General features: G+C 42.2%; 2 protein-coding genes across 2 annotated transcripts; both read right to left on the bottom strand.

Moving 5' to 3' along the window:
- Positions 1 to 10,715: 10,715 nt before the first annotated feature.
- Positions 10,716 to 36,849, bottom strand: BBOX1 (gamma-butyrobetaine hydroxylase 1). The gene is made up of 7 exons (XM_051622081.1): positions 36,447 to 36,849; positions 34,623 to 34,737; positions 24,463 to 24,661; positions 16,619 to 16,724; positions 15,383 to 15,579; positions 14,594 to 14,760; positions 10,716 to 12,470 (listed from the first exon to the last, which is right to left on the bottom strand). Exons 1-7 carry the CDS (start codon positions 36,828 to 36,830, stop codon positions 12,310 to 12,312), a joined length of 1,329 nt encoding a protein of 442 aa, XP_051478041.1. The 5' UTR covers positions 36,831 to 36,849; the 3' UTR covers positions 10,716 to 12,309.
- A 14,722-nt stretch (positions 36,850 to 51,571) lies between these two features.
- Positions 51,572 to 53,455, bottom strand: FIBIN (fin bud initiation factor homolog). The gene has a single exon (XM_051622089.1). It carries the CDS (start codon positions 53,388 to 53,390, stop codon positions 52,767 to 52,769), a length of 624 nt encoding a protein of 207 aa, XP_051478049.1. The 5' UTR covers positions 53,391 to 53,455; the 3' UTR covers positions 51,572 to 52,766.
- Positions 53,456 to 57,099: the final 3,644 nt, after the last annotated feature.

The raw sequence follows: 57,099 nt of genomic DNA, 5'->3' as shown, positions 1-57,099 counted from the left end.
ATTACTTGAAAAGATATTTAGCCCTCCCCACATAACCCTCATCAGCACGTTTCTGTAGCTGAGGCAGTTGTGAGCAGGACTCAGCAAGGCTGAGAGTAGGTGTAAGTGTCCAGGCTGCTGAGGGAGGGCAGAGGGAGGGCAGAGCCATGTGCAGCCACCGTGCACACCGGTCCCTGCAACGAGAGGAATGAGCTGCTCAGAACTCCATGAGACCCAGCACAGTGATGTGGGGCTGTACAGGTCTTTTCCCATGTCCTCTCTCTCACGCCTCTCTGCAGAAACTCCAGGCCCACCAGAGGTGCCAACACACCAGTTTTATATCTTCAACTGATACGCAAGTGTCTCCCTTCTATATATATCCTGGGTGAAACCAGCTAGGTTTATTTATAGTTGGTTTCCCTCCTCCCCTCCAATTTTTTTATCCTCGCCCTTTCCAGCCTTTCATGAATCTTGGGTGCAAATTAAAACTGGCTTAAGAAAGAAAAAGCTTGGCCCTGAAACTGGTGGTGTTACTGGTAAGCATACTTTGGGTCTGGCAAGATCCTTGCAGCAGGGACAGTCTCAATTTTTGGCAATGCTGCCAGTGCTTCTCTCATGTTAAATGTCACCCTGGTACACTAAGGGACCAGCTTCTCTGCTTTGAGCTTGAAGACATTTTCTTCTAACTTCTCAGAGAGGTGACACTGGCCTAAGTAACTCAGAGAGAAATCCAATTTCTGCTGCTCCCTGGAAGGTGGGAGTGCTGGCACTGTGCCACCTCAGTGATGTAAGCTGTACAGAGGCTTATCTGAACTCTCCCCAGTGGAAAAAATGCACTTCTTTGCTCCTGCATGCATAGAATATATGGTGTGAGATGTTCAACAGCACTAACGACTTGGGTTGCATCTAGAGCCAACAGCATCTTGGGTTTTATCTGAAATAGTGTGGCCACCTGGACCAGGGTAAGGATCATCCCTCTTTACTTGGCACTGGTGAGGCTGAACCTGGAATCCTGTGTTCAGTTTTGGGCCCGTCAGTATACGTAGGACATTGAGGTGCTGGGAGTGTCCAGAGAAGGGTAAAAAAGCTGCTGAAGGGTCTAGAGTACAAGCCCTGTGAAGAGTGGCTGAGGGAACTGGGGCTGTTTAGTCTGGAGAACAGGAAGCTGAGGGGAGGCCTCATAGCTCTCCTCTGCTCCCCGAAAGGAGGTTCTAGCAATGTGGGGGTTGATCTCTTCTCCCAAATAAGAAGTGATAGAATAAGAGGAAATGGCCTCAAGTTGTGCCAGGGGAGGTTTAGATCGGATATTAGGAGGAATTTATTCCCTGAAAGAGTTGTGAGGCACTGGAACAGGCCACCCAGGGCAGTGGTGCAGTCTCCATCCCCGGAGGTATTTAATAGATGTGTAGATGTGGCACTTAGGGACATGGTTTAGTGGTGGACTTGGCAGTGCTGGGTTAACGGCTGCACTCAATGATCTTAAAGGTCTTTTCCAACCAAAACAGTTATTTGATTCTATAAGGGCATAACTGCACATTTGAGTGCAGCTGCTGGGCCAGAGCTTCAGAAATGCCAGTGTGGAAGGACTGACCCCATTTCCTTCAGGACAGGGACCAAATGCTGCTCCCCAGCTGTGCTCAGAACAGTGTCTCTTGAGCCGATGTCTAGTTTTAAGCTGTTGAATAAGCCTCCTGACTTCAGTGAGGTGATTCTGAGTGCATGCTCAACTACCTTCTCGCAGAAGAGCCCTGATTCCTCTGGGAGCTCCCATGGGAGAGCACATGCAAGTGTCTGTTGACATTGGGTGGGATGAGAACACCACAGACCCACCACATGCAGCTCTTCTGCTTGCAAACTGCAATAGGGAGGTTTTGTAAGGGCAATGAATGCCCTCCAGTGGCAGAAAATAGGGAAACAGATCTGTTCAGTTTATTTTCCATAATTGTTACGGAATTGCTGTATCTAGTTCAACTTCAGTTCTGGGATGTTTCCTGGCAGTATTGGTGGGCAACCTTGTCTCTGGTTTTGCAGTTCACAACAGCACACAGCAAGGAGCTGAACCTTGGTTGAAATATTCAGCAGTAGTTACTTTTATAAAAGGCAGTGGAGCTCAGGATATTCTTAGTGATCAAATTATGTTGGTGAAAGTCACATTATCATCTGTCCAGCTTCATGGGCTGCCTGTTGATGCAGCTGTTTTGTTGGAGTGTGTAGCAGAAAGGGGGTATCCAGCAGGCTCCAGCCACCAGGTAGGGATGGGGAAGTATGGGGTCTGAGTGTCTGAACCTCTTGCACTGTGAGGTTTTATGAAAGTGGTGGATTTTTTTTTTCTGTTTTGTTTTTTTTTTCTTTTTAAACAATGCTGTCTTAATGTGTCCAAGTGTATTTGTGGTTCAGAGAGATTAAGGTATTTCTTGCTGGTTTACAACGTGAAAACATCCTTCAGAGGGCATGAGAGATGCTATCTTCATGTTTGTCATGGCATAATCCTTTTGTAACAAAGAGGCAATGAGGGATGGAAATGTGCTTGACCGTGCCACTTTCCAAATTCAGAATGGTTTTATAAATGAACAAGAAGCTTTTATGACCATAAACCAAAACCCGAAGAAGGGCTTGGATACCAGCACAGTGCTGACCCCAGTGTACTGAAGTGGTTTCTCCAGCCTGCAGACCACTCCTGGTGTCCCAGCACTGCTGTCCTGGTTCAAGCCAGGATAGAACTAATTTTGTTTTTGTGATTTTACTTTTCAGTTGAGTCCCTTCTAAATAGCTGCAGTTGCTGAAATTAACAGCATGTTTTTCAGTCAGTGTCTGCCTCTAGGATTGATAACTCTCCACGCTTATGGTGAGAGGACAGTATGTAGAACCAAGGCCGCTGCTTGGTTCTGAAGAAAACATCTTATGCTTTGGAATCAGAAGGGAGTAAGGGGTCACACCTGCCACCCTCCTTTGGAGAGGAGTGGACCAGACTGGTGACCAAAGTTAACCAAATGACGTATCCCATCCCATACATGTCATACTGGAAATACATTTGAGGCATCCCAAGGGGCTTGTGCTCACTTTGTCCACGGCTAGCACCCTGGGAGGACTTCATCCTTTTATCTGCTTTTGATCCCAATCCCTGCACCCCACCACTCCTGCACCCCAGCTCCCACCTGCCACTGACTCCAGGAGTCAAGTCCAGGACTTTTCCAGGGCCTGCCCTTCAACTTTGGTGGTGACATGGGTGTTACTGGGGGGAGAGTGCCATAGTACTTTTGTGTATATTTGTATATATTTCATTACTTTTCATCACGACTGTCTCATTAAAGCTGTATAGTTTAGTTTCCAACCTGTAAGAGTCTCTCTCTCTTGTTCCCTCTCTTTTCCCTATAAGGGGTGTGTGTGGGGTGTTTGTTTAATTGCCAGCCCAGCATTAAACCATGACAACTGGGGAACTGCAGGTCACATGCAGCAGGGCTAAGAAATCATCTTTATGTCAGAAAGTCCATAACACTTCAGTGTTGTCTTGGGACCAACAATTAGCTATGGGTTCATTAGAGAAAATTAACCCCTAAGCTGCTGGCTCTGTTGTTGCTGTGTCCCGAGTTCACAGACAGCAATGCATGAGTCTGATCACACTGTTTGTTGGTGGGGGCTTTTTCTTGTTCCATGTTTCAACTTGTGTTGATAGCCAGGCACGCAGTGCACAGCCTGCTCCCAGTACAGACCAGTAGCCTGGAGGTGGAAAATTGGCCTCAAGAAGTGAGTCCTGCCCAGCCTGTTTTCACTCTGAGTTGCCCTGGACTTTAAACATCTGGAAATTACATCAACATGAGCATCTTTAAAGACAAAATTAAGCAGTGCATTAAAAAAAAAAAAAAGAATAAATTATTTTTTTCCATGTGAAGCACAGCCCTTACAAATATTCTGGAAATATTCACCTCAGAAAGGGCTGATCCCAATGTGTCTTTTCTGGTTGCCCTCTGCCATGGCCCCATGTTTGATATGCTGGGAAGATAGTGGTCTAGATAGGCCTGTTCAGTTGGCTTTGACAACTTTACCTTGTTATTTGCAACACTTACTGTAAGGCTGCACTCAAAACAGAAAGGTGATACCCTGAGCTCTTAAGTAATATTTTTAGGTGATACTGAGGCTACTCTTCTGGAAAAGAGATTAATCCATGCTCTGTGTACTTATGTGAGTATTGGCACAGGCAAAAGAAGCAGTTTGTACTCTAAACGACCCTGAATGTTGTCTCTGGAAATACTGCTTTTCCAGAAAGAATCTTCTGGGTTCATCACTATTTGGTGATGGCCCAGGAAAGAGTGAGGTCAGAAACTGCTGCAAGCATTTAGTGCAAGAAGTCTAAGACTGTGGAAGGCTGTGGCTGGGTGGCTATATAAGCTTAGTATGTGTTATTTATCATTTTCCTCATCTCCTTGGGTGCCTCTGTACAACCAGCTACACAGGGATTTATTTTAACCATGCATCAATCATGAGGATCTAAAATATCTATAGGAAAGAGACTAATCGTGTTCGTATTATTTACACTAGTTTTCAAGTGCACTAAGAAGTCTAATTTCCTTCCTGATTTTGACAAATAATTGCTTTTACACTTCTTCAAACATTTTGCTGAGTTGAGCAAGCAAACATAAAAGACTTTTTTTTTTTTTAATTCTAGGAAATGCAATGATCTATTGGATTAAATAAAAAAATTACCAGAGATACTAATTTAAAAGAACTGGTTATCCTTCTTTTGATTTAAATGGCTTGGCAAAGTTGATAAAGATACTAATAGTTGTATAGAACTAATAAGAGAAAAAAAAGGGTTTTAAAGAATAATGTATTATTACTTGTTTGTTTGTTTGTTTGAGGCTGGTATCAGGCACATTTATAACACATACCTAAATGTGTATGAACACATATGTAATATTACTAGCAATTCCAGAGCAGAAGAAATCCTCAGTTAAAGCAAAATATATTTTTCTGCTTTCTTCAGGTTGGTTTCCAAAGGTGATTTCCACCTGATCCAAATGATACTTGTCTGTTGTTGAAGGCTCTCATGTTGGGAGTCAAAACCTGTTCTTTGCAGGATGCTCTGATGGAGCTGACTTCAGGCTCGTGTGTTACAGCTGGAGGTTAAGTTTTCAGTTCTCAAACACAAGTTATAACAGCATGTTCATTCCGCACAGGTCAAATAATACAAGTATCCAAGAAGCAATTCCTGTTGACTTTTCTGTTGAAAACTCATGTTCTCAAACTTTATCTGTCAATATTGCCTCGTGTGCGTTTGTGTGTGTTGACAGGGTGTCAGGCTGAGAGGAGAACCTGAGCTTGTGTTGACACAGTGTTGCTTGGAGGAAAAGGTACTTATCTGCTGGGGAAGTCATCTTTGACTAGAGGAGTGGTGTTTGACATCATTAGAAGTCAAATTAATTTGTTCAAACAGTAGATCTGCAGCCTTGTGTGAAGTCTTCCTGTGCGTTCAGCCTGAGCCAGCCAGGCTGAACGAAATAGTGAAAGCAGTAAAACCAGGAATCTTTGCCTTGTTTGGTCCCAATAACCCTGACCAGGGCCTGGCTGGTGCAAAGCTTTCAAGAAGTGGCATCCCTAGAGGTCACCTTTTCCCCAGGGAACGTTAGTGTCGCTGCCTCTGCTCCCTGCAGCCCAAGAGAGACAATGTGGTCTTTGAGCATCAACTGGACCAAGAGGAGAGCACCCTTTGACTTTAACCCTGCTGAGTTCTGGCTCCTCCTCTAGCATTGACCTGCTGGTGACAGGGCTGTCCTCTCATGGATACACCTCTTGCTCAGACAGCAGCAAAATGCTGCTGCAGTTGTCCCTGTCTTCAAATATACCACATGCTTGTGTTCCCTGCAATGGCCACCACTGGGGTTGGTAAAGTCTAAGCAAGTTTTAGTGAGCACTTATCTGCATATCTATCCAGCTTCAGGGTCGTGCTGGTACCCTGGTGCCAAAGGTTATGTTGACCCAGAAAGGAACTGGAGTACATCCAAACTCCTCTGCACTCGGCTCACTGATGTACTCAGATTGAGAGGGCTGCTGCAGCAACGCTGACTTTTGTACACAGAATTTTTAATTTCTGGTTTAATGTCTGTGCTTAACACTATGATAGTTCACACAGCTTTGTGGTTTATGATGTTCCCCATGTACAAGCCCTTGGGTCAGTGTCTGTGGGCAAGACCATGCAGGGGATCTTGAGTGGCGAGAGGAGGCCTTGCTCTTTCAGCTCTTTCTTGTCCCAGGATCATTTTTGCACACACACACATATATATATATTTTAATGTATATACTAAAGCATGCTCTGTGAAGGAAAGGAATCCACGAGCTCATGCCACTTCAATGTTCAACAACCCTTTCTGCCAGAGCACTTCTTCACCTCCAGAAGGAGCCATGAGGGATGTGTTTATGACTGAGGATGGTCGTGCATGGCAGCAGAAAATCTGACCTCATCTTGTCTCTCCTTTCTTAAACAAAAGGCTAAAAATACTGCCAAAATCACTCCTTGCAAAACATAGAATACAGGTCCTTGGACATGTAAAAGCTGACTGGAGCTATGCCTCTGTTCAAAACACTTCCAGATTTATAGGTTGTGTGGACTAAATACATGAACATACTTGGAAGGAAAAATGAGGCTTTCAAGGATAATTGATTGTTCACCTTATTCTGGACAAAAAAACCAAACAACCTAAGGGTAAAAAGAGAACAGAAATGGGTCTAGTGAGATAAGACATTTTATCTGATAGGCAGAGGCAGTTGCAGAGCCAACCTCACCCTATGTGCTCTCTAGTCATAAGGAGATCTGGGTTGCAGACCACACCATTAGGCACCGCATAACCCCAGTGAAGCCTCCTATAGGAGGTAAAAATGTTGGAGAAGCCTGTGCCAATGTTTATTAATCCTTAGCCTGGACTATGTGATTTTTTCAGGCTGGGTACAGAACTTGGAAACCCCGTTTCTAACCTATATAAGGGTGCACACCAGCTCACCAGCATCTTCAGGGGCTTTCGGCTTTTGTGTGCCCTGCAGAAGGGACCAGAACTCTGCAAGACCAAAAGGCACCAAGAGCCAGTCAAGGCCATGACAGAGACCAGATGTCCCTCCACTTTTAATGACAGACCCCAGTTAGAGCCTAACAAGGGTTTCTTCTCCCTGTTGGGGAGGCAGCAGCAGGTGTGGATGGTGCTTTGAATGTCTGCATGGGTGTCTGGTGCAGCACCTGAACCCATGGGTCTGCACTGAGCTGCTGGAGATTTTTGGCCCCTGGGATGATGCTGGTATCACTCCAGTCATCTCTGGGGTGCTGGTGGGTCTGGTGGGGTCAGGGGCACAGGCAAAAATGATCCTGGGCATGCAAGGGAGCTGAACTTGGGAGTAGGTCCTTTGGGAGCCTTGAAATCAAACAGTGGGATGGGTGCATCTTGAGCTTTGGGCACCCTCATCTAGAGGCATAGGCAGGGTGGTAGTTCACTGGAGCTCTGGAGTGAGATGCTGAAGTTCTCTGGTGGATCTAGCTCTGGATGGCACCTTCTGGCCTGTTCTCTGGTATGTTTCCTGTGGCATTGTGCTGCTCCAGGTGCTGGGTTGCTGCCCTCTGGGCACTGCATGGATAAAGTCATGTCTCTAACCACTGAACGAGGATTCTCTGTTAAGTCCTGGGCTGTTTGACTTTAAACCTCACTTTTCCAGGATGAATAAGTGGATAGTTTGATGAGGGGAATGTGCATCCAGAATGCAGAAGATTATTCCTGAGGTAATTAGCATTGTGTTTCAAGGGAGTATTTCAGTGCAGTGAAAGAGATGTTGCTGTGCTTGCTCATGGAAAAAACAATTATGCTTTGTAAATTAATGACAATGGAAATAATAGCCATGGGTAAAAAGTAAATAGTACATAAAGCATTTAGCTTATAAATAACCATATCCAGAATTAAAGAATCCAGCAGGTTGCATGCCTCTGGGCAAAGGGACGACGTTGTGAAGGCAGGGAAGTGACAAAGTCCAGGAGAAGCTGCAAGCACAATGCACAAAGCTGCCTCTGCTTCCTTGCAGGGCATTCCTGTCAGAGAACCTCTGCCACATGGCTTTGGGGAAATGAGAAAGGAAAAGGACAGGCTCTTCCTAAATCTTTGCACTTGCCAAAAAACCCCCCCAAAACCAAACCATGATCACGTGATTTGTTTTTCTTGGCAATCTTGTAGAGGAGTCAAGAAAATGAAAGGTTTGGGGTTTTCCTCCTGCCTGAAGTGAAAACAAAGTCGCAAGAGAGCAGTGTGGGAAAAATTAATAGTGAACAGGGTATAGAAGACAGCAAAGAAGTGGGAGAAAGTTACAGACTTGTGTGGTTAGAAGCCAGGGAGCTGGGTCCTGCTGAATTTCAGCCATGCTGTGGGGAATTAACCAGCTCCTCCATCACGAGCAGCATTTCAAAGGTACAACACTGCCAGGCTCGCTGCTCCTCACCCGCTTCCTTTCAAGGGTTTATGTGGCCCTCAGCACATTTTCAGAACAACATTCTTGTTTGATTAAAAAAAGAATAAAAATAAATAAATAAATAAATAAATAGAGAGAAAGGAAGAAAGGAAGAAAGGAAGAAAGGAAGAAAGGAAGAAAGGAAGAAAGGAAGAAAGGAAGAAAGGAAGAAAGGAAGAAAGGAAGAAAGGAAGAAAGGAAGAAAGAAAGAAAGAAAGAAAGAAAGAAAGATTCCAGAATTGAGTATGACATACTCTGAAAATTGCTGTATCTTCTCCATGTCCATTGCATTGGGATCTTTGTTGCTTTGAATGCTTCCAAAAATAACTTGAAAGAGATGCGTGGGTTGATTAGTGCCAAAACGAGTAGTTATTGATCTAAATGACTGCTTGGAAAGAAAGGGTGATAGAGGAACCACGCTCTGCTGTCCACATGTTTAGACCTCCTGTCTCCTTTTGCTTGAGCTGAAGGAGAAAGCCATGTATCGTGGCACAGCAACAAAGAAAATCCTCTGCCTGCTTTAAAGTTATTGGGAACTTTCATGAATTTAAGTCATTAAAATATGTAAAGCATTTGACTTTAAGTACATTTTGCTAACTGAACCAACTCATATCCAACAAAACTCCCCCACAGCAGCTCTTAAGCCTTCAGTTGACCAGATGGCCAAGACATGATGTGGAGCAACCTTGGGGGCACTCTGAATTGCTCTGGGTCTGCTGAAGATCCTTCTTAGTAGCAGGGAAAAACAGCAGCTTGTTGCTTGCTCCAGCCACTCTCCCTGTTCCCCAGCACTGTACTGCAGGAGATGTTGCAAGAGACTGGGAGATGGGCCTCTCCTCTTCCTTGTAATCAGGAGCAGCTAGTGCGTGCCTTTCTCAAGCCTTTAGACAAGACTTGTGCAAGTCTTTAGACAAGACCTGTACATGAGACTAAGCTGTTGGGAGCAAGCCTGTACCTCAGCATAAGTCCAGAGAAGGTCAACAAAGCTGGTGAAGGGTCTAGAATGCAAGTCCTATGAGGACCAGCTGAGGGAACTGTGGTTGTTTAGTTTGGAGAACAGAAAGCTGTGGGGAGACCTTCTCGCTCTCTACAACTACCTGAAAGGATGTTGGAGTGAGGTGGGGTTAGGCCTCTTCTCCCAGGTAACAAGTGACAGGTCAAGAGGAAATGGCCTCAAGTTGGCATTTGGAAATTCCTCTGGGCTTGGGTTTACTGTCCACCCAGCCAAAGGGAGTTGGCACGTGCTGTAGGTAGCTCAGCAGTGGCTAAAGAAGAGCTGTGCTGATGTGATCTGCAGAGATGTGAGTGAACTGACATGTCCAAGGTGCTGCTTGCTTTCAGTGAGCTTTAAAAGCTAGCTGTGATTATGACGTATAAAAAATAGTTTTAAATTGTTCATGAAAAATTTCCATGGAATTGGATCCAATGTCCATTGTTATGAAATGCAACGGGAGAAAAATAAAGCTAGGACAAAAGAGAAAAGACAGTTGCAAATTATAAAATGGATACATATTTTTCCTGTTTCTCCACCTGTGTTATGAGCCCATTGGATGCAGCCAGTTGGTGACCACAGGGTGGATAACTGATGTATCATGAACAGAACAAAGGTAACACATGTCCTTCTCCATGTCCTTCTTATGATGGAGGCTCCAGAATTGGAGTACTGTGTCCAGTGGAGCTCCTGGAGAGAATCCAGAGAAGGGCCACAAAGATGATCGATGGGATAGAGCACCTCTCCTAGAGGACAGGCTGAGAGAATTTGGGTTGTTCAGCCTGGAGAAGAGAAGGTTCTGGGGAGGCCTTATAGGGGCCTTCAGTATCTGAAGGGGACCTACAGGAAAGGAGGGACTTTTTACAAGGGCTTGTAGTGAGAGGACAAGGGTTAATGGATTTAGGTTACACATTAGGAAGAAATTCTTTAGTGTGAGGTTGCTGAGACTTTGGAACAGGTTGCCAAGGGAAGCTGTGGAAGCCCCATCCCTGGAAATGTTCAAGGGCAGGTTGGATGGGACTCTGAGCAACCTGGTCTAGTGGGAGGTGTCCCTGCCAATGCAGGGGTGTTGGAAATAGATGATTTTTAAGGTCCTTTCCAACCCAAACCATTCTATGAAGAGTTGTACCTTATCTATATGTTAAGTATATGGGACAAACCTGAATGGAGCCAGGTCTAATTGTATTTACAAACATCTGTAAATAACAAGAATTACTTCCTATCTGAGTGCAAGATGTTATATGTGAGATTAGATATGAGCCCAAAACAGTAATCAGCTCCAAGTAGTTTTTAATAAACAGAAGTTTTAATAAAACAGTTTTTAGAAAAGTACAGGGAAAAAAGAGCAGAAAATATCTCTATTAACCACTAGTATAAATCCCAAGGTGTTTTATTTTAAAGTTATGACTTGCAATCTTCACTAAATTGTTATCTGGAAAATATCACAGTAAAACCACAGTACTGCTGGTATCTTACAGAATATAGGTAATAAATTCTCCTCATATTTTCCCCTTTTATAGCTAAGGCAAAAAAATACTTTCCTCATGTTCGCAAAATTTATTATCAAAGGAGCCACTGAGAAGTCAGATTCCCACTAAAAGCCAGTTCTGTTAAGGTACGTCCTAATGTCAAAACTTTGATTGAAAACATTTCACTACCTACAGAGGAATGGATTCAAACCACACTACACTAGGTCATGGCCAAATCCTAATTTAGTTTTATTTGATTATTCAGCTGAGATGTGTGTTGCCTGTAAAGGATGAGTAGAAGCTATGGAAGTGTTTGCAAGCTTACGTTAGGGTCTCATTTATGTTGGGTTTTTTGTTTTTTTTGTGAAAAAGCAAAGAATAAACTCAGTGGACGTATTGTTGGCTATAAACTCAAGTATTTAAAAATTCTTTCTCTTTCAATTTGGCATCTGAATATGGGGAAGAAACCACTACTTCAGCTGCAGTAATTTTAACATAGTGTGATCTCTATTCAGAATGCAACCTGGAGGAAATTGTCCTGCAAACCAAGTGTATCAGAGACATGCTCTTGTGTTTGGTGTAACAAAAATGGGTCTGAGTTCAGACACCACTTCTCTGTCAGGTGTGGAGTCAATAACCACCTCCTGTGCTTTGGGATATCTAACTGCAAAGCAGCATCAGAGTTCCTCCTCCTCACTGTGTGTCTGTCCTGCGGATCTTAAGTTACATTTGTGAGCAGCATCTGATGGGGTTTCTGTCCCTCCCTGCCACCTCTAGACTGGATTTATTTCTGTTCCTAATGCAGAGGTAAACTAATACAACACATTCTCTGGTAACTCTGTGGTTTCTGAGCTTATGGACTTAGAAATGCAGTAAAAGTTATTTGTGGCTGTGATGGTCATGGGGTACAGCGGGATGTACAGAACCCAGCATCTGTTGAATGAGACCTTGTGTTAAAGTGGAGTTCTAGGTGTGTATGTAAAAATAACTTCACAGCAGTGCTTGCTTATCTTGATAATGAATTTTAGTTATAATTTATGGAATAAAGAATGCCTTTTTGAAAACAGAGGAAGGTGCTGCTCATAACAATCCATTAGTAAGTAATACTTATAAGCCCCTTTTTGAAGCTCCCTTCCGAGCTTGCTAGGGAAGGCAGGTGTATTTGAAGAGGAGAATTAAGGCAGTGGGATACCCAGTCAGCCCAGAAAAGTGATAACCTTTCAAGCTACTTTGCACACTGATTTTTAAAAGCAAATAAACTGACAGAGGTAGCAATGCACTGTATAGATTCAAAGACCAGGGCACAGATAAATTCTTATGAACAACACGTTGCTTAGCTTATGGAGGTCAAAAATATATTCACGATGTTGAGTTTCTGAAAAGAAGTTAGAAGAAAGCTCAGTCCCTCTTCAGGAGCCTCTTCCTGAGGAGCCGGAGCCTGGACATGGCCACATCCCAGTCTGCATAGGCACCTTCCAGGTGACGTGTCACTTCTGACCCCGACTCGTAGCTTTGCCGCCCGTGAAGCACGCGCCAGTTGTCAAACGTCACTATGTCCCCTATAAAGAGAGTGCACAGGGTGTAATATTTGGCATGTTCTAGTTGATTCCTTCAAACAGAGGAGGCAGATTTTGCATCCACACTTAGGGAGCAATGATTTCAAGCAGCTCAGCTGGGGACACACAGCCACGACACCGGAGGTTACATTTAGCTGGTCATTCTCTAGTGGAGAGGGAAGGTCCCTTCAACCTCTGCTTCTTTTCTTGTACAACCAGGAGTTACAAAGCAGAGTGGTAGGGGAGTCCACACTGAGAAAAACAGGCCTTGAGGGGAAAGGTGCCTACTGCAAATCCCCAGGAAGGATAAAAAAGGTGAAAATCACTAGGATGATTTTTATTTGCTCTGTCTGGTACTAACTGTAGGATACACATCCTGCATCACTATCCCTGCTGAGAGAACTTCATGAGAACAAAGTCAAACCATTGAAAGTTAGGAAATCACACAGTTAAGGCTAGCATGCCATTTCAATTTTTCTCCCTTGTGTGCCACTGTTGTGATAAATCTCTAATCAAATAACCTTATACTCTTTCTTTCCTTCTCCTCCTCTGCTCTACCACCATTTTGGTGCATTAATTGATGGGATAGATGGTACTAATGTAATGTGAGGTACTTTGTTTCACCATTTATTATGTGTTCTTATAAATTATTTTATTGCATGTTCCCAATAGAGAGATTCATCTCCTCACAGACATTCTAAAGCCTCTAGCATCCCAGTACATAAGGAGGTCACATATACTGATGAATTTACTTTTGTAACATCTTTTGAGAGATGAGGGTCTACTCATATCTTTATTTTATAGCTGGGGAATGAAAGAACAGAGATGAAGGCCAAAGTAGTTAAATACATGCATGGACTGACTTTTAAAGAATAAAGGGCATTTTTGCAGCATGTTTTATGTTCAAAACCCAGCCCTGGATAACTCTAGCTGAAGTTTAGAGCACTTAGCACCTCTGCAGATCTGCTTCCAGATGTCTTGCATAGGCCACCCAGCAAAAGGCAGCACAGCAGAAGTGGCCTCCAGTAATTCATCCAGCATTATACTGGCATTCCGTGTCTAAGCAAAGACAATAACAGAATTCCCCATGGAATTCCGTTCAGCTTCCTTCAGTGTTCTGCATGTGATGCATCTGTATCATCTTCTAGATATTCTACAACTCCTTCAGCCATTGGGAAGGTGCCCCACTGACAAAGCATCAGAAAGATGTATAATTTGGCTCAATGTCTGTACTCTGCATCAAATGAAACAGAGGGAGAAGTATGGCATTGTGTATCCTTTAATGAACAGAGACTGAATTGGGATGGCACAGCAGTCTTACATGTGGTATTTCCCATCTGTGGTGCTATTGATAAGTTCCAACTTCACAGAATCACAGTGTCTTAGGGGTTGGAAGGGACCTCGAAAGATCATCTGGTCCAACCCCCCTGCCAGAGCAGGATCACCCAGAGCACATTACACAGGAACATGTCCAGGTGGGGGTTTTGAATGTCTCCAGCAAAGGAGACTCCACAGCCTCTCTGGGCAGCCTGTTCCAGGGCTCTGTCACTCTCACAGTAAAGAAGTTTTTGCTGATGTTTACGTGGAATCTCCTATGTTTCAGTTTGCACCCATTGCCCCTTGTCCTATCACTGGACATCACTGAGAAGAGCCTGGCTCCATCCTCCTGACACTCACCCTTAACATATTTGTAAACATTGATGAGGTCACCCCTCAGTTTCCTTTTCTCCAAGCTAAAGAGACCCAGCTCCCTCAGCCTTTCCTTAGAAGAGAGATGTTCCACTCCCTTAATCTCCCTGCCCAGCTCTCCAGCCTATCTAGCTCTCATTGAATGGGAGACCCTCCTATGTGGTACGGGTGTTTGATGTAGTATAAAGATACTTTGGACTAATCAATAGCTAGACTTAATTACTGCTTTTTTGTGTGTTGTTTTTTTTTTTTTTTCTTTCTAGTGTAGCAGTGGCAAACAAAATCTGAGAGATGAATAAAGGATTCAGTATGAAATAAACCAGGTGACCAAAGGACTGCAGCTTCCTCTCAGTACCAGTGCTAACAATGCTCCAGTGTTTTGACTGTTAGGAAAAAAACAGGTGAAAAATCACTGTGAGGAGAAGCAACTTACTGACCTGGTTTCAGCTTGTAAGTAAACTTGTATTCTGAGCTGTTTAATAAATCATCAAATTCCTTTAGAGCTGCATAAAATGGCCTCACTTTTTCAGCTGGTACGTCAAACACTGTGTCTCTTGTTGCATTATTATAATTGATGCGAACTGCTTGGCCTCTGGAATCCACGCTGTGAAACAGAGAAGGAATGGAAAAGGAACGTATTTATGCTGTTACTGAGAGACTTTAAGGTGGTTAAACAGCAACTGAACTCTCCTGGTAGAATTGCAGTATCTTTCTATAGTGAAATTTGGGTTGTTATTGGGTTGAATTTTGATAATTAAGGCTAACGAGTAAATGGGATAATCAGGAGCAAGTGTAGACACTTGATTTCCTCAAACATCTATATTCTGTACACTTTACTGTAGAACTTTAAACTTTTTAAATTCAGAAGAGATTATGATAACCTGCGTTTTGTCTTGTTATAATACATAGTTCTTAATCTAATCAGACTCAGCTGCTGTTAACCTGTGTCTGCATCAAGGATTTGCACTAATTACCACCACATCTTGCTGGTGTGTGGCAAAACATAAGAAGGAAAAATACTCTGTGGTGTTATGAAGAACAGAACAACTAATACCCTGGCAAAAAAACCCCAAACCCCAACCAAACAAACCCCAACAACCCCGAAGCCCAAATTAACTACAGACCAGTTAAAGCAGTGTTTCCCCACGAGATGGCAGGAGCAGACCTTCTCCTACCAACATGTCATTCACCCGACTACACTTTTCGATTTTGTTGAAACTACTCACTCTATAATCCTTTGTTTACATTGCACAGCAAAATCGCAGTAGTCCACCCCTACATCTGTATAGTCTACAGCAGTAGAGGACAGGATCTGATATGCTTGAGGATTTTGTTTCTTCAGCTGGTTGGATACGTGAAATCCATCTACAACTTCGCTTTCACCTCCTGTCGTGGTTTGCTTTATACAGTGGAGGAACTGAACCTTGAATGAATGAATGAATGAATGAATGTCTCATTACAAGAAGAATTAGCTTGCATATTTAACTGTTCATTAGTATTAGTTCCCTCATATCTGTTAATCTGGTGTTGTTTTGGTTTTGTTGGTTTGTTTTTTGTTTTGTTTTGTTTTTTCTTCTTCAGCTAAAGACTGAGCTCCCATTGCTGCAGCTTCAGAGCCACCACTATCACAGAAGCAGAAAACTCAAGCAGTATGTTCACAAACCCATCCCATTTGGGAAATCTTCTAATGCTTGCAACCTTCAGGTGATGTTAATGTGAAGTATTTGGCACTTTCTTGTTGATAAATTACATTGGTTTTTTGTTTAATTATAGAAACAACCCATACAAAGTACTTCACAACATGAGAAGGTGAAGTTGTAGGTATGAAGCTTATAGATGTAAACTTTCCCAGGGTGATCTTTGTCTCTTTGTACCAGTTCCCACTACTTTTCAGTTTTCTAGTGAATTATTTGGATTAGGCTTTGATAAGACAGGGACTAGGTGAAAATCTATTTTCTGTGGCTGTTGTCCAGCTTTACAAAATGCCCCTTTTTTGTCTAATTATGAAAAGGCAGATAGGAGCCTAATTTCAATCAACTTATGGAAAACAGAATGTAACAATAATATTTCTTCTAATATGTTCTCCTCCTGAAGTGAACAGATTTGTCCTAAGATGCTGAGTACAGAATTTAGACACAACTTCCTCAATATAATGAAAGCAGCATCAAAAGCACATACAGGACCCTAATGCTTTCTGCTATGGTAAAATTCTCAATACCTTGTGAAGTTCCATTTTAAATTGTGACATACATAATGGGCTTGTTATGCAGAGCTTACATCATAATGCATATATTGCATACCTACGTGTATATAGACTGTTCTATGCAGATTCATGTATTGTTACTTTTACATTGCTCTTTCCAGGCAAAATTCAGAGCACTGAACTCTAACCATATTTCATGCTGTAGGAACACTTCCCTTTCCCCTTCTGTGCTGTGAAAAAGGCAGTAGATTCACTTTACCCCAGGTGGATGCTGCAGAACAGGGTAATCAGTGTGAAAACATAGTTTCCCAGTTGTGTAAGCCACATTGTTAGCGTCTGCTTTGTCTTGCACTTGCCAAGTTGGTCTTTATAAGGGAAAAGAGAAAACATGTTAAAACAGCCAGCCAGCTTGCCAGTAAAAAGAGTAATTCAAGCTTTGAACGTGAAAATATTGTAAAATTACAAGGAAATAATGATTTAGCACTGTCTCCCTACCCCAGCAAAGAAGGCTGATTTCAGCAGTCCTAGACTCAGGCTAGAAACTTGAGTGTGCTGAGGGACATCTGCCCAAAAAGTTGGATCTAGAAAACTGATGGCTTTCCAGCACCAGTACTTTCCTGAATGCCAAGGATGTCACAGTTTGACTACAAAGGATCAGCTGCAGTCATTAACCTAGAGGCATCTGCTAGGATAAATCACCAATCACCATCTTATTGCTGAGGCTTCAGAAATAAGAGCGTGGAAGTTGGCCCATTTCTTTTGATCAACCTTCCATTTTTCCCTGCCAGGTGGAGCACACTACCAATGAAATATGATGTTGTTAAAGGCTAAGTAACTTTCCCCACACTTTTTTTTTTTTTTTTAAGCTTTATGTTCTTAGAAAAAAAACAATAAACCCAATATCTTTTGCAGGGAGATCTTGCCTGTCATTTCAAGGCTTGCCTCTAAAGGAAAATGTCTTGATGAAAGACTTTATAAATTCTTCCCTTTCTCTGATGCTCTTTCTGAGAACTACCAGCATTTATTTTGTTACATGGTTTCTGTCTTGAAATTTGACAAAAATCAGTAACAAAAAGAAAGTCTTAGTTATAAGACAAAGACATGAATATATCACATTGCAGCACAATCAAAACTGGTTTGGAGGGACACACCATGCAGGAGAACATAAGACCAAGAATTACACATTTTGTTTGCACGTTGTTCACACGATTGAAGACAGTGCTCAGCAGATACACGTTATAGATCCAGACATTTGTCTGGAAAAGTGTAAGTCACCATATGCAGTCCACATAAACACAAGAGCATAAGTGATTTAAGAGAAAATATGAAACTAGTTTTTCCCTTGTGAAATATTATAGACCAAATAAATTATGTTTCAGGTGGTCTGTGCCTAGCATTACTGCTTAATAATAGGTTAGAAAGAACATAGGCTAAAGAACATGCAGACCAAAATGATTTATATATAGCATACAAACATTTGTTTTAGGAGTGCTATTTAGTATAGAAACTATGCAAAATGCTAAACTTCAGGTTCTGAAATTGCCAGGGCAAAAACTCCCTTGAATATGTATTTAACTGCATTGAAGAAATAATTTTTATTATTTGGTACAGCACATATTCCTCAGTACATTACTTCAGTACTCAAGTATGATAATTTCAACCACACTTCTCTAGTTTCCAGTTTTACAGCCAAAAACCAGCCTGTTACAACATCTCTGTCATTAAGACTTGAAGGTAGTTAGGGTCACTATAGCTTCAATTTAAAAGGCTCCAATGTCACTTGATGGCTCTAAAACAATCTAACACGTTTTAATGTTTTCATTTATAAGTGACACATGCAATTACTGGAAAGGCAGTACTTTATAAAATCATTGTGAGGTTTTTGCAAAAACAGTCAGTGATTTTGTGCTCTTAGGCTTTGCAAGGGAAGCTGGTCCTTTGGAGCCCTTCCTTCCATGCCAGGAGCTTCACTCAAAGCTCAAGTTCTTGACTTGAAGTCAGCAATGCTAATAGGGAGCTCAGTGCTGAAGGTGAAAACAATCAACCTCACTTTGTCAGCGTCTCAACTGAGCTAAAGTATCAACTCAGTCATGGGGAGAGTGCACAAGATGTAAAGGAAGAAAATATGGGTAATGTCAGAGGACTCTTGACCCTTAGGGAGAGCAAACCGGAGTGGAATGGCTTACAGTTGAGTAATTAGGGTCAAATTTCAACATAAGTGATGAAGCTATTTGGCACCTGGCAGGTGTAGGAATTTTGGCATTAAGTGGCAACATGGGCTGAGTCTCCCTGAGCAGAATTAGCCTGTTACATCCTTAGTCTTGCAAAATGGCTGCGCTACGACCTGAAGCCACACTTGAATCATCTGGTCTTGAACTTCATTAAACCTCTAAGTCTCATTCGTAAGAGATTTGAGACCTATGTCCTTCTCTTGCAGATGAAGCCCTCTGGGAGGGGCAGGTGGTTTGGCTGTTCCAGTGGGAGTGGTGGGGACGTGAAGGAAGCCCCTTGTGCCACCCCAAGCCCTGGACAAGGCTTTGAAATAGGGGAGGAACACAAGGTCTAGAGCATGAGAATTTGGAGAAATGAATTGTGGTATGAGTGGAAATGTTGCTAATGGAGTTGTGCCTCTGTAACATAAAGAAAAAGCTTAATTTAAAATTGTGGAACCCCTTCATGGTGTTACATGGCTGATTGAGAGAATGTTTCCACTTTTTACAGTAACGACATTTTAGGCAGCCCATACCAAACAGGCAACTAGACAGGAAAGGCTTTTGTTTTCCCATGTGTCAGGGTTATACTCACTGCTATTACATTTCATTTTAAAATTCATGGCCCTGTTGTGGTAATGTTTTATTTTGCAAGCTTTCCAATTTCAAATTTATCCTTTTATTTACAATATTTGGTAGGCCTTGTATTAGGCTGCTAGTGAAGCAGCAGGGGAATTACCCAAAGTTATTATTTTATTATAGTTGTAAAAACCACCTCAGAATTGGATGCCAGAAATGAACTTCTGTTCCACAGGTGATGGACTGTAAAATGCTGCCCTAAATCTGTTGTTAAGGCTGAAAACTCAGTGGAGTTTCTGCTACTGCAGGAAATACATAGAGCAACAAGACCAGGCACTAAAATAACTATAGCTGAAAATGAACCAGGTTAAATTAGGAGGAAAGACACTATAGAGAAAGAAGTCTTTACTTCTCCATAGTATTTTGTGGGCTGGGTTCCAGATACATATGGTAAAAAAAAAATAAGAAATTTGTTCCTTATAAAACACTCCCCCCTGTATCAAAAAATAAGCCCAAACAACTGAGGTTTTTTTTGGTTTTTTTTAAGACTTCATGTGATGAATTGCACATTTAAGAAACACTGGGTTATTAAGCTGTTTGAATATAGTTCTCTAACTATTTTCTGCTATGTTTAGCATGTTACAACTTCATGCACTTCTGTATTGAGACATTTGAAACTGGTTTTGTGAGTTAACTTAAAAAAATACCTTAGGGATAATTTCTTAAACCCCTACATGTAACAATACAAAGTTTATGCATGACCCTGCTTGTATTTTCCAGTATTTTTTTTTTTCCAGGCACATCACTTAAGGAAAATAAATGGTTTAAACAGTCATGTTAAAAAAAAATAATTAAAAAAAAAAATTCAAAGTAGTGGTCACATCACCAGTATGGCATTGGGAGCAGCTGAATGTTGCTGAAGGTGTCAGGCAGCAGTATGTGTGTCTCTACATGTGTGCATGTGCCCAGGGAGGAAAGAGACTTGGTTAATAGTTGTGCAGCAAAAGAGAGACAATCTCTTTTGAGAAGGTGTAATAATTTGCAACCCAACTTCCTACCCACAGCAATTTTAAACAGAGATAAAAGAAAAACCAGCAGCTCCTCTCAACGCATCGAGAAGTCAAGGCCCCGAAGCAGAAGTCAGTGTGCAAACCACACACACACAAGTAGATGAAACTTGCTTTTGTGAAATGTTCCCTATAGACTTCACCCTATGCCAGAAGAGCTCAGTGGCAGGGACAGGCACTATCCTTCCAAAGACTCAGTAAGCTTTGGGTCAAGGTTTCTCTGTTTAGGTAACAAATTCATCTTGTACACTTCCTCAGCAGGATAATGGTGCCACACAGTTCTGGCAGCAGCCCTTTGTGCTGCTGTGAGTGTTAAGTTTGAATGGCTTTGCTTTTACTGTCTAGCCTTAACAAAGGCATCCTTACAGTGCATCTTGGAGACAGCTAACAGTGCCTGATCTCTGACCTGGACAAATGAAAGCCAAGATGTAAGGAAGAGCACACACCCCCAAATCAGCTCATCAAGTCTGGCTCTGAACTCCAGAGCAGGCTGCCTGTGCATGCGTGGTTACTTTCTCATTGTGCAAGTTGGCAACCTACTCTGAAAAAGAAAATGTGGTTAACAGTTTTGGTTCTTCCCCCTTCCCCCCCCGAAGGTCTTGACTCTGCTAATATGCACAGTGTATAATCCACATCCTACTCCTTTTACAACTGTGTCTTTCCTTTAGCACAGGAACATGCACTCTTTTTCTCAGAGCTGGACTTTGGTCTGTGCATAGCTTGTTGACTCCACCCTGTGGCAGAGATGGGTTTTTTTTGTCACTTGAAATCCAGACTAGTCTGCAAAACTGGTCTTTGGATGTTAGGCTCTCTTTGACCTTATGCTTTTCAGGCCTTAATTTAATATTGCAAAATCAACCTAATCATAAACAGAAACATAATGAGCAACTGTGAAAGGACCTAGAGTAAATCTAACCGTGGTGGCTCAACTGGAATTACGTAAACCAGACTTTCAAATGCTACAGCTGTGTTTAAAAAGAAAAAATTACAAAGAAAATAACAAAACTCAGCTAAACAGAATGTTCTAGCTAAGTAAGTGTTCTTTTAAATTCAGTCAATTGGAAAATTTCCAAAACATCGAGTCTCTCTTTCTTCACCTAGTAAATAGAGTTAGCAAATAGGTTTTGGAAAAGCCAAGATGTACAGCCTTTTATTGTTCCTTTATTGTGAACCTTAACACTTAAGGAAATGTAAAAATAAGATTTAATCAACATCAATAGTACATCTGATTTAAACAGTGAAAGAAACTGTGACCACTACTTGCTCAAATGGTGTGGACCAAGGTCAGATTTCAACCTTTCAGCCAAATTTCAATGGAACATTAATGGGTGGGAGGTTCTTTGTAGGATTAAGTCTCAATGACTCAGAACTCATTCTGACAAATTGCTCTCTTTAAAGAGAGTAAACATTAATAACCATTACTTTATAATCATATTAGGGAAGAGTAAATGAGGAAAAAAACCCCAACATTCTGATAACCCAATTAATAAACTGGCAAGTCTCCTTAGGACAGTCTGAATCTCTTCTTAGCTGAACTTAGACAGGGAAAGAGTAACTTAACAGGTAAAGTGCATTTATATATTAAGGGACTTTTCAAACACAGCAGAGTTATCACAAGCTGGATGTTGCAGACAGCTTCAAACGGACAGTTGGCACTGATTTTAAACAGCAGTGATGACTGAGAGCTAAGACAGAGTACCAGGCACGATGGCAGACTTTGTTTCTCTTACCCTGCTGCTGAGTCAAGTATCAAAAACTTTTTAATGCCTCAGTGAAAAATATGTTGCAGGGCTCAGCAGATGACAACAGGTGACACAGTGGGCTGCCGTGACAAGAACATTATTACAGGTTTAAAGATTATTTCCAGTTTTAGGAACTTCTTATCAATCCAGTTCTTCTTCCCTGAAGCTTTCAGGAAAGCAACTAAAAGTTCTGTTGCAACCCAAGCACACATCCATGGTTATGTTGAAGGAGTTGCATGGGGCTTTTTGTTGCTGTTTGGACTTTGTTGTTTCTTTTTTCCTCTCCTCTGAGGTATATTGAAGATTCTATATATTTTCTTTTAGTGGTATGCTTTAAAAAAGAACCAACATTTTTTTGTTGCTGTTGTTATCTGGGTCTTGGTGTATTCATTCCTAACTCAAAATGCTTGTGCAGCTGTCTGGATACCAACAGAAGAAATGTTTCATCCCTCAGTTACCTAGGAAAGCTGGGAAACACACTCAGATATGACCAGAATTGGATACCCCTCAGAATCTCCTCCTATCTGTTATATAGGATCATTTCAAAACTGAAAGAATTTTCATAAAAAGTAGTATTTTCATAATGATGCAAGTTTCAAAAGGAGACCACAGCAGGCTGCCAAACACAGAAGTGCTTGGCATTAGGAATGCTTTTAATGATAGAGAATGCTTTGTAGCACTGGATGAGGTTTCTGAGTGGAGCAGGGGGTTCTGCTCCCATATATTTCAGGAGGATTAACTTGACTGAATCCCAGCTAACTTTGAAAACCACTTTTCCTTCTGGCACAGTAAGCAGAAAAAGGAAACCACACCTTAATGAAAGTACATTATCTTAACTACCCCAGGACATTTATGTATCACTCCCCTTAAAGCTTTACAAATATTTATCATGGCAGCTGGAACTGACAAAAAAGCTCCATAATAGTAATGGTATTTTAAAGCAGTTATTCTCTCCATCCCCTCTTTTTGGAAGACAACAGAAAGAAAAAAAAAAGCTTTTAAAATGCCATTCTCAAAGGCTGTTCTACATGCTGTGAGTTCACTTCAGTTTCTGCCAACTTTAAGAAGATTTCTTGAGGCAGTTTTCCTGATTTAAAGGATGGGGGGAAAAAATCCCCAAACTGGTTGATTTTCAGCATAAATAAATCTAAAAGCCAGTAGCATCAGTTACATATTTTTCCATAGCTAATGGTGGAATGATGCTTGCAAAATGATGATGTAACAATAATTCTTAATAAATCTCACAGCTTGAAGAAGGCAAGTTTTGTTCACCCTCCTGCCCCTCACCTCAATCAACAGTCTGAGTTAATATATTTCATCTGGTATCACAAACCTTTCCTCCTGATTTGCAGTTTTGAGGGAATGTGATCTTTCCAACCAGGACTGTGATTTTTCCCCCCATTTCTATTTATTTTATATCTTTTTTTTTAGACAAAGGAGACACTGGTTATTTCCCACATGGTTTGTTTGCTTATTCTTTGAACTAGAGGTAAATCCAAGTGAAGGAGAACTCTTGTCATAATTTTTATTATCTTTTATTCTATTCTGGGGAAGAAGGAAGTTTTTCAGATGGGAAGCCTGTAATGTTCTGATTTTGATGGCTATTCTAACACCAAGAATTCACAATTTTGTTTAAATGTTATTGCCTTTTGTTTTTTTCCCCCCCCCAATATTTTTTTAAGAGCAAACACACATCCAAGTAATAGGGGTTTTTATATACATTGCAAAAAAAGTATAACAACAGCTGGAGGGCAATGGACAGGGCAATATATTAGCTGCTCCTTTACTTAGCCAGGTGGGAGTCACTGACAGCTCAGCAAGACATAAGCTACCATCATCATTTGTTTACTCACCTAGTAGGTGCTTGGGGAGGTTGAGGTCCAGTTTACCACCCCTTGGCATCAAAAGGATGATTTAAAAGCTCCTGCTTGCACTCCTGCAGGATGAGCTCTCGATTTTGCAAAAAAAAAAAGCAGCCTTAAAGAATGCTTGTAAGAACTGGCTGTGTGAGAGCAGACTCAGTTGAAAGCAGGGAAATGGGTACTCTGCCCATCTTCTTGGTGATGTGAGACAGAGGAAGATCATCTAAGTCTTACCTGTTTCCATGACTCAAAATCAGGCTAAGAAAAAGTTTCAGTACAGATAACTTCCTCTATTCAGAAGGCAACTGGATTAGGGATATTTGATTTTTTTTCAATGGCATGGATAAGTAAAGCTGTCTTGTGGTTATATTTTATTTGACAACATCTGTTTCCAGGGATATTTTCCTTCTCTCAGCAGTTAATGTTATTCCTGCTCTTCTTTACATGCCCTGCCCAAGACACCAAAGCAATCCTCTTGTACAGAACGTTAATTGACACCACATTTTTTTAACGTGCAGAGAAGAAAAAAATGTCACCTTGTTTTAATAAATTAATCCACAAAATGGGTCCAACAAGCTGAAGTGAAATACATGAGGGGCGATTCCACAGCCAGCAAAGCAAGGATATTAAAAACCAAACTCACCCATAAAACGTGAGACGCAGGAACCCAATCCTGTGGCCAAGTTTAATCAGCTCTCCTTGCCTAGCAGCAGCTCCTGTCAGCAGCACAATTCCTACTTTCTTTAGGGTGCAAAGCCACTTGTATGCACTTTCGTCATTGTACAGGACTTCTTCAAAAGCTATTTTGGGAAGCTGTAGGTCTGAGCCCCAGTACTGGCATTCTGAAAAGGAAGAATGAGAGAACCAAGTCTTTAGCTCTTGTAGCATCAAAGCTCAGGACATAGTCAAAATATGATGTCAATACAATTTCTGTGCCACCAGTCCTGAAACTCAGTCCCTGAGTTTGCATGGATAGCAAACAACCTTTATGAGGCAATTCAGCAAAACATTGCAGTAATGAAGTTTTAACTCAGAAGTTGAATGAGAGGCCATTTGAAAGGGATATTTGTTAACAATACACCCAAAATGTGCATATCCATTTTTCTGTCTGCACTGGGGAACCACAACAGTGAAAATCTGAAACTAAGACTGCTTTGAAAGTTTCTTGGCAAGGGTTAAATACTAGAGTGCCCTCAGAGGTATTATTATATGGATAAATAATAATTAAAATAATACATTCATAGAATCACAGATGGTTTGGGTTGGAAGGGATCTTAAGAACATCTAGTTCCAACTCCCCTGCCATGGGCAGGGACACCTCCCACTGGACCAGGTTGCTCCAAGCCCCATCCAGCCTGGCCTTGAGCACTTCCAGGGACTGGGCATCCACAACTTCCCTGGGCAACCTGTGCCAGTGTCTCACCACCCCCATAGTGAAGAATTTATTCCTAATATGTAATCTAAATCTATCCTCTTTCAGTTAAAACCATTACCCCTCATCCTATCGTTACATGCTCTGGTAAAAAGTTCCTCTCTAGCTTTCCCACAGGCCCCTTCAGGTACTGGAAGGCTGCTGTATTCCTGGGAAAGGAAAAGAAGACACTCATCAATGTAACAGCCTAGGAGCAGAGTAACTCCATCAATTGCACAAGTGACCAATCAATTTTTTTTTGTAGTCTTGTCTTCATGAAATCAAATCCTGTTAAACTCTGCAGGATGGTATCAGTCCTTGTTTTTACCTCTGTGGGTTTTTTCTGAGCAATTTTCTTATTTCAGGGAGATGCAAAGGAGAGTCCAAGATATTAACAAAACCAAGCACTGCCAGAAGGCAAAGAAAATGATGGAAAGACTGAGTGATGAGCAAGAAGCTATGTCATACCTATTGTTAAACAAAATGGATTATAAGAGCACATGACAATACAAGAGTGTTAGAACTGCTGTACAATAATCAGACATTTGCCTGCTGAATAGACCTTGTGACATAAAAGTTTGAAATCTGCAGCCTGTTAGAGGCAGGTATAGACTTGCAGGACAATGGTTTTCCTTCAGATTATTTGCTGCTTCCCTCTTTGTCTTCTCAAACCAGCAGCAGCTGCATGGCACACCATCTAAATTTGTAAAAGTAGTGAAAATTATGCAGCTTGAAAATTAGGTGTTGCTTAACCTTTTGTGTATTTACAGCTGCTCAAATACTGCTAAATCTGTATCTTTCTCTCTGGCAATATATCTACATCTTTATCTAGAGATTTGATTTTTTAATTAGACCAATTCTTATTACTACTTTCTAGTATTACAGTTCTGCAACCATTAATGGTTTTGATTTAGTTTTGCCTTTTAAAAAATCTCATAACCTACCCTAAATCAATCACATTCTGGTTGAGCTGGAGAGTTCCCAAATAGGTAAGTCACCTAACAGAGAGAGAGGAAATAAAACTAAAATACTGGCTTGCAACTAGAAAAACTCCCACAAATACTTTCTTTTAACTGTATTCTTTTCTGAGGAAGAATGTACTCTGGTGTCAGACAACGTGGTTTTACAATAATTTTTAAAGATACTCTACCAAAAAGACTTAGATATTTCAGACTTTTTTTGGGGTATTAATAATGGTAACATGTCACCTTGCAGAATGAGGACATGAGGTGTGATCTCACTAAATCTGAAAAGCAATGCTGGTGGAAAAACAAAAGACCATTTAGACATCTACACCTGCCCTTTGGAGTCACTTTAACCCACAGTAAACATGAAAGTCCTATTTCAGGTTTACACTCCCCAGATACAACACTGCTGGCCTCCTTGCTCTCTTTTCACTAAGTTCCACTTATAGTATCTCATAAACTTGCCACCTTGTCAGTTTTTATCCACAAGTAAACACACACACACACACAATCATAGGTACACATGACAAAATGCTATTTCTTACATTTCGTTTTGCATAAATTTTGCATGGATTCTAGTATACTGCAAAACTCTAAACATTAGTTTTAAATCAAGCATTCTATTAAATGTTGAATCAGAGCTCCTGTTTTTACAGTAAAAACATAACTGGTTTCCCTTGCTTTGATGTATTTCATCTGAAGCAGCTTATTCTTTAACGAGTGCACAATAGAGCATGAAAATATTTTATCTATTCCATTCAATAATTGTTTTGCTTAAATCACCTCTAATTTACTTGGTATTTTAGCTGATCTTCAGTTAACTTGTCCAATCATCAGTCACAGAGATTGCATATTAGAAATGAGACCACAAACATTTGAAACATGTAGATGGCATCATTTATAAAACACCTCTACCTCTCTTTATTCCAACACCTTTTCAAGAGACAGGACCAATAAAAAACATCATCTAGTTCAAGCAGCTTTCTGAATGGAGCTCTGGGGAATCCCAGAGTCTGGTGACTGAGGGATCTGCTGCACTGCAAAGACATATAAAGAGCCAGGTTTGGGTTTGTGTTTTTTTTTTTTTTTTCCCCTCTCTCTAGATACAGGTAGCAAGTACAAAATACAACCTGCTCATGAAAGAGCTAATCCAGACACTACCTAGTTACAACAGTTTCCAACAGTTGCAAAGTCTGCAAATTGCCAGTCACTAGTTTACCTCTCCCCTTTGGCTAAGGATAGTTAGAGACTGTCCAAGAAACACAACGTATGTACCCAAAATATAAGCTATCCACATAGACCATCTTTTATACCCTACCCTGTCTTTCAAGAAGCTGTAGTATGACTGACAAGCTGTTGAATTTCACATGTTCACAGAATGAAAAAAGCACAGTCCTTGAGGAGGGATATAATCTCACTTCATTAAATTCCTTTTCTGAGACCACTGAATGGCCTGGTACTCACTGCTCCAGTGTGTTTAATTCAATATACATCCTGTCACACACTTGAAGGATGGGGAAAAAAAAACCCAAACATGAATGTTTTCCTTTTTCTGTAGTAAAAGTTATGAAAATAATTTAGCTTTAGGTGTGCTTGCCTGATCTGCCAAGAATGTTCTTTGAAAGACAAATTTAAGCTTCAGTGTTGGTACAGGTAAAGAACAATGTGAAAACTAATGGACTATTTAAGTTCCAACTTTTTCTTGCTAGTATTTCTCACTGTCTTGCTAGTAAAATGTTCCTAATCTTCCTTACATAAAAAAAGGCATGGAGGAATATTAGTATTTCAAGGAATATATCAACAGATTTTTCCCCACTTTGGGAAATAAGTATATGCACCTAGAATTCAACTGCATCTCCATAAGCCCCAGGCTTCCCTGAGTCCATGGACTGTAAAATCCTCCTGTTCAAATTCCCAGTTCCCATTGTGCTTGCTAGAAGTTCCACCTCATACGGGATGCCCTTTCCGCAGCCAATGGACATGGACTGTGGTGTTGGGTTTTGGCTTTTGTTGCAAACACCTGCTCTGCCACAGCATTGCAAAACAGCTCAGCACACCTGTCTGGGACTCTCCTTGAGTTTGGTATAACAAATCTGCCAACCCTATAGCTAACCTGTGGAGAACATTCAAGGAACACCAACTCTTCCACCCAACCAGGCCCCTGCAGTGGAGGCAGTCATCTGGCCTCACATCTCCAACTCCATGGAGCCAAGGGAGACAAGACCTCCTTTCAAAATGCCTCTGTTAGAAACCTGCAAAACCAATATTTTCTCTGTGTAAAAACCATCAGTGATGTGAATCCTGCTAAGATATTGGGAACTTATACCCCCCAGACCCTGCAGTGTAACCAGGAGCCAATACAGATGTTTAACCTCTACAGTAGCTGCTATGATGTGGAAACTGCAAAACATCAAGGAAACTGCACTATTCACTCATACTCTTCAGGAACCTACTGAAACTGAGAAAAGGTTAAAGCAAAGCAACTTCCTAGGCCTTTTTTTTTTTTTAATTTTAAGTTTATATACTTTGTATTAAACAAAAAAAAAACAACCACACCACCAAACCCAAAACCAAATAAACAAAAAAAACACAGCAAAAATAAAACTAAACCAGAAAGTGGTAAATATAGCTAAATCCTGCCTGGCAAGGCTACAAACCTTGTCTTCAAAGTTCCAGTTCTCTCTCACAAATTCACTTCCAGTGACAAGTGCAGCCAGCATCCTTAGTGCTTTGGGTTTGTTTTTCTTTTTTAAAGGTGCAGGCTGGTACACAAATGCTTATAAATCCTACCTCTTGTTTCAGAGAAGAAAGGCTCCAAGTTCCCAGCCCTTCAGCAGCATCTTGATGCAGCCAAGAGCTTAGTCTTTGAGCTACTGCAGGAGTAACCTTTCCCCCTCTGACATTTGCCAATGTACTCTCTAATGACACTGTGGTAAATATGCCAAAAGCTGAAAAATGCATTGAGCATAGCTCCAAGCATTACTGTTCCTGGGAAAAGTGCAGCAGTTGGTATCTGTGAGGAAAAAAAACCCACACAGTGCAGTTTGTAAAGCTTTTGCTACTGAAAACAAGCATTCACTTTATTTATTAAAATCCTCCTTTTAATTTGAAAAATTTTATGCACTGTCTGAGCTCAATTTTTTACCTATTCTGCAGAGCATTAAGAAAATCTGTTCAGATATCTACATGTGCATTTGTGTAGTGATGTACCTACTGTGAACGTGGCAAACAAATGGTTCCTTCTCTCTCCACCCCTTCTGCTCCCAGCACTTGGATTTCTTAGATGCTTCTAGATCACTAACCATGTACAGTGCTGTCCACTGAACACTTTGTAGTCTTTCTGTATGTGTCGTGCTCAGAAATGGCACACACTATGGAAGCCTTACTCCATACTGGGATCAGTACCAGCCAATACTCTGTACTGGGACCATTACTGTTTCATATCTTCATCATTAGACACAGGGATTGAGTGCACCCTCAGCAAGTTTGCAGATGACACCGAGCTGAGTGGTGCAGTTGACACACCTGAGGGATGGGATGTGACCCAGAACTACCTGGACAAGCTTGAGAGGTGGGCCCACGTGAACATCACAAGGTTCAACAAGGCCAAGTGCGAGGTCCTGCACCTGGGTCAGCGCAATCCACTGGTGTCAATACAGGCGGGGGGATGAAGGGATTGAGAGCAGCAAGAAGGAGTTGGAGGTACTGGTGGATGAAAAAACAGACATAAACAGGCAACATGTGCTTGCAACCCAGAAAGCCAACTGTATCCTGGGCTGCATCAAAAGAAACGTGACCTGCAGCTTGAGGGAGGGCATTCTCCCCACCTGCTCCACTCTGGTGAGGCTCCACCTGGAGTAGCGTCCAGCTCTGGAGTCCTCAGTACAGGAAAGACAGGGGCCTGTTGGAGCAGGTCCAGAGGAGGGCCACAGAAATGATCCAAGGGCTGGAGCACCTCTTCTAGGAAAACAGGCTGAGAGAGCTGGGGTTGTTCTACCTGGAGAAGTGAAGGCTCAGGGAGAGTTTATTGCAGCCTTAAAGGGAGCCTGTGCAAAAGATGGGGACAAAGTTTTTAGCAGGGCCTGTAGTAATAGGACAAGGGTTAATGGTTTTAAACTGAAAGAGGGTAGATTTAGACTAGATGTAAGTAAGAATTTTTTTTATAATGAGAGCGGTAAAACACTCAGTTTAACCAACTCCCATCTGTATGAAAAGCAGTGAAGGACTTTGTCTCCTGAATGGTCCCAGAGGCCATTACAGCCAGGTAAGTACAACAGCAGTAGGAAAGGGACAAGTATTAGGTCTACACTAAAATAAGCAGGATTTATAAAGACCTCCTTCTCCTCAGCCTCAGATGAAAATGTTACGTTGTCCAATATTTACAATTTAACAAGTTAGCAGGTCCATAATTCTTTGGAAAAGGGAGAGGAAAGCATACATTATAAAACAAAAAAAGATCCTGTGAAGATATTTACATTCTTCCACTTAATGTTTTTTTAAGAAGTCTGTATGAAAGTCTTAGAAACCTCTCTGCTCCAGAGGGCACGTTATTCTCCCACATGCCAAACAGCAGGAACTTTATTCCCATTCTTATCCACAAAACCCCTACAGCCTGAAAATCTGTCAGGAAGCTGCACTGCACAGGGACTGTACTCTTTCCCAGGATTTCCTGGTGCTAATTGATCCCACTCAATGTTCTTCATGGTTTTATCATGTCTGCTTGGAACATTTTTCCCTGCTGCATAGCCCCAGTTAATACAGTTTCCATTGTACTATAGTAGAAATCCAAGAACATTAGCTCTACAAGCTGAAGGGGTGGGAAAGATAGGAATGAGCTATTAGTGCCTGGGCAGCCTTCGGTCCACTTGCACAGCTGCAGTTGCCAAATTAAAAATCTTTATGTATACAAACATAGCTGAACAATTCATAAGGATAAAAACAAAGGTCTCATAGAGCTACTTCTTGTCTTGATTTACCATTTACATTGTGGCTAATAAAACCTGAGATCAATGTGTTTTTCAAAATGGGAAGAATGAATTACTTTTGAGAGAATTAATGAGTCACTGACTCATTCAATTTCAGAACAATAATCTGGGGGGGAAGATAAAAAAACAACTAATCCCCTTTCTGGATCATACCAGGCTAGTCATAAAAAGCCATCTTCTATTAGAGTTTGTACAAAATGAGAAGATGGCCTTTGCCCAGTTCCCTCAGCCAGTGTTGATGGATCAAACAACACTTGGAATTATTCAGCATTTACTATACAGATTGGGACAGTGCTGGTCAAAACCTTTTAAACTGGAGTCATACGGGAAAGAATGTCTAGACATCATAGATTTAACTTCCCTCGTCTACAATTATTTTGTCTACATTGTGCATTAGAATGTTTGTTGAAAGCCAGATGTATTTTTGCTATATTGTGAATTATACATCTGTCAGCCTAGCTGCTATTAATTATTTCTACCAGAAAAGTTTAAATTATTAAACTCTTTCTGTAAAAAAAAAAAAAAGCAGCTTTTAACTTCTTCCTCCTAAAATTTTCATCTCTCAGGACCTAGCAGAGAACCTGAAAGCACCCTTGATGTTGTTAACCTCCTGATTCAAACTTTGGTGGAGCTGAATATATATCCAATAACATATTACCACATTTTAAAGGACCATCACCATCTGAAACCCTTACCCTTAGTTCAAAACCTCAACCTAACCTAAGGTTAAAAATATTAATTATGCAAGTAGCATCAGGTACTACCTCTGCTCCATCTTCTTCACCATCCAACAGGAAAGCCTAATTGTGATATTGTTTAGGTTTTTTTCTCACCCCACATCCTGCTGGTGGGATGCCAGTGTGTTGGAAAATGAGCCTCAGCAAATGCAATGCAAGGCAGTGAGAGGATGGATACTGGAGAGGACCTGGATACTGGAGAGCACCAGGTGTGCTCAGAGTCTTCCACAGGCTTCCTCTGCCACACACAAAACCTGTTACAGTGAGACTGCACGAGGTGCTAAATCACTCTCTGCAACATCTGTTGGAACACAGGTCAACAGGAGGGGGAAAAAAGTATCTTTGAGACATCAGAACTGGTAAAGTAGAATATGGCTCTTTCACTGCTCTTTTGGAAGTATCTTGTAAGCTAGGCTGAAAGGAGCCTTGATGTACACAAACAGTGGACTTCTTTGCATACCAACAGCTGTGATCTGGCACTGTTTGTAAACGGGGAAACTTGACAGATTGCCATGGAGTTATTTATAGGCACTTCCACCACGCAGAGAAAATCTGACCTACTCTTCTCTTTGGGTTTTACCACACATCTGAATTAGAAGTCATGATGAAAAGTCATCATAAAAGCAACATTAAAAAAAGGAAAAAAAAAAAGTCACAGCTATGCTCATGTCAGCAGTGAGGTTTAACCTCTTAACTAGAGAAGTCTTGTGAGCTTGCTCTTACATTTGTTGAACCAGCATGCAGGGCTGGCATTCCATATCATCATATGTAATATAATACTGCTGTCATATGATTAGCTATGTAAGGACGTGATTTGCAGTGTGTAACCTCACTGACTAGAAGGAAGCTGATTCTAAACTTGTATTTTCTGGAAATATGAGAAGCAGAATGGCACTACTGAACACAGCCAAAGTTAACACAGGCCCTTATTTAGTAACTTTTATAAATGGATTTCTTCCAGTCTACTCTGGAAAACAGAATTTGCAGAAGCATTGCCCAAAGGATAACATTATCTTTGGTGTTTATTTTACCTAGATGGCTCCACTGGACATCAGGAGTAGCAGAGGGGACAACTGGCCTCCAAAACCAGCATTGTATTTAGATGCTGAGTGTAAACAGTGTATAAATGTGTGTGTACAAAGGCAAATCACAGCCAGTTAAGTCTTCATAACTGAAATCTCACCTTTGCTAATAAACATAAAGAGAGATCTAGACAAATCTGTCTGGGCATTAATTAAAGCAACATTCAATTTACATTCATTTATCTCCCCCCAGAAGACTACAACACATCTTGCTAGCTTCCACAGCTTCTTCATTTTTCCAAATTAAAGTTCTTACTACCCGAGAAATTAAGTCAAGTTCCCTCAAATGATGTTTGCATCTTCACCACCTTCATTCTGGGAACATGCCCAACCCTCCAGAATAGAGAACAATGTTGTTTATTCTTGCCAAAGCTAAAATAGACATGAACTTTTATATCACTGGGGGAAAAAAGTTCCATGCTGAACTATGAAGAGCCTGTTATATGATCCACTGAAATGAATGGAAATTTTACTCATTGCTTAATTTTTAAGCCAGATATAAAAGGCTGAATCTTAAGAAGTGGCTTTTGTTTAGGAGAATGGGTGCTAGGAGCTAGGGAATATTTGGCCTGCAGAAACTGGGAAAAATAACTGGCCCCTGCAATTGTCCCTAAAGTCCCAAACAAAGCTCAGATGCAGGAGATACCTAGGGCCACACATTTTCCCATTTCTCATCTTTCAGTGGAAAAGCAAACCCACAAACTTTCTTTTCTTTGTTAGAAAAAAAAAAACACCTGGAAAAAAGGAGTGTAAACCAGTCACAGATTTGCCTTTTGGTGAGCTCTGAGGAAACTGATAACTGGATTCACACCATCAGTCTGTCCCTAATTTGCTTTTTCTAAAGTAATATCCTGCTTTAACAGATACAATCTTAACTCTGAACACAGATCCACAGCTTTTTGCAACACCAGATCCCACAGGAACACAGTCAAGAGCAACAGCAGAAATTTTCCAGGTTTTCACACATTTCATGCTCACATTCTGAAAGGCTGCCAAAGAAATGATGATGTACATCAAGGCAAACCCAGTGGATTTTATGATTATTCCCTCAGAAGGGTGAGTGATTTGTGCAAGGGTAAAATGTTGCACTCCTGGTTGCACAAAATGCTTCGTGACCAAAAGACAGTCAACTACTGCAGTAAGGAGGGGGACGCAGAGCAAACACAACCTGAACTTCAGCACCAGACACTGTGATGCCAAACAAGTTACTCTTTAACAGAAGGCCTTTGAAAGGGAATTAAAAAAAAAAATTCAGTTATAACTCTCTTGCAAGTCTCAATAATCTTCCCGAAAATAAGAATTTAAATAATTTAAACAGACCACATACAGTTGCATTGTCACATAAACCACTGCTAGTCCCCACGGCTCATTTTTGAGACCTACTAACCCCTTCTGGAAGGAAAAGGTGTTGAGGAAAGCAAACGTAACCCAGCCAGCTGAACTGCTCTCAGGTCCAGATGTTAGAAGAGAGAAAGGGTAACCACTGTTTCCTTCTGTACATGCACAGCCTGGCACTGAGCAACAAAAGCAGTTGCCACTACTCTAGCTGGATAGACCTGGTCCTCACTGTGTCAGACTCCTGGCCTTTGAAACTAGTGTGACAGATGTGGTTTGAGTTCCTACCTGGTAAAAATAAATCTTCTCTCATTTCTGCTCTGGCTTCTTCAGAGAAGCATCGTTTTTTCAACCACTCAGCTTCATATTCACTTGCATGCTCATCAGGCCATGTAATAGAGATCTTCCAACATAAAATGAAAGAGAATTTTAGAATAAAAAAATTCCAAAAACATCACCCAGAACAATCAAAATACTCCTTAGAAAACACAGTTTGTAATATTTAGATCAATATCACAGTTAAGCAAACCTTCCCTGTAGCATAATGGCAAACAAGTAATGAAAATCCAACCAGAACATCATCCAAATTCTGATACCTTTTATAAACAGTCATTTTCACATGAACCCTTGGCCTTATTAGCTGGTTTGTGTGGGCTGTTTTCACTGCGGGAGCTGGGCATAGCAGAAAGAAGGGAATCACAGAAGCTGGCACATATCACTGAGGAGAGAGCTTCACCACAGCTCAGAAGAGAGCAAAAATATCTTCCAAAACACTGACAGCTTGTTAAAAAAAAGGACAAGAAAGGCGAAAAAAGAAATGCTAGGAGAGAAATCCCTCTCCTGGTTTTGAAAAGTCTTCCATCTTTGAAATATTTTTTAAATAATGTTGGTCTTTTGTGGGTTTTTTTGTTTTGTTTGTTTGTTTGGGTTTTTTGTTTGTTTGTTTGTTTGTTTTAATAATTCCTGTAAAAAATCATGGGAAGAAATTATAAGGCTTTGCTAGCCATGAACCAAAAGTGCAGCACTCACCCTGAGTCCTCAAGGCTGTTGGGTAGGAATTGATTCCTATTTCACATAATTCTGCTCCTTCACATTAAGGTAACATACCAGTACCACTTCAGGATTAGTGCTGGGCTTCCTGCAGTTCTTGAGTGCAAGTGAAAGAAGATGACCCCCCTACTATCTTAATAGATTTGCCCAAAGCATGAATTTACACAGCATTAATTTTGATGACAACCAGCTTGGAAGCCCAGAACTCCTCAATACAGACCCTTACCCTGTGGCTGGGAGGTACTCCCCATGGGTCAGCATCTGCAAACTCACCCTTGCAGGGTGACAGGCTTATCTGCTGCATCTCTAACACGTTCAAAACATCTTTAAGTGTAAAACGAAGGAAATGAGTTTGCATATCAAATGAGTACTGCTTTTAATAAAACCTATAAAAGTGATGTATTCAGTTTTTATGTGACAGGGAAGATTAAAATTCATAGGGGGCAGTTCCTGTCCTCTCTTGCCCAATAGCCACTTTTTTGTGAAAAATGTTGATGTGGACAGGTAGATACAGATACAGACACTAAGCTAGCTTTGAATATTGGCTTCAACTTTGGTTTGAGTGCTTGCTCTAAGATTAAGTCTTGTGCCCATTGGAAATTAGCTAACTGATATTTTTTGTTACAGATTAAGGTCATCATCACTTTGATGTTTGTTTTTTGAATTTTCAGGGCATTTACTTATGGAATAAAGAGAAAAAAAAAACAGACCTGTGTGAAAGTGTCATTAAAAGTAAGGGCAATACCTGTATTTTCTTTTGAGGATCTGCTGAAAAGAAACATACAGCAGAATTTTAAAAAGCACAATTATATTCCAAAATCAGAAGCCTGCCTTTCTGTGCTCTCTGCACAAGGTCTGCGAAATAAAGCTTGACATAGAGGTGGGAAGACCTGAGTTCCCCATACTGCAATTATTCCTCAAAGCTCTGCAAACACACACAGCAGGGTTTGCAGATGCAGCAGGTAAAGCACAACCAGGGACTGCCTCTAACTGACAGATGAACAAGCATCGTCAGACAGGTGTCACGGGGATGGGGGGAGCATGAAGGTCTGCTTCAAATACCTTTTTGCCACCTGCCAGAGCGACCTCCTTCGCCACGATGTTCACATCCAGGTCCTTGAAGACCAGCCTGCGAGCCTTGGCCGAGCGCAGGAAGCAGCGGGGACACTGGCAGTTGTCCCTCAGCCAGACGCAGGGGTAGCGGCTCTCGCTCCCGTCCTCCCACTCCACACGGAGTAAATGACCCGCGTCCACAGCTTCCACCTTCTGTATTCCCAGGCTCATGCTGAGCGGCCGGGCGCTGTGGAGCCTCCGAGCAGCCCCCTGCCAGCGATGCCGAGGGGTCCCGGGGAGCAGGGCCCTGCCGTGGGGCGCCGGCAGCGGGCAGCATGTCCTGCCTCCGGGGACTTTGGCCCCTAGCAGGATGTTTGCCACCACCCGCCACATTTGGGGCTCTTTAATGGAAGCCTCGGAGGGAGAACCCCTTCGTGGAGTTCCTAAAACACCAGGAAAAGCAGTTTGTTACTGAAGGAGCCCATTTTAAGATGGCTCTCCCCTCCCTTCCTCCTGCCTAAATCTTTAGGAACGGGCATTATCTGTTGCTTCCGTTTTTTGAGGCACAGAGTGTGTACTCAGACCCATCTATTAAAAATCCCTTCGTTTAGCAGGGCTTCAATTAGATTCATCATCTTGGCCATCTCTGGTTTCTGCAGTCAGTTCAATAGGTATGAAACACATAGTCCCTTTTAAACAGACGCCTCAGAGATAAGTTCCACAAATCAAAACAGAAGCTACTACCAACTACGCTCAAAAGCTAAAGCTTTGAAGTACACACACCTTCATTCCTGCTGTGGCTAGTGTGGAAAAGGGAACACAGAACTCATCTCTTGCAAACACAATTTTAGCTACAGCAGCAGAGTTCTGCAAGAGCTCGTTTCTCCTTTCACAGCAGGCCTCCTTTGTGTGGATATATTCTTATTTAAAGCTGGCTGCACACCATGCTGCAGAGAGATGGTGCATCCAAAAGTGACAGTAGAAAAGAAATTCTGGTCTAGGGTTTTTTCTTATTCAGAAAAATGCTTGGCCTCTCCCTGAAACAATCAATAATTACATATAAAGTATAACAGAGTGATTAACCATTTCAAATACTGCCTATTTATTCAGTATCTTTTTCTATTGTTTTTGTTTTTAAGCTCACAGGGCAAAATATTGATGCCCTGTCAGGACCAAAGGCTCCCAAGTTGTATTTGCACAGGGAAAACCTCATTAGTTTCAATATTCTGACTCACTAAGACCTACTGGAGTTGTCAGAAGGTTTTATTAATTTTTTCCTTCTCTACAAATTAGGACAAGGTTGTATGGGACTCTCAGGTCTCCTTTTGTTATTGTTTCATTTGACTGAGTACAGCAAATCAGAATATTGATTTCTACGTTCTCTTGTTTGTACACGGTAGTCCCCCTGGAACCCAGTAATTGCCAACCTTCACTTCCAATGCAGTCCAAGCCACAGCTAGTTTTGTGTGTACAGACATCAACCTCTTCTATAACCAGACTGAGTATTTTTCCTTTTATATATATATATATGAACACAAAAATACATATGTAATTATATATGTGTGTGTGTATCTCCACCTTAGTGACAAAGTATTTTTTCAAGCAAGTCTATTTTCCTCCTAACTGTACAAATATTTACACCACAAGACTGGCTGCAATCTCCATCTAAGGTTTCTTGGACAAAGTTCTACTGTGTATGACTGCAAAGATGTGGTATGTTTTTGAGATTTTTAACACATGATAACTGGATACTTATTCTAATCTCCTAGAAACAAATGACAAGTACTGGAACACAAGGAAGGTTTGCAATATACTGGAACTTGAGAATATCTGGTTTCCAAAACAAACATAACATAAAAAGAGCATGACCATTTTAACAGAATGTAAACTTTTGCTAAATCTGTTCTGGTTTCAAGATAGTTTCCTGTTTAAGGCAGTAAATTACCTGATGGTAATGGATCAGATCCGCAAACACACTGAAGCAACCAAAATATAATTAGATGGAACTAGGACAATTAAGATGCAGGAGTGCAATCCACAAAACTAGTGCTTAATTGCTTAAGCAACTAAGAGGCTGGTGATCCTTCTGCATACAAAGTGTCCTGAATCCCTAAAATGCTAATTCTACCCAAATCCAAAGTCAGCCTGATGCAGACAGAATTGAGCATCCTCACAGTTATCCCATATCCATTTTACCTAAGATTGGTAAACAGGTAGCTGCAGACCAGAAAACCTTGCAGGGCACAAGAGAGTACCAGAAAATTCCTGACATCTGAACAATACTAAATTGTCCAGCAGAGAAAAAAAAAAAAAAAAAAAAAGAAAAAAGAAAAAAGAAAAAAGAAAAAAGAAAAAAGAAAAAAGAAAAAGAAAAAGAAAAAGAAAAAGAAAAAGAAAAAGAAAAAGAAAAAGAAAAAGAAAAAGAAAAAGAAAAAGAGGCATGGCACTCACATCCATTTGAACTAAGGAACACTGTTAGAAAGCAGATGAGCAACATAAATGTCTGGATCAATTTATTCCACCTGTCTTTCAGTGTATAAGGGATTCAAGCACAGAGCATTCTTCCCAGCTCCAGTTACCCAGCTCCTGTGGGGATCCTGATGCTTTTCTCTGTGTACTAAATCTAAGTAGGTGCTCCTGTTGGTACCTGCTTAAGACAAAACCAGAAGAATCAGAACTTGCTTCTGAAGTTTAAGGCCACCAGAAAACCCCTCTGCTTTACCAGCGAAGGACAGGGGAAATTCTGACAACTGGATATACATAATACACCCACCTAAATAGTCCATGACATAGTTTGTCCATAATGTATTTCATACATTCATTGCTCCCATCCATCTATCCAATAGTTCATGCACTGGCTTTGTACACATCATCATCTTACTGAAGAGGCTTACTGAAGAACTGAAGTATCATTCACATGCTCAGTGTTTAACCTAAAGTGAAGGCTCTTTTAACTTTACCATGAAGGTTATAACTACCTGGACATTGTACATGAAATTGTTATAAATATTTTTCTTCAAAAGGTCAAAACAAAGGACAGAAAAAAAATGTTTAGACCTTTACTTTCTGACTGTCTCTCAGGGAAGATTAATCATTCAGCTTAAAGTCCTACATGAAGCTTGCCAGATTCAAAGGGCTCCCAGGCAGCTATTTACCATTCCATTAAGAAATCTGAACTTGCTTCTAAGGGACTCCACCTAACACTGGTGGTAATAGAAAATCACGTCAGAATTGTCTTTTATGGCAAGAAACTTAGGTGAGTTTATTTCTTCCTACCACGGGTGTCACTTAACTGATATTTGTTCACCTGGTAATGGATAACTCAGTCACACAAAATGCGTGTCAAGCACAATCTCTTCTAAATCCATGACAGTAAGTTTGGTAAATGCTTTGGAACAAAAGGCCAACCTGAAAAAAAAACGAAACAGATCCACCAAATCATGCCAGACACAATTTCTATATAGAAAAATAAAATGTCTGGAAGCTACTAGGTGAGCTACATGCTACAACTGGGAAGGCTGTAAGCCAAATGGGAGTTGTCACTTTTGCTTGGATGTGAGACGCTTGTACAGCAGGTTCTCCTTGCCTGACTTTGGAGAGGTACCACAGTGACCAACATCTGAACATCATACGCACCATCCCCAGCACACCTAACTAACAGGCACAAATGGATCACAGTTCATCTGACCTTGTCAGAAACCTGCTTTAGGATGAGAGGAACTGAGCTCTTATTTCACTCCATTGGCTACAAAAACAGCCTCAGCAAGTAGCTCCAACATGGGAGCTTACATTACTGCTTTTCACGGCAATAATTTTATGATTAACTGATGCTTCTGTTTATGGACAACCATTGCTATGCACAAGTCACTAAACATGATACTCCTGGGAGAATTGTGGATGGTGGCTGCCCTAAGCTGTACTGCCACACAGAGAAAGCCTTCACTGCTGCTGGTGGTACCTCTGTTCCACAAGACTTTGTTTTTTTGTGTCATCAGTCAAACTATTGTCTATCACAAAGTATTCCCTTGAAATTCTTTCAGTGCTAATGGCCAGAATCTGAAACAGAGAGGGGAGGATCTCCTTCACAGGCAGCAGCAGGAGCCTTTGATAAGTTTTGGGTATGAAACAATTCCACTAGTCACTTTGCAATATTAATTTAAAAAAACAACATTATATGTCGCTTTTAAAAATATGCAGATCTACTTTGTCTACTGTTACTCTGCCCCAAGACACCAGGCACACTCAGCTCTTTTATTTACATCTATTTATTGAAGTCAGTGAAGTTGTATTAGGAGAAAATGAGGCCCTCCAGCTCCAGTATTATTCAGTTTGTTGGTTATGAAAGAGGAAGCCATAAAAATTACAATAGCAAAAAGATTTCCCTTGTGGTAAAATTAAGTGTTTGCTCTTTAAATACACCACAGTGTTTGCATTAAACTTCTGTTTCTGTTTTTGCTGTAAAGCAATTGTTTGGGTTAGCCACCTACCAAGAGGAATCTTCTAACAATAAAAAGGCTGTTTATTGTTTTCCCTGAGTTACTCCTATGGTGTCATTATTAAAATGAAAACCCAGCTGACAATGATTAAAAATATCTGCTACAACATGCCCTCTAGATGTTTTTCTTCTTAGATGCAAAAATTAGCTAGATCTGCAAGTCTATACACACAGCACCACAGCAGAAGCTTCTCCCTTCGGTGGCATCTTTTCCCATTTGCCACAGTGGGGTGGTATTATGGGTGAAGTTCTCCTCAGAGGCCACTTGGCACGTCTTCACTACTCCAATAAAGCATGTGACACCAATCGGGCATTTGTCATTACTTCTGCTGTGGTGCTCAACCTTCCCAGCTGGGACCTCTGTGCCAAGAGGCTGTCGGACACATTGAGCCCTGTCTTTCTCACCTGCATGTGCAAGATGGTCAGGCTACCCAGCTGCAGGTTGTAGATGCAGCACACAAAGGCATCTGGTGCTGGCATTCCTCCTTCCTGGGGCAATGGATGACAGAATGCATACGGCTGGGATGAAACACTCCTCAAGCAGCAGTAGCAAGCCCCTAGCTGCCACATGAACAGGAAACTTACATCTGATGGTTTAATGGTGGACTTGGCAGTACAAGGCTAATGGCTTGACCTGATGATTTTAAAGGCCTTTTCCAACCAAAATGATTATACGGCTCTAATGCTTCCAGGGTGCTGTAGGGAAAGACATCCATAGACTGGGTGGATTTGTCTCCCAACTGTGTGTGATGCCTGATTTCTAAGTGATTTTTCTTCATGTATAGGACATTAAGGTGAGCCTGCAAATGGCAGTGAAGAACTCCAAACTGTTCATACTGATGTCTTCATAAAATCCTGCAATTGCATGCTTAAAAGTACCACACACAGGCCAACTACCACCTTGTCACTTGGTGACAAAGAAAACATTCTTCCCCTCTTACTTGTAAGTGCATCTACAGAAGGTGTAACTGAGCAAAATTACCATTTCCACTCCTGCTCAGTGATTTTCACAGCTGTAACTACTGGCTGTACTACTGGTTTCCCTAAACCCTTAATGTTAAGATAAGACACTAAATGCTAGAGAAAAACAACTTTGTGTCTCAAAAAAACAGGAGTCCAAGACCACTGAGCTGCTGGCAAGAAATATAAAAACCACAAAAAGTGTAGTTTTTCAGTTCTTGATAGTTGTTCAGAGATTTGCCTTGTTATTTCATTTTTTTTAAATTTCATTTTTACAATAAAAGTAAGATGCTAACCTCAAATTAATGGGGGCTAAACAAATGGCAAGAGATCAAGGAGTTTTTATCCCCTTGCCCCCTCAAAATTTTCATGCAAACACCTATCCCTTGTGCTGTTATTTGACACTTGAAATTGCATTCTGTAGTAAAGTAGAAGCAGAACTCACTGATTCACCTAAAGTTAGTTAGTCAGAACCGTGGTCAAACTGAAGAGCAACTAATAATGCAAAATAAATTATCTGCATCACAGCTCTCTGCATTTCTTGTCTCTGAACTACTATTACCTGCATCAAACTGGAAGACACTGTACATAACTCTGCTCAATTATCAAGCCTCAGGTTTGCATACTTTAAAACAAATACTACCAATAGCTCCTTTGAGTCACACCATCCCACGTGAACATCATCCCAGGCTCGAGGATTTTCCGTCCCCACTGTCATTACCCATCTGCAATCCCCAGCAGCATGCCAAGGGCCAGCCTGGCTGCTGAGAGGCAATCACAACTTAAGGCAATCCCCATCACCTGCAGGCAATGCTGTAGTCTTCCCCAGCTCTCTGGTTAAAAGGTAATGCGCCCCATCCCAACTCAGAAACCTGTTTCCTTCAGTCTTCTCCAGCCTCACCCCACCAGGCATCATCCAGGCTCCCCTGTTTGCTGACATCAGCAGTAGGTTTGCTAGCTTTACCTGCACAGCTACTTCAAGTGTAGTTCTGCTTAATGATGCTTTAAGACAGCTGAGCTACTCAGGATAACGTGTACTCTCCTCACGCAAGGTTAAGAAGGTGCAGAGAGATGAAGAGCATAGTTTTGTGTCGTAAACAAGTCTCAGTCATGCCCTAAAAACAGTTTGCTGCGTAAGAAGCTGGACAATGTCACCAGCTCCATGTGGGATGTGACAGAATGAACTCTGCTGCCAGCTGCGCTGGCACCGGGGGTGTGGAAACACTAAGGCAAGGGCAGGAGGGGCCTGCACCACCCTCTGTCTGAACTGAGCTTTCACCTATCGAAAGCACCAAATAACTGCACACTTCAGAAAAAGAATAACCCTAGCCTAAATACAGCAGGAGTACAGCCCCTGATTGCAAGGCTGAGCTATGCCCCATCTCTTGTACGAGCACACCACAACGGCTCTGCAGGAAAACAGCTGCTTGAAGTTGTTCCCTCAGACCGCAGCCGAGGCGAAGAGGCAAATATGTACCATAAATGGAAAAGGAATCTGCACATCTATATCACTTCACGTCCGCACAGTGCCATGACCAGAGGCCCTGGAAGAGAGATTGTTGGAAGGATTTCTGTCGGGGGGGTCAGCCTGCAGCCTCGCTCCAGCTTTCAACCTTCTACACTAGCCCAATTCCAGGACAAGGCGGCTCGTTTGCGGAGCAGACGGGATGCAAACGCCCCGGGACACTCCCAGAGAAGGGGCAGGACACCAAGCCCGCCGACCCGCGCCGAGGAGCCGGGCCGGGAGGACGGCACCGCCGCAGCGGCTCCGCCCCGGGAGCCGCGCCCGCCCCCGGCCGGGTCCCCTCACCTGCCCGCCCGGTGCGGCTCGGCTCGGCTCGGCCCTGCTCGGTTCGGCGGTACCCGGCCCAGCTCGGCTCGGCTCGGCTCGGCTCGGCTCGGCTCCGCTCGGCAATACCCGGCTCGTCAGGCCCGGCCGCGGGGAGGGCCCCGGCGGGCAGCTCCCGGTGAGGCGGGTTCGCAGCTGTTCGCCCGCCTATGGTGTTTCCCTGGGAATTCCGCTCGGGGGATCTCTTTCAATCTAAGGGAGGGGCTTTCCTAAATTCTTTAGCCCCGTGTGAAGCACAGCGGGGGAGCTGGGCAGGGTTAGTTCCTTGTTATCCCCACACTGACCTTGCGCTTGACTGAGGGATGGATTTTAAGAAGGTATTTGGCCTTGATTTGAAGATGAAGGGGTGGGAAAAGCCATATTTTCCCGTGGCTTCTTCTCCCATGTGTGTAACAGCCACTTCCCAGCCACTTCTGGCTCCTAGTGTTTGGTGAGGAGAGAAACCAGACTAAGAACCATCTTTGGACCATGGGACCAAAGCAAGGACCTAGAAAGAAACACCCCAGTATCCTGGCTGTCATCACTGGGGGTGATGAGCCACACGCCCTGACAACAGAAGCAGAGAAAGAAATGGAGTGAAAAAAGCAAACCCCAAACCCGACCCTCCTCCCCACCCTCCACCCCAGCTGGGTCTTTGTATGCCAGATGTAGCCTAGAGTAAACATCACCAAATATACAAGGTAGCCTTAACAGGTGAGGTGTAGTTATGCTGTGGCATAACACATGCCTGCTGCTTCAGATGGAGCAGCCCTTGGCTGCATCCCTGAAGTTAACGGTGCAGATTTGTACCAGCAATAGTGTGGGCAGCAGGACTAGGGCAGAGACCATCCCCCTTGGCACTGGTGAGGCCTGGAATCCTGTGTTCAGTTTTGGGCCCCTCTTTACAAGAAGGACATCGAGGTGCTGGGTGTGTCCAGAGAAGGGCAAAAAAAAGCTGGTGAAGGCTCTGGAGCACGAGTCTTAGGAGGAGCAGCTGAGGGAAGTGGGGTTGCTTAGTCTGGGTAAGAGGGAGGCTCTCTACAACTACCTGAAAGGAGGCTGTAGCAAGGTGGGGGTAAGTGTCTTCTCCCAAGTAACAAGCAATAGGACTAAAGGAAATGGCCTCAAGTTGTGCCAGAGGAGGTTTAGAATGGATATTAGGGAAAAAATTATTCACTTGAAAGGGTTATCCAGCACTGGAACAGGCTGCCCAGGGAAGTGGTGGAGTCACCATCCCTGGAGGCATTTAAAAGATCTGTAGATTGTGGTGCTCAGGGACGTGGTTTCGTGGTGGACTTGGCAGTATTCAGTTAGTGGTTGGACTTAATAAATTAAAAGGTCTTTTCCAACCTAAATGATATTATGATATGATTGTACTGTCAAGAAAATCTGGTGAACAGTAAGCTTCAGGCAGATGAGCTTCCTGGGAGTAAATTTAAAAATAGCATAAACATAACATCATTGTTTAGTGCCAAATACTTTCCGCCTGGCAAATATGTGAATGCTGGATTTATCTGAATCGTGTGCTTCTTGTGGTTGAAGGGAGGGAGGTTCAACCAGACAAAAATACAGCCCGTGTAGTTGAGGGCAATGTTGGGACTTGGACATAGCACCCACCAGTTTTTGGCTGGAAAGGCTGACATTGGTCTTCAAGTTCTCAGCTTGTACTGGACCAGAATTCCCACCTTTTTCAGTGTCCATAAGCTGGTGGCACGGCTGGCATGAAAAAAAAAGAAGAGCTGAACTAAAAAGGAGAAGGAAAACCTTTGTTTTCCTCCTGATGGGAAGCTTTTTCCCAGCTGTGCAAGAGGTACCTGCTCCACTGGACACCCATTTGCCATACTGTGGTTTGCGAAACACCCAGAAAAGTTCTATTGCCTCAGTATAAACAATAAAGGGAAAACCTTTACGCCACAATTCTCACAGACAGTAAAGCATTCACAAAGGTGAAAAGCTGGTGAGTTGGATGGAAAGGAGTATATGCAGAAGTGAAAATATTCAGTGACTGTTTAGAGATTGTTTAAGCATTTTGGCAGTTGAAAGGGGCTAAGACTGAGTCTGCAACTTATAGGAAATTAAATATTTTTCTTGGTAGTTATCATTCAACATCTTCAATAAAAAACAATCTTCATGTGCCAAAGCAGTGCTGTAACACATGGAGTTGGATGCATTACTTTATTTTAGGGAAAGGGTGGTAGGAATTAGTTGCTTTCTTTAGATTAAGTCCCAAATCCATTTTCCACCTTTCTTTCACATTCTTCCCTTGTTGTTTTTTCCCCCCTCATTTTCTCTATGGAATACACATATTCTTGGTTGTCATCGCTGTCTTCCTGTTTTGTTTTTGATGGATTAGAAGCATAATAAGGAGGGTGCGAGGATTGAAACAGTCATAAGTGTAATTCGGTAACAGGAGCACTCCGAGGTGTTTGCAGGACCAGGTCTCTGTTTTTATAAGGAGTGCTACATAATATGCAAGTGGAAAAGTATACTATCCAAGTAGAAATAAAAACAAACTGCCTTTGAGATGACATAACTCAGCAAAATATGACTCTTCAGTGCTGTGCTTGTATTTGCTGAGATTCTGTAAAATAAGGAATTTTAAAAGAGGTATGGCAAAGTGCTATATAATGAAAATCTGGACCTCATTTATTTTACAGTACATATATGTGCCTTTTTACTGTTACAACATCATTTTGCTGAATCCTGTAGTGCAAGATCAGTTCACTGACTCCCTTTGGGGTTTTACTCCATCGCTATCATTCATACAGGGAAGCAGGATACTGTGGGGGTTATGCTGTAGGTTTCCATTACGCAGTATGTTACTGCCAAATAAATTAAAGGTTGGGGGCAATAAATAGGTAAAGGGCATTGCAAAATTTAAAGTCACAGGCTAATATGCAAAGAGCACAACAAGCAGAACAGCCTTAGGAAGCAAAAAGGTGACGTTCGTCCAATAAATTTGTTACCCTGACACGATAGTAAAAAGCTATGAACTAGACCAGTATTCCCAGCAGAGTCTGACATACCAACAATAATGATGTTTTCCTGGTCCAGCTCTGCACAGCTGCCTGGCTTTTTGAAAAACCTAGTTGCCACAGAAATATAAACGTTAGAAACAAAAACTGGGCCCAGTTGCAAATTAGTTTCTAGGTTAAATGAGCACAGGGGGAACTTCAGTTCATTCTTGATGTACACGGTCAGATTTATTCCTCTGCATTCACATCAGGAAAAACAACTGAGTTTGATTTACCATTTGTTCACTCACACTTTTTTTTTCTAGACTTGTTTTTCTGACTTTAGAGGATCTGCAAGATATTAATTAAAATGTACAAACCTAATAGCATCCTTGTATGCTGATCCAGTCATGAACTAGCTTGAGTTTTGTTGTGCCTCTGTTAGAATCCAAAGTTAGTAAGGAAATTACTTTGTAAGAAAGCATCAAAACATAAAAAAAATTTAAAAAATGCAAGATATTTAACATATGCACTTGTCCTCTACAATTACCTGAAATGAGGTTGTAGGGGGGCGGGTGTTGGCCTCTTCTCTCAAGTGAATAACAACAGGACCAGAGGAAATGGCCTGAAGTTGTGTCAGGGAAGGTTCAGATTGGATATTAGGAAGAATTTCTATACTGAAAAGAGTGGTCAGGCACTGGAACTGGCTGCCCAGGGAGCTGGTTGAGTCATCATCCTTGGAGGTATTCCAGAAATGTGTAGATGTGGCATATCAGGGCATGATCTAGTGGCTGATGTTGTAGAGGGGTTTTGTGGGTGTTTTTTGGTTGAGTGTGTGAGGTTGGTTGTGTTTGTTTGAGGTTTTTTTGTGTGTTGATTGTTAGACTCAGTGATCTCAGAGGTCCTTTCCAACCGTGATGATTCTGTGATTCTTTGATTCTCATATTACTCTGAATTTAAATCCAAATCTCAGCTAAATCACTTTAAATTAGAAACAAATTTATATTCATAAAAAAGGACAAAGCCTGCTATTAAGAAAAGTTGACTGCTCTGGATTAACCAAAGAGCTGTCAAGACAGAAAATGTATGGGAAAGAATTCTTTATCATTACCCAGGTAAAAGTATAACTAGCTCTTAGATAAATTTAAGGAAAAAAGCTAAGAGCTGAAAACCAAAGGCCCACTGAATGAATTGTCTTGGACCTAACACTAAACTGAAAATCTTGGTCATATTATACTGAGAAGAGATGGTAAGAAGACAGAAATGTCTTGCAGCTTGGACAGTCTGTCTATAGTAAAGTCCCTGTTATTGACACTAAAACTAATGTATGTTGGTAACTCCTGTTGTAGTGAAATGTTTACAGTGTGGAAAAAGTATGGAAAATACGATGCAACTACATAACTTTTTCAGTCATTCTGCTCTTGCCAATATCTAGCACTGGATAATGAATCTCCCCCTAGGCCAAACTTCTCCAAGGAGTGTTTTTTTTCTCCCCCAAAGAAGGCTGAGACACAATTACTACTACAGAGGCAGCTTCTAAGCACTTCAAAGGGGTATAAATACAGCCTAAGGAAGGTTGTCATCTAAGGAAATATGGTACACTTGGCATTGTCTTTTCCTATGAAAGAATGTTAATGGCATGTTGGAGGCTGTCAGTGATACCTCCCCAAGGTAAGGCACTTTACAGAGACAAATAACTCTGCAAGCCATGAATGACTCTGTCCAAACCACATCATTAAAAATGTAATGATTATGGAGACCATGTGTTTTTCTTGTTACAGAATTAGTCATTAAACTCTGCCTTTTCCAGTTGTAAACTGATCTTGTAGGCAGGATGACAACTTTATGAAGAAAATAAAATGTGCAGAGTTAAAGTCTTTTTAACGTATATATTCTAATAAAAGCTTTGTAAAAAAGCATGTGGTGGGGTCAGGTTGTTTTGCCAGTTTCACATACTTCAGGAATTAAATACAGACCCACAAATTGTTCAATTTTTGCTAATGGCTCACCAAAATTAAAAGTAATAGTAAACAAATTCCCCAATGGGCTGTAAAAATAGATTTTAAAAGATAGAAAAAATGCCAGATTTAGAATTTAGGGATTACTTCAGGAATAATGGCTCTCAAATACATTTGATCTAGTAACACTTCACTGTTAGCTGAAAACTTCCTTACCAATCACAGCAGTGGTATCTGAGAAGCACAAGCAAGAAGCTGGTAACGTAACACGAAGCCCATCTAAATAAACAGCTACAGCAACAGCAACTGATGGGCCCAACAGAATTTCTCTACTAAATACATGTTTTCTAAGATGATAACCAGAGCTGCCATTTTCTCTGTAGCTCACCAGGTTGTTTCTGTTGACTAAAGCAAGTATTTTTTGCTTCTGAGGAACACATCTTGGCAACCTGCATCTCAGCACATCACAACCTGTAGGAGCAACAGCTTCACTTCAGACAGCTCAGCACACACAGGATTTTTGAGACACCAGTTTTTTTAAGGCTTCCCTTGACTTCTCTCTTTCTCAGGATAGTCTTGGGTAGGTCAACCTGTGGAACTTTGGAAATGGCAATTTAGAAAGCCACAATTATCACCACGCCCCCACCTTCCTAGCCATTGACTTGTCACAAGGCAGGCACAACCTTTTCTTTCCCAAGTTTTCATTAGTGCTGAGGAGAGACAGCACAATTTTCTCCATATTCACCCTCTGAGTTTCTTTCTCCACTTGTGGCTATCAGATTATCAGGAGGTTGTCTGCAGCACAGCACTGCCTTACAAAGTAAGCTACTTGGAGAGGAGTGGAGATGTGTCCTTAATGCCTTGCTTTGACTCTTGAATTAGATGACAGGCTGAGTAGCAAAGAAAACTGAGGTATTCAGTAAGCTCTCTCTGACCATTCCAGCTGTGTTACTTTGTATGTTTTTTCAGAAAACATTGTCAGCTGCTCTTAAGTACCATCAACTCTTCAATAAATTCAGAAAACAATATATCTTTTGAAAAAAACCACACCACAAAAAACCCCAAATCAGCTTAATCTTAGCTCCACTCTCTGCATTTAAAAAAAAAAAAAAGGAAAAAAGATCTCAATACTGATGCAGTATTTAATACAACAGGAGGAGCTATTGGGTCAAAATAGCTGCTACAATCATTCTTTTAAAGCTTTGCTTAGAAATCCTGAGTTTTCAATGATAAAAAGGCCTTTACTATTTGAAATAGGCTGTATAAAACCAGAGGATATTCATGTATTCCAATGAAATAAGTCTTACCAGATAAAGAAGCAAAAGGAGCAAAACTTACAAGATTGCAAAGAGGATTGCAATATAGTTTTCATAGTTTTAAAAAACTATTTTGAATTTAAAACTTTAAACTGCTGCATATCACTGAACACCCAGTACTTCCAGGCACTGTGGAGTTATAAAGGCCATTCAAAGTATCAGCTCTTACTGAAAAGTGATACATTTAATGGTTATAGTTAATAGATACATTTGACTAACCAAAATTATGTGATATTCAAGTAGATTGAAATGTCCCAAGAGCTATCTATTCGCTTTGTAAAATCTACATAAGATTGATCCTTTTCACTAAACATGTGAACTTATGCATAGAGCAGACTCAAATGTGTGCACTCCCTTTTAAAAAGAAAACATTTAAAGCCTTTTACAAGCAATGTTACAGAGAAGAATTCTGATTTTGTTCCAGTTTTAGATATTCAAACGTTTATATTTTGCTGAAACATAAGTCACAGAGATATTTATGAAAATATCAGTATTTATGGATTTTGAAGAACCATGATTTTGCTTCATTAGATCTCAACTTACAGACAGGGGTGCTGAGCAGAATTGAGTTATACTGAGTATCTCCACAAGTCACATAATCTCCTGCTTTGAAATTAAGCACTCTGCAAATGTTTACCCTCTTGGTTTGCTCCATACTTTGGGATACTCTGAGCTTGACTAAAAGTTAGCTACTGCAAATAGAATAGCCTAACTGCTCCAAGCATATTCAAGAAGTTTTACACCACTACTACTATTTTTGTTACGATTTGAATGCTGCTCTCATGTGGCTAAAAACCCTTCAGTTTCTTTACTGATGTTTACAGCTCATGTTAAACCCAGTAACTCAGAGAGTGAGTTGAGAGACTAGAACATGTTTTATGAAGCATCCGGGTACAAAGGGAACCTCATGACAGTTCTGGCATCTGCTTCTAAAGGGTTAGTGTTTAGAGAGAAAGGGGAGAGAGAACATCAATGAAAACCTCAGGCACTTCTAGAGCTTGGTGCATCCCAGAAATGTATGCTTTGCTGTGACAGTGGCCAGACAAGACCCAGTGTCTCAGCCCTTTTCACTTGTGTTGTTACAGCTAACCCCAGTGGCAAGGGAAGTATCACAAATAAATTAAATTTCAAGATCTAGAACCTGTCGTACCTTCTAACTAGACAACACTGCATAGTTCCACTGAAGTAACTCAATAAAATGTTTTATGTTTTTCAGACAGCTCTTCAAAGATACTGGGGATCTAAAGGTGCAAATTGACATCTGAAGTATCCTGCTAGGAGCTACACCTCACTGCCTTTAGCAGAAACGAGCTGCCTGGATGGTCCAGAGGTTCTGTAAGCACGTACCTTCATCAGGCATTTCCTGGTCCCTTCCTCTCTCTGGTCCCAGGTGCCTTACATTGACCCACTGCAGCACTGAGTAACTGAGTAACTGGCTGGTCTGCAGACCAAAGTAGAACTGAATGTGAGCAGGGTTAACAAGATCAGACCTCAAATGTGCATCAAGCAGCTTCTCTTCCAGTGCCATGAGGTTGCTAGTTTCTTAAGAAGGCTTGCAAACTCCAGAAACCCCACCCTGCACACCCTCCTATAGCATTGCTTTTAACGAGACTTGCTTACCTCTCGAGTCTGCAAATTTTTATTTCTTTTTACTAAAAAGCAAGTTATTTCTTTTGGCAGGATCCACACACACAATTTTTTGCTGGAAAGACACATTACAACAGCATGTTTGAAATCAAAAGCATCTCAAGCAGAAAAACAAAAGAAAAAATGTGTGCTTTAACATCGTTTTCAAATATTTATTAAAACAACAGATGAAAGTTTTTAATCTAAACAGTGATTCTGCCTGCAGTATCTGTAACCTAGTAGCCATATTACCCCAAACTGACAATTAAATAGCAACGAGTCTGAAAATCCAAATGAATCTCCCCCTCCTTCCCACTAGGCACTTTTGCTATTGTCTATGAGCACAAATAATTTTATTAATAGCTTAGCTAGCAAAAGTACAAAGGCACCAATGAGAAATATCACTGTGCTGGCACAGATTAAACCTTTTTGTCTGCTTTAGAAACATCCTCTAAGAAATCCAGCTCCGAAATTTGGGATCTGAAACTACAGTCACTGTGAGGGTTCCTTTTTACTATAAAAATCCGCATCAGCATTGTCAGGATCTGACATAAGCCTTTTTGGCTGGCTCTTGGGGTTTTGATAGCTTAAGAGTCACAGATAAGCAAGCCTGGAAAAGCACACATCCTGCCAGAATAGTTCCCGTCGTTCAAAACACAAATGGAAGTCACAGCTTTAAGTTACGTAGTAGAACAACATTTTACGTGCATAGAATACATACTGTTACAAAAGTTTAAGGAAGTTAACAGGAGGGCAGAGGCGTCGCCCTGAAGGAGAGCAACAACAAAAGTCATTTCAGCATCTGCTACAGGTGAGCCTGTGGCCAGCACCACACCTTAGCCACGGCTGTGGCAGGTGAGCTGCAGTAGAACCAGCAGCACAAACCCACGGCAGGGAAGGGCAGAGGAGGAAGCTCGCTTTGCTTCGTAACAAAAAACGAACCGCATAACACGGGCTCATTTTTTAAAAGATGGGATCTTAACTTAAACATACCTCTAACCTCCCGCTTTATGGAAACGCGCTATTACTTGAGAAAGTCAGATATAATAAATAAGTTTTTCCAAGGCGAAGGCTGCATTTGCGAGAGGAAGTGGCTCCTTCCAGCCAGACCCTGGCACCTCCCGGGGGGGGCTGAGGGCGCCGTCCGAAGCCCCTCTTCCCGGCGGAGCAGAGGGGCCGGGGGGGTCCCGGTTCAGGCCCGGAGATAGTCGTTCTTGAGGCGGCTGAGGCGGGCGCCGTGGCTGCGGACGGTGAGGGCGAGGAGGTCGTGCTTGTCCCGCAGCCCGCTGGAGATGTGGCGGGTCTCCCGCAGCAGGGCGCGGGCGTGCAGCAGCAGCCCCAGGAAGCTGTCGCCCAGACGGGCCTCCTCCCGGCCCCCTTGCTCCTGCCCCTGACGGAACTTGCCCTCCAGCTCGCTCAGCGACCGGTCCGAGCTGGAGTAGGCGTCGCTGATCTGGGCGGACTCGCGGCGCAGGTAGGTGCTGTAGCTCTCCTCCCCGTCCAGGTCGTAGGAGATGCTCTTGCCGATGCCCTCCAGCACCCGGCCCGCGTCCTCCACCTGCCGGCCCAGCACCGTCAGCTCCTCCCGCAGGCTCAGCCCGTCGCCGCCCGCCGCCGCCCCGCACCGCCGCTGCTCGCTCACCCTGAAGAGCAGCTGGCACCGCTCCGGGTCGTCGTTCTCCTCGTAGTCCCCGTCGGGGACGAAGTAATGGTGCAGGGTCCCGTTGGACATCTCGGGGTAGAGCGGGCCCTGGAAGTACCCGCGGCAGAAGCTACAGAGGCAGCCCAGCCAGAGCAGGCGCAGCGGGGCCGGCATGCTGCGGGCAGCCCCCGCCCCATGGGGCTCCCCCGGATCCGCTGCGGGCCGGGCCCAGGAGCGCGGAGGCCCGGCGGCGCTCTGGGGGCGGCAGCCGCAGCAGCACCGCCTTTAACAGCCGGGCAGCCCGCACGGGGGAAGGGAGCGGCCCCCGGGCAGGGCAGGGCAGGGCAGGGCAGGGCAGGGCAGGGCAGGGCAGGGCCGCCCCCCGCCCCGGGCATCGGCCGGCGGGCACCGCCCCCGGGCATCGCCCCCTCCCGGGGTTGTGCAGGGGGAGGGAGGCGCGTACACCTTGGAGTCCTTCATCAGCAGCACCCCCAAAATTCAGGATTGGTCGGCTTTTCTCAGTTCTCCTGTTGGAAACGACTGTTTCGCTTCTGATTTAATGACTGAACAGTTCCATGTTCACAGCAGCCCCGCTCGGCGAGCAGAGGGACACAGCGCAGCTGCGGACACGTTTGGTCGCTCAGGTGTGTGGTTTGTCACTGATTAAAACCTTGAAAGGGAAGAAGAAGCGTGTTCGAGTATTAAAGGCAATGCCACGAACCTCGGTAGGGTAAAGATGGTGAAATTAAACACAAGATCTGTTCATAAATAACATGCCAAATGCGTTTGAGGCAAATGCAGTTCATCCTGCAGGGCTGACGGTGTAAAATTTTAAGGGTTTCTCGTTTATGAATGATACTCTGCACGAATCCAGCAGATGGACTAAAGGGGGGTCAAATCTTGCACTTAACCAGCATAAATCTGTCTTTACTATTTTTGAGTTGTTAAGGTGAGGTCACAAAAAGAGTCTGTAAAGTTTAGCAGCTCCTTTCACATCCTCTTTTCTCTTTTATCACCAGCTAGCACACGTTATGCCAAATCCTGCAGAGTTTAAACTCCCACTGTTGTTCATTAGGGCTTTGTAAGCAAATATATTTATATGGCTTCTTTAATGTAAATATTTTAACTACCATCCTGATACTTTCTGCATGTTGTAAGTAGCTATGATGCTTACAGTTAACTTGATTGGGAAATAGGCCAGCCCCTTGTGCTCTGGTTTTTTTCACTGTTATGCTGGATATTGTAGATTAGAGTCCTATGGGGGCTCAGGGGACTTTGGCTCCACCATTTATTATACTACCATGACTTTAGACACCTACATTTCAAGTGCAGAGTCTGGAGCACCTTCTCTCTTGTGGCTTTGTTCCATAAGCACAAGTTATCCTGTTTCTGGGCAGATGTGAAGTAAAGAACTGCTGTAGAGACCAGCTGCTCTTCTCGAGCTCAGGTGTGCTGAGCTCCACAAGCTGCTCCTTTCTTTGTTTGCCGCTCCTTAAGAGCTTCCATCGAGGCCCCTATCTCCATGGCTTTGGTGGCTGGCTGCTGATTCTGTTCCCAGGTGCACCCCCACTACCAGTAGGAAGGTCAGTGGGTTCCTGGGAGCTCAGTGATGGACTTAACAATGTGGCCAGGCCCTCTAAGGAATGACCCAGCAGTGCTGTATGGAAGTTCTCACTGTCAGTGTGGCCTTGAATATTACCTGGTAACCTGTACTATCAGTGTTCCTGATGATTGACTTCAGAGCCTACTGAATTATTTTGCATAAGCACAGAAGGTCATGAGACAAACCCACACTGAGAATCAAGAGCAAAAAATAAACCCACCAGTCAGCCAACGAAAGAAACCCCTAACCCAGAGACAGCAAGGGTAACAGCTGAGCCCTTTGCCTCTTGAATTGCTTTAAGTAGACTTTCCCAGCCTCAGTCCACGCACACATACACCTCAAGGTGAACAATGTTTGCAGAGTCCAGGCAACTTATTTTGCACTGCTGAGAACCCAGGCCAGACAAGCTATCCAAACAGAAACACTCCACACATTTGGAAATGTTTTAAATTTGTAGTTAATTTCAGAAAACACTCATAAATAGGTTGGATTAGGCTAAGCTTTTGTACTTCATCTTGCTATAAAAAGAAGGTTTAAAGCTTATTCAACTGAGCCTGCTTGGCAATTGTCCTTGGTCCGTGTTTGCCAACAGGGACTCTTTCAAACAATTTTATTCCCAGGACGCTCTTGTTTCACCTAATATTTTATTTGGTTCCCAGTTCTTTGCCAGCCATAGTGCTTTATCTACACAAGTTTCCAGCCTGGCTGGTGTTACTGCCAGTTGACTGGTTTGGCTGATACTTGGGTTGTGGTGGACTCCACTTTTGAGGTCTCTTCATGGAAGTACCACACTGTAAATCACTCAGCTATAGCTTTTTCAGCATGGTTATACTTTCACCAGTGCCACAGTGGGTAAAAAATTCAGCCTTAGTAAATACTTTGTCTCTTCATACATTGAGACTAAGAACTGTCTGGTGCTCCTTTCTGCAGCTGCCGACTCCTGACCACTGCTGTTTTCCATCCAATATGCATTATCCACAATCCAAGTTTTATTGAATTTTTACACCAAAATAGTCTCTGCCCAAGTAACCTACTTGGAATATCTGCTTCTGAAGGAAGTCTGGGATCTGCAGCCTTGGTGACTCAAGTGGGCAGAGCTTTGGTAAAAGCTGGAACTTGCTGAAAGGTAACAGCCTGATCCCAGGCAATACCTATTAGGGTTCAGGGTTACAACACAACAGAATCCTAAGTTTTAACAGAAGATTTTAACTGAAAAGCATCAAACAAAGTAAAAGATACAGGCTCATGCTGACAGAACCATGCTGTGTGTGAGTAGCCATGGTGCATTCCAAAAATATCTAAAAGACAAAGTCTTAAGACTGTATTGAGATAATCAGAATGTCCCCAAACTGCCATAAAACCATGTGCATACAACTGAAAATCAGATATATGTTTTTCTGAAAGACACACACTGATCGCAGTATTTACCGTTATGTACCAAGACCTGTGTTGAAGGGTCAGATATTTTCCTCACAGTGGACAGCAGCAGGAACACCACAGCAATGCCTGAAACAGCAACATAAAAATCACTGTCAATGTAGAGTTCCCAGAAGTAATTTCTGGCATTATCTGGGAGGCACAAAGGACAACAAAACCAAAGGAGGACAGAAGGGAATTTCTTGGGGAATACCAGAAGCATGGGGTGGAGAAAACCATAGAGGAGAGCAAGATGTTTTCTGCTGAACATGGCATTTTCTGCTGGCAACCCACAGGGGTAGCTGTATGAGATCAGATATCTGGGGAGCTTTTGGGATGCATCCAAGAAACAGCTGCTCCTTGTGGCATGCTCCCATGAAGGCCCTCATTGAAATCCTGGCATTGTCAAAAGGCCCATTGATTTCAGCATGACAGTGTTTTACTCTCTGTGCCTGCTCAAGCATTTAAAAATTCCTTTTGCACAGAATGAAAAAGTACTAGCAGCAAAAATAAAGCAGCATAGTGATACTGTCTTTTTAACAAATTCTTGGCATGATATACTCTGCTGTGGTAAAACCATTGTTTTTGTACTGAGCAGCATTAGCTTTATAGTACTACGAAGAACTGAGGAATTTACTCTGCATAACCTCACATGCAACAGCACCAAAACCCAGCCTCCAGTCCAGAAACTGCCCATGAACTGATGGCAAATATGCAGCTCAGCACTGGATTTCTGGTGACAATTGCACAGCCTTCCTCAGCAAGCAGTGCAGTGGTTCTTGGCTCACGTGTGTTTGCTTATTTTTGTCACAGATGATGGTAAACTTTGCAGCATCAGAACGTTTCAGATGTAAATGGCCATTA

This window comes from Apus apus, chromosome 5 (genome assembly GCF_020740795.1).
Source record: "Apus apus isolate bApuApu2 chromosome 5, bApuApu2.pri.cur, whole genome shotgun sequence".
In the NCBI taxonomy this organism is placed as follows: domain Eukaryota; kingdom Metazoa; phylum Chordata; class Aves; order Apodiformes; family Apodidae; genus Apus; species Apus apus.
Note: the sequence above shows the minus strand (reverse complement) of the source record. Positions and strands in the feature narration are given on the sequence as shown.

What these genes read in the sequence shown, in the direction of transcription:
- BBOX1 (XM_051622081.1), bottom strand. Translation starts at nt 36,830, where the DNA reads ATGTGGCGGGTGGTGGCAAACATCCTGCTAGGGGCCAAAGTCCCCGGA. An exon ending in CTGCGTCTCACGTTTTATGG is followed by an intron (nt 16,725 to 24,462) that starts GTGAGTTTGGTT and finishes TCCCTTATAAAG; the next exon opens with ACCAACTTGGCAAGTGCAAG. An exon ending in TACTTACAAGCTGAAACCAG is followed by an intron (nt 12,471 to 14,593) that starts GTCAGTAAGTTG and finishes CTCTCTTTATAG; the next exon opens with GGGACATAGTGACGTTTGAC.
- FIBIN (XM_051622089.1), bottom strand. Translation starts at nt 53,390, where the DNA reads ATGCCGGCCCCGCTGCGCCTGCTCTGGCTGGGCTGCCTCTGTAGCTTC.